This window comes from Passer domesticus, chromosome 3 (assembly GCF_036417665.1).
Source record: "Passer domesticus isolate bPasDom1 chromosome 3, bPasDom1.hap1, whole genome shotgun sequence".
Lineage (NCBI taxonomy): Eukaryota > Metazoa > Chordata > Aves > Passeriformes > Passeridae > Passer > Passer domesticus.
In genome coordinates, this window is record NC_087476.1 from 111,119,717 (window position 1) to 111,181,232 (window position 61,516).

The window sequence follows — 61,516 nt, forward strand, 5'->3', positions numbered from 1 at the left end:
CGGGGTCTCTGGACACACTCCTGCTGTGAGCAGAGGAGGGTCTGTCACCCGGAGCCGCTGGCAGTGTCGCTGACCCGGGTGACATCCCGCTCCCAGCCCGGGCTGCAGCCCCCGCCCTCCGGCAGCCCGGACGGGCTCTTCTCCTCCCGGAGCGGCTGCCAGGGCACACCGCCTGTCCGGCACTACCTGGGGCATTTGGGGGAGCTCTGCCCGGAGTCACCGTCCCCGGAGGTATTTAAGGGAAGGCTCTCCGAGGTGCCCCGGTCTGCTCCGCACGGCGGTGTCCGCTGGCGGGCTGGGCTCGGTGCTCTCAGCGGTGTTTTCCAGCCCGCGGGATCCCGCATTTCCGAGACGGAGCCAGCACGGAGCCCCGGCCGCGCGCCCCCGGCGTTGCCATGGCAGCGGCGGCGCGCCGGGCCTGCGCGCTCCCGCCACGCGGAGCGGGCCCCGCTGCGATTGGGCGGGGCGGGCCTGACGCCAGGCGCGGACCGCGCGGCGATTGGGCGCCGCCGGCGCGCCGGCGCGCGGGCGCGGCGTGCTTGGCGGGAGGCGGCGGCCGCAGCGGGAGCGCAAGATGGCGGTGGAGCCGCCGCGGGAGGCCGTGTGGCCCGAGGGCGCGGGCGCCGAGGCGGGCTTCGTGCGCGCCGTGCTCTCGCTGCCCGAGAAGCCCGACACCACCGTGCGCTTCTTCGAGCGCGGCGACTACTACACGGCGCACGGCGCGGACGCGCGGCTGGCCGCCCGCGAGCTGTTCCGCACCCGCGCCGTCATCCGCCAGCTGGCCGGGGCGCCGGGTGGGTGGCGGCGGGCGCGGGGAGCGCGGCCCCGGGCGCTGAGGGGCGGAGGGGCCCGGGGGGAGCGGGGCAAGGCGGTGGCGGCCCCTGGGTGCTGGGGCAGGCCCGGGAGGGCCCTGGCAGCCCCGGGAGGGCCCGGCCGCGGTGCCCCGTTGCCGTGCGGGTGTCACCAGGATCGGGCTCGGTGGCGTTTCGTGCGTGGCGGGGGCCGGGCAGGGCGGGCGGTGCTGCCGGTCCCTTCCCGCCCTGCCGGGGCGGATGGATGCGGGAAGGGAGATGCTGGGAGGTGTCCGGGTGTCCGCTCTGGGTGGTTGAGGCCGGGAGTCGCTGAGTGAAGTTCTTCACTTTCCAAGTGTTTCTGTGTGTTTTGTAAGGTTTTCTTTTCCGGCCACCCCGTGCTGGTTGCCGTTCATCACTTGGTGTAAGGCAGTGCAGCTTGCAGATGCAGGTGTAGGAGCATCAAGATAAATTATCTTGTTGGAAAGTATAAACCTTAGTATTGGCCTTAATCTCAAGGAACACAGCGTTGATGAGTTATTGGCTCAGATTCTGTAAAATAAACCTCTTTTAATGAATCAAAAAATTTTTTTGTGTGTATGAGCAACAGCATTAAAAACATGACATTCTCGTATGCTTTTTCCTTTCTATTGTGACTTCTGAGGTCATAAGTAAAAAAACCCCCAATATTTAAATACCTCAGCTCTCCCTAAATGTGTCTTCCAAGACTGGAAGCATGCATCAGTATTATTGTTGTATTCAATTTAGAAGTGATTTTGCAGGTGTAATCACATGACTACCAGCTCAAATTTTAAACCCTGTAAAGCCTTATGTACCATATCCAGCTAAAAGCATAAAACTGCACTGGTTGCTTTCAGGGTGATTTCAAAGTACACATGAAGTTCAGCTGCTCCCCACCCCCTGCTAGTGTATTGTAGTGTTTCAACTGAAAAAAATAAGAAAAATTGTGCTTTTTGGGACAGTTCTACACTGGGAAAGAGAATATATGTAAAATGAGGGGTTTTTTACCTGCTTCAAACAATCTTACTAGATGTTTGAGGAAAGAAAATTAAAAATTCCTGTTCGAAATAAACCCATAAGTTGCTATGGGTGTGCAAGTTTGCTGCTTAACATCTTTGATGGAAAGGGAGGAAGAGCCTCAAATGTGATTGAGGCATGCTGCTGAAAGAGAGATGTGATACTCCCTGTTGCTTGTGCTCACTTGGTGTCTCACCTAACTGCAGTGTGTCTGATGCCAGATCCGAGTTATTTCCACTTCCCAGCCTGGCAGAAAGCTTAGTGTACTCTCCTGAAATGCCAGTTTGCTCAGCAGTGGAATGACCTTGTTCTGTGGGTAGGCTGCTGCTGGAGTTGGGGAGGTGGAAGTGGTGTTGCTCCTCTGGGCAGCTGCATGGAATTAAATTTGTTCAGCTGCATCATCTGCTTGCACATACAGGAGCACAAGCAAGAAATTTGTCAATTAGGCACTTTCTAAGTTGGGTTTTAATGTAAACTGTTATTTTTTTTTTATGATATGTTGTTTTTACAGGGTAAATCAAGATAAAAAGGGGAGTGTCTTGGCACACGTGTGAGTGTGAATAGGGTGGCAGTCTTTTCTGTCAACAGAAGCTCCTTATCCAGAAAAGAAAAGATGTACAGCAGGAGAATCTGTAGCAGACTTCTAATCCTCATTAAATCAGAATGTGTGAAATATTAATTAGTAAAGCAAGTCGAGAATATTGTGAGAGGGGAAGAGTGACAAGAACATACCCCTTTGTATATATTAACGTACTTATAAAGTGAAATTAGGAATTGAACGTTGTTTTTATTTGGAGAGAGATTGTGCTTTCTTCATTAGTATTGACCAGTTGAATGTTGTGGATCTGTGTTGTTTCATGGATTCTACATGTTTGTTTCTTTGATGCTAAGACAGTGTCTTCTGAAGGCTGTTCTTGGGGATTTTGATTACAGAAAATAAGAAAATAAACGTTATGAACAAATTCAGGTAACTCATAAATTTCTTTTTTTTTTTTTTGTAGGAACTGAGAAGCTTGAGAGTGTTGTGCTTAGTAAAATGAACTTTGAATCTTTTGTGAGGGACCTGCTTCTGGTTCGTCATTACAGAGTTGAAGTTTACAAGAACAAAGCAGGGAGCAAATCTGTCAAAGAAAATGACTGGTATTTGGCTTACAAGGTACAACTTTCAACCTTTCTTTATAGTTGTGAGATGAAAGAAAAAATGCCCCATAGCTTTTTCCTGCTTGGAGTTTTGGGATTTTAAGGGACTGATGATGAAAAATCACACCTGATTGTTATGTATTGGTTATATGGCTGTTAAACATATCACTGTCTTTTCTACTGCTCTAAGGCTGAAAGAGCTTGCTCCGTGTCATTACCATAGGTTGGGAAATAAAGGAAACCTGAAGTGCTTTCCTCTGTGTAGGTGATATGTAAAATTCAAATGGTTAAAAAAACCAGAATAGCATTGTATTTTATATGAATGGACTGCAGTACTTAGTTTGATCAGTTCTTATTTTGAAAGAAAATAAGTGTGCGTGTACAATTCTTTTAATAAGTACTTCCTTTTTCTAAACAGGGTTCTCCAGGAAATCTCGCCCAGTTTGAGGAAGTTCTCTTTGCCAACAATGACATGTCCACAGCCATCGGGGTTGTGGGGGTGAAGCTGTCTGCTGCTGATGGACAGAGAGTAGTAGGAGTGGGCTATGTTGACACTACGCTGAGAAAATTGAGTGTTTGTGAGTTCCCAGATAATGACCAGTTCTCCAACCTTGAAGCTCTGCTGGTTCAGCTGGGCCCGAAGGAGTGTGTGCTGCCAGGAGGAGAGACTGCAGGAGAGATGGGGAAACTGAGACAAGTAAGGGAACCACTGTGGCTGACAGACAAAACCTCTAAAAACTCATTTCTGTTTTTTTAGCTAGGCTCTGATTTGTGGAAAAACCAAGAATCAATATCTTAATTGGAGGAAGTTTTGATTTATGTATACGAAATGTATTATTTGTTGTTTTATTTGCCCTTTAATCAACAAAAGTTCTAAAATCTTGTCTGTCATTCCTCTCCCTGCAGCCTAGCAGTAAATAAATATCACCTCAGGGTTTGCTTCTATGGGGTCAACATCTGTCCCTTAAATATTGAAATGAAGTGATAACTGTGTGTGTTTGTGAACAACAGGTCGTTCAGAGGGGAGGAATCCTGGTTACAGACAGGAAGAAGGCAGATTTCACAACTAAAGATATTGTTCAGGATCTCAATCGCTTGTTGAAATCAAAAAAGGAAGAGCAGCTGAACAGTGCAGCACTGCCAGAGATGGAAAAGCAGGTGAGCAGTGTTCAATGTGCCTCTCTTTTTAAAAAGTGCAGTGGTGTGTGCACCTGATGTGAGCTGATCTCCTCTACATTCTTGCTGAAGTGTTCAGCAGTTCTGCTCAGCTTGGGTCTGTGTCAGAGCTGGATACCAGGGGTCCTGGAAGAAAGGGAAAAAACCATTCACTTAAGGCTTTAAAGGAGAAACTCTGATAGGTAAGCAAATAGGCTGCAGAAGAGGTGCCTCCTGTTCATAATGTATCTAGCCTAAGGACTGAAATACAATACTCTGGTTATTTTGCATGACAGGAAAATTGGTATTTGAAAACAGAGTAATGTTTATGATAATATTTTTGTTTTGTCTTAGGGCTTAAGTATATGATTTAGTGCCTGCATGTTTGTTCTTAGCTGCAAACAAGAGGCAATTTGTTGAGATAAACAAGTTTTAAAATGCCCCTCACTGCTGATGCTCACTGCAGGTGTAAGGTTCACAATTATCCTCCCTTAATGTGTCATTTCATAACAGATTAGTGTTGTTTGAAGTGTGTTGCAGCTGAACAAGTCAGTCATGCTGCTGCCTCTCTTTTGTGCTGGCACTCAGCAGTGCTGTGCAGTGAGTCAGAGCAGATGCTTGTTCTGGCTGAAAACTAACCCTGAAACCATGTCCTGAGATGATCCAGCCTATCTCATTTATCTGTGCAGTATAACTTGTTTGTGTTCCTGAGCTGGAAACATTCTGATAGCAGCTTTGGAAAGCTGGCAAGGTGTGCAACTTCACATTTTGTTGATCAGATTATGCAGATGGCTCGTGTGTTGTTCTTGCACCTGCCTAGAAAGACGCTGCAGTGCCGTAGAAGGTCCCAATGGAAATGAAGTCTTGTCAAACAGGATGAGTCTCTCACAGCCCTGCCAGAGTTGGCCTGCCTCAAAGTCTTCCTCAGCTGTCATTTTCTAGGAGCATTTATCAAATCCTCTTGGATTCTTTTATCTAACTAGAATGTGGTGTGTTTTTTTTTAAAACAACTTCAGGTTGCTGTTTCGTCTTTGTCAGCTGTTATCAAGTTTTTGGAGCTGCTGTCAGACGAGTCAAATTTTGGACAGTTTGAGCTGACTACTTTTGATCTTAGTCAATATATGGTTCTAGACAATGCAGCTGTTCAAGCCCTCAACCTTTTTCAGGTAAGAAATACATACTTGAGTTAGTAACTGGTTTACAAAATACTTCATTACTTAGCTCTTGCTAATGAGCCTGCCTGCCCAATTGCAATTCCCCAGATCCTGATTAATGGCAACTTCCACATTTTAGCTTTGTTCTTAGTTACTCTCCTGCAATGTGTGTTTTAAACATTTAGATACTCTTATCACTTTTTAAATTTTTGTTTCTTGTTCGTTTGTTTTAAATGTAAAAGTGGAGAGAGGATCATCAAAGAGGTAGGAAGTGGTCACAGTAGTGCTGATCTTGGGAAAAGAATGCCATCCTCAGTTAGATGGTGTTACTGGAATGTGTAGCACATGACAGGAGCAATGCCAGTGGTGTCAGGAAGGGAGGGCTGGCAGTGAACAGGACAGTACTTGAGAACATTGTGAAAGCACCATGTCATGTTAGCTGTCATGTTTTGATGTCAGTTTTACCTTTTTTACACACATTTTCTACAAATCCAGACAGGCTGACAGACTCCTTCATACCTCCTGCCAAGTCTGTTTTTCTGCTTTGCCCATTTCTACAGTTAGAGGAAAGCAGGGACTCAAAGTGGTGTGTTGTATCAGCTTTTGTCCTGTTTCCACATTAGTAAGCCCTGTTTAATGATCTTTTCTTGGACCTAATCTGCTTTCATATCAGATTTATAGGAAGATATCACAGATTAAGGCCCTGTTTACTTTGGTGGGATTTCTGCAGGAAAACAGAGCATATATTCAGCACCTGAGCTGGTTAGCCCCTGAAGAGAGATGTTCTGAATTTTTTAATTTTTTTTTAAAATTTCCTGCTGCTGAGTGCCTCTCTAGGGAATGAAGCAAAAATTACATTTCTTCTCAAGCTTTATGGAGGGTGTTCTAGGAATTTCTGTTTTAGCTACATTCCTTTACAAGTCCTTGCAGGTGTTACATGTTTTGTGATAGGAGATAGACTGCTGTGTCTTCAGGGGTTGTTGTGAGCCTTGGAACAAAGGTTTTTCCATGGAGCAGGAAGCTGCCTGCACGGTAGGATGTGTGTGTGGAGATTTTTGGACAGCAGTAAAACAAAGACAAGTAATTTTGTAATTTGAGTTGTTCTGTGAGGTGTGTAGATAAAGTTTTTATAGTGCTGCAGATGCAGTTGGTGGTATGGAATGTAACCCTAGACACTGGGTGTGCTGAAGTAGGTAGTTTCTGTATAATACATGTATGTATTCTGTGACACTTTCTTGCATTCAGAAGTTTTTAGTATATCATACTGCCCAGAACACTGAGAATAGGCAATACACTTTAGATATTAGATATTCCAGGGGCTGAATGTGTCAGTATTGCTTCTCATTCATTTCCTGTTGTTGTGACTCTAGTTCTACATACAGGAGCATCCAGACCCACTCCTGGCTGAAGGCTTGCCTGCTGTTCTAATTGCAGCTTTTCTTGTGTAGAGGGAGTTGAGATTTTAATTTCAAAGTCAAGAGTTGAAACAAGCTTGTTTGTTCAGTATTAACCAAAATTTTTGCTTCGTAGCTGTTTGTGCGAAAACCAAATCAAACCACAACAAAAATGCCCAAAACCTGTCTGGAGTCCAGCTAATATTAAACCTGAATTATGGGTAATGAACTGTAATTTGAACAGAGCTAAGTTTAGAGGTGTTTATAGCACTGCAGAGATGATCTGGGGAAGCTTGAGAGCTTGTTCTTCCCCATTGCCTGATTCTGTTGTGTTGTTTCCTCCCCAGCAACCCCCATTATTCTCAAACTAAACCCCTTGAACTTGAGTCCTGTTTCTTGCTGCTTTTTTGTGATGGACAGGACCTCTAATTTTTGACCTTAAGAAGAGCAAACTAGCAAATATGTAGATGTATTTCCACTTTTGCTACTCAAAGTGCAAACTGCCCCATGAGTAGGTACACTTTTAACTTTGCTGTTCAGTCAGGATTGGTTCCAAAACAGACAAACCTACTCCTTCCTTCCCATGTTCCAGGGACCAGAGTGTAAGTATTTAATGCTGCACTGTTTCATTTACCATTTTTGGTGGGTGCCAAGTTTAATGGAAAAAAACTCATGTTCTGTTCCTAAATAGCTGTGTGTCATTCAGTGGGTGTCAGTAAACTTCAGTAACTAATTTTTTTTCCTTTTGTTCATTTTTCTTTTTTTTTCCCTCATTCCTTCCAGAGTTCTGTGGAAAATGCAAATACTGCACAGTCTCTAGCTGGTTTACTGAATAAATGCAGAACCCCTCAAGGACAAAGGCTAGTTAATCAGTGGATCAAACAACCACTTATGGACAAGACCAGAATTGAAGAAAGGTAACAACATTATGTGTTTAACAGACTTAAGCAAGTTAGTAACTATTTTATATAAGGCCCTTTCTTTTAAGCACAGAATGCTACAACCAAGAAACAGTAGTGGTTGGAGTCTTTGTGTGCTACCCTGTAATGCATTGCAGTTAGAGCAGAATATATTTTTCCTTGAGATGCAAATTGACAGGTTGCTGTTAAATTAAAAGCTTTTTGCAATTATGTATTTTAAAGAGGAGATACAGTATGTTTAGATGATCTGAATGATGCTGTGCTACAGGCTAAGGCAGTTCAGCAGTCACTTACTGACTTTGTTCATATGCAAATGCTCAGCCTGTATAATAATATTTTGATGTCGCTTCAAGTTTACCAGTTAAAAAAAAATAACAAAACACCTAAACAATTAAGCAGTTGTGACATCTTCCTGTTCCCAGAAGAAAGCTCCTTCTGATTACAGTAGGTCACTCTAATCATGCCTAGATACTGTGGGGGCTTTTTCTTTCTTGCCCTTTGATCCTGCCCTCTGTCACAGTGTGGCTGCCCTGCTAGTAGATAACAGTATCAGCTGATAAGAAGCCTTAGAGAATCTGGTAAATCCCTGCTGAGAATGCGCAGATTATTCTCAATCCTTCAGAGAGGAAAACTGCTCTGTTCCCACTGTGTGTGTTTGTCTTGAGTATGTTCACCACGCAAATACAAGTTACACATTTTTTAAACTACTCCTATATATACTGTATTTTAATGATCTAAACCCAAATTTCATGTACCTCGAAAAACCAGTACTACAAAATGTGTATTAAGGTGTATCTTGACAAAGCAGAAGAGGCTGGAAAATTGAGTTTAACTTTGATAGATTCTCTAAGGCTCATATTTCAGATCAGGCATTGCAGATATGTCTGTATATGCTGTTGGGCACAGATCCCTACTACCAAAAAAAGAAATCTTGGCTTGGGTGTGCTGATATTTAAATAAGTTATGCAAAGAGTAGTTGTTTAAGTCCAGCTGGCAGCTAAGCACAGAGCTGCCTGCTCACCTCCCTGGTGGAATGGGGAGGAGAGGCAAAACCCAAAACACAGCACTGTACTGGCTACTGAGAAAAAATAAACTCTGTGCCAGCCAAAATCAGCATGATAGTTTTCTCTCTAGGTTTCTGGAGACTGAATTATTCTGCTTCTTTTCAGCAAATTTTTCTACTTTTCCTCATCAGTTGCAGAATGGTGTGTAGTAACTTGATCAGAGCCCACTTAGAAATATTGTTAATGTGGTGCTGAAATATTTGTTCCCAGGTTTGTTGAATGCTGTATCTTACTTCTGCATGTGTTACAAAAGCTTTCATTGTTGGTTCTTGACTAAGTACCCAAGATCATCTGTCAGTTTTGGATCCTAATATCTGAACCAAATTTAATTTATGATTGTGTTGTTTTTAAAATTTTTTAAGTTAGAACTCCCATCTTGTAATTTTCTTTGTGACACATTTGCTTATTACTGTACATCAGAAATCTTCCAAGTTAGGAAGAGACAGTGTTTTCTTTATAAAACTGGGGTTGAGTTGTAGGCAGGAAATGTAACTTGACCTGTTTTGTAGAGTTACTGTCACTTCTGTGTTTCGTGTTGCGATTCTCTGGCTGATGTTGGCTGCATGTAGGAAGAGGTGTATTTAAAGGAGGAGGGGAGTAATTAAATGAAGTTAAGCTCTTAGTGAAGCTTGTAAAGGTCAGTATATTCAAGTGTTATGAATTTGAAAGAAGTCCACTGATTACCTCCTGTATCTTGCCCAGCTGCAGAAGCCTTGGAGCTGCAATTTGTTAGAAGTACTTTCCTTTAACCTCTACTAATGGGCACTAAAATGCCATAGAGACACCTTTTCACTTTATTCTGCTGCATTCTGTCTGAATGCATCTTGCTTTCAAGTACTACTTGGATGAGCTCAATGCTCTGAGATAAAAGCAATGTAATTTACTTGTAAGCTTCATCCTCCCAAACTTTACGCTTTTCAGAGGGTGTAGGACTGTTCTTTTTTTAATCCCAAGGAACAAGTATGATAAGAGAAGCTGTTAGTGAGATGTACTGACAGATTTAAATATCTTTTGAAAGATATGCAATTGCCAAGTTGTTTTCTGAATACTTTGCAGTATATTGTGGTTGTTTTAAGGATTGCAAACCACAGTTTAGAGCATAAGGTGGCTTGGGAAGGAAATACCTGGACAGTTGTCCCTTTATGTGTCTCCTTTGTTGTCAAGGGGAAGTACAGATTATTTCTCAGCTTGAAGTGTGCCATGTTGAAGGACCCCATTTAACACTAACCAGAGCAAAACTCCTCAAACCAAGCAGAACTGTCCAAGCTGCACTGATGTTCAGTGGCTGTTTTGAAGGAAGCCTCCTGTTTTGCTTATATGGGAGGTATTTGACTTAACTGTTGTCCCAGTAGTGTAAAATTGGTGTCTGAAAGTTTTCCTTTTTTTTTTTCCCCCCAAAAAAGTTAGACTGTTGTAACCCTCCGCTAAGACCTGCAGGTGGTGCAAGTCATCTTTTGGAGATAAAGAAATCCACTTCTTTCAGTAGTTTTTAATCTGCAGTGTGTTGTTAAGCTGTATGGAAAAATGGAACACAGAGTTGAATCAGCAGTCCTTATTAACTATTGATACAGTAACAGCACAAATTAAAGGACATGGTGCCCATGCTTCAGATAAAATGATGTTTACTGACAGGAGCAGCTCCTGATGAGAACTGAGAAAACAGAGCTCCTGATAGCTGCCTGTCTTGTAAGACTTGGGGTTCTGCCAGTATCCAGCTGGTTTTCCTTGATTAAAAATATAATTATCAGTCATAAGTATAAACAATACAGCCTTACCTCTCCTGTGTGGTGTGTTCAGAAGGCAAGTACATGAGGTTCTTGCTCCTTGTCTCATAGTCAGCATATTTGAAATTAAAATGTAGTCGCAGAGCCAGCATGTGCAAATACAAGTATTAATTGCATAACCAAATTGACTGCAATACAGCAGGCAGCTCTTCAGTATGTCATGTTTATTCTCCAGGTACTGGAAAGTCTGAGGAATGTGGCACAGTGTAAAATAGTGCTTGTTCTGTTATGTCCTGAGAAGAGAGTTCATGCTGAATATATTTTTTTTTCCCCCCTGCATTTGGGATAAACTCTATCTGACATTTATACACACCATAAATAAAAGATTCCAGCTCACCTTTTTAATGCTTTATGTATACTGTGGTTGAACCTCTTATGTGCCTGTGTCCCATGGAAAAGGTGCAGGGGTCTCAGAGGAGTTAAAGGCTGTACTCAAACATCACTTGCTCTGATCCAAGCCTATTTTGAGCTTTCCTCCTGTGTTTCTAAATATCATGCTGCATGGAGACCACATTGTAGAAACAAATCCTGTCTCTGGCAGAGTCAGGAAGTAATACATTTGGGAAGCTCGAGATGAATAAATGGCTAGAAGGGTAAAAATTCCAAGTTTGTAGAACATTTTCATGCATCATAATTATTTAGGTAGCAGTTTAAAAAATAAAGAAAACCCAATCCTAGCTTGTTGCCTTGAGACAAGAAGAAGCATAGTCAAAGGCCCTGGATCTCTTGGAGCACCTTGGGTGAGGCATGAGGATGGTCAGACTCTGGAATGTGAGCTCAGAGAAGTGGAGGGATCTCTGTTCTTGCTCCGTGTTTGGCTGAAGTTAGCCTTGTTTTGAGCAAGGGCTGTAACCAGAGGCCAGCAGTTCCAATGGGAATTGTTCTGCTGTTAAGGTTTCACTGCTTTTGTGTTCTTTTGTGTTCTTTTCTAACCTGCAGCTGTCCCTGCAAAGCGTTGCAGATAGGCTTTGTTGCTTTTGTTGTTCTGGGTAGCAGCTGTGCAGAGACCTTCAGTGCTTTTCTGAGTACAGGTCAGGCCCTCTGCAGAGGCACAGACTGAGCCCAGGCAGCTGCATTAGCAGTGTGTGCTGGCCCGTGTCCTCATGGAGGGAGGGGAAGGTGTGACCAGCTTGGAGGTTTGTCCAAATGACCTCTTTAAAATGCATTTTAGGCACTGGGACTGCTCCTAATGCCTCTAGGGAAGCTTCTGAAATACAGATTGAATCTGAACGATTTGGAGACAGAAATGTGATTTCTTATTGTCATGGAGATCATGGTGCAATAAATATTTCCCATGAAAAAGGTTCTCATTCCAGTGACATGAAAATGCTGTTGGCTTCCAGTAAGACTCTAGAAATGTTAGAAAAACGTCACCTTTGTCATTCTAAAAGTTACCATCATTAAGTTCCTTAGAGAAATGTTTGGAGCTTGAAGGTCTCAATGCTGCTTCTTTAACCCTCTTCACCTATGTTTACTGTTTTCAAAACTACTAATTTACCTCTTGGGTTTGCTTGTAAAACTGTTTGCCATTGAGGGCTGTCTAGAGACATTAAACTGGAGCTCTGCTGGTCAAGCACACATCACACAGGCCATGTTTCTAGGAAGGATTTGCCATCAAATGGCAAATTTGCTCTCAAAACCTATCCGAGGGCTTAGATTGTTGTGTTGTAAAAATACTTATATTAGTTTTCTTGTCTGAGGAGCTGAAAAAAAAGACTCCTTTTATGACACCTTCAGGTGTGAGAAAGACAATGTTGGTGTTTGTATTCTGCTTGTTTGTATTCTGTTATCCAGATCATTTATCTTCTGGGTCAGGGATCACTATCAGTGTTGCAAATCTGTAAATTACAGGTGGCATTGAGTGGTGCAGCTCTGGAGCAGGTAGTCATAGTATCTCCTCGTTGATACTTCCAGCTCATCCTCTTCTTTCTGACAAGTCCTCACTTGGTGCAAAATAAATAGAAGGATTAAGCTTTTAGTAATTTCTTTTGTGTCTGAGTTTTGAGGCTCAACAGAAATGAAAGTTAAACTAAAATTTGATTGAAATGTCACATTGGTTTTCAGATTTGTAAGACATGATGAAACTGCTATTTATTTAGGGAAATGTGAATCTGTAGCTGCCATGCTGTTCTTTGGCTCTCATCCTGCCAAAATGAGGTGGATGGCACTTACTGCCATAGTTAAATTTTGCTTAAAATCTGTGTTTGAGTATTCATTCCATTAAGTTTCCATTATGTATGGAAACTTAATATGCACAGGTGCAAAGCTCTCAGGTTTGTAACAGTGTCCTTGGTAGTCACTGTTTTGAACATTGGATACAGAAATATGGTTTGTTCTCTGTGAAAGAGCAGTGACCACATTATTGTTTCTGCTTTGTTTAATTTATGTCCAAGAACATTAGAAAGGTGGCATGTTAGGACACTGCAATGGAAGCTCTTGGCAAGAAAATTTTGTCTTGGCTTGTAATTTAATTTCATTTATCATGTGTGAGGATTAAAGAGTCTTTAATGTTTTGTTGACATACAGTTTTGAGTTTCTTCTGCACAGAATGAATGCAAATGAAGAAATATTTGTTTTTCGACAGCTAAGAAATAGAACTTGTTCAGTATGCTCTTAGTTTGCACAACCTTAAAGAAATGCACAGGTTAGCGATTTAAAAGGGTATTAATGTTGATGGAGTAGTGTAATAAATGTAACCTCTTAATTTTAATAATGTATGGAAACTTGTAAGGAATAAAGCACAAAATAATAATGAAAATACATTTTCCTCAGCTGACTGTAGTCTTTGAAGACCATGCAGTAATACACTTTTATCACTGGGTCCCAAAATGCCATCTTTAATTAAAAAGCAAGACTGGCAGAAAACCTCCATGGTTTAAGGCATTAAGCTGGGAAGCAGCCTCTGCTGCTTTCCATCTTGGGTTGCTCTGGCAGGTTTTGGGTGGAGCAGTTTCACTCTGTGGGGTTAATGAAGGTGCCCATGACTGGGTGGTATTTGGTGAGTCCTTGCTCCATCCTCTTCATTGTTCTTTGTGACCATGTAAGAAATGGAGATTTATTAGGAATTCTTAAAAGATGGGCAGTTGTTGTTTTGTCTGGAAGCCTTAATATTACTGTGTTGTTCTTGTCTTTATTCAAATTAAGATCTTTTTGCCTTCATGTCCTTGACACTTGCTCACACTCTGTTCTGTATGTAGGGTTTCTTGGGTCTTCAGGATTTAGTGTGAAAATTTTTCCTTTGTTTTTGACTCTTGTGAACCGTGCAGCAGCCTGTGGCCCTGACTTGTTTCATGGATGGCTCGTGTTTAAAATCACTTTAGATCAAAAGGTTCAGTCATGCTTCCCTAGTCCCTTGTGGACTGCCACCTGTTCCCTTGTAATTGACACTGGTGTTCCTGTAGCTGACTCCTTCAGCTTTTGATGGGGAGTTTATCATGCTTAAACAATCAAGGGTGTCATGTTGGATAGCAGATAATCCAGAAAAACTCAGCAGTTGCCAAAAGGGCCACTCCATACCTCCTACTTCCTTTTTTTTTTTTTTTTTGTCTCACAGCTAAAGATTAGTTTGATTTGGCTTGTTCACGTGATGAAAACTAGTCCATGAAAAAGTGGGGAAAGTTTCATCCAGAATTCATCCTTTTTCTCCTCTGCAGCTGGTCCATGAGCTGCTATTCTCATGAACATCCTAAGTGCAGGTCAACAAGTACCAGAAGCCAAGATTTGTTCAGATTTAATTATCTGACTTGAGTTTGCTTTCTGCTGGTACTTTGACTGTTTTAGAGATTTTGCCAGTTGATTTATGTTGCGAATCAGATTGCCAAACTTGCTACAGGAGGGTAGAATGGATATCTCTCTATCCTTGGATTGGAATAGTCAATCTGTGAAATGGAGTGTGCACTACCATTGCTCAATAAACCTGCTGCTTTCCTGACAAATTAGCTGTGAAGATGCTGTTAGAATATTTTTAGCTCCTACAGAAAACAGTGAAAATTTCATGAAAAAGACTATATGCATGGAAATAAGCATTGGGAAGACAAAAAATACATCTCTGACAAAGATTTTGGGAGATACTTCTTGTTCTATGAGCTATTCTCATATCAGTTTTTTTTTGTCTGTACAGTTCCTTGAGGGTAAGAGACTTCTTAGTCCAGCAAGATTGCAATGGGGTTTGAGGTGGGAAAGGATTTGCTGTGTTGAATATTCAAAATTCAACTTTGGTGATAGATACTATTTTTTTTTCTTCTATAAACATGCATGTCTAAAATTTGGGAGCACTTGTTTATCATTCTGTGAAGTAGTATGTTACTACAAGGTGAGAATTTCCCCTTTTTATGCCAGTTCCTCTTCTGGTGAGCTGTTTAATTCATTTAGGAGTAATAATTTTGTTATTCCTTAGCTGTGAAAGAGGAGGGGAGGGGAATCAAATCTAAATAGTGCTATTACATAAAACTAGTTTGAGTGGCAGTTCTTGGTAATAATTAAAAAGTACTTTGTTCTTATTTGGCAAATACAGCTTTTGGGAAAAGAAAGTAATGCTTTGTGTTCCTTGTCTATCAGTTAGATAGTGACTGGTACTGTATGTAAGGCACCCAGGCTGAGGAATGGGAAATAAAAGACACCCAGCTCTGGTGTGAAGTGTGGCTGGGGTGACTGTGTAGGTGAAATTTGGATGAACAGGTGTGTGAAAATTTCTTCCAAATCTGGACAGGAGCAATACTTCTTGTTTTAAATGTGCTGATATTTTCAGGACCTGAGTTTTGTAGGGCCAGGCCATAGGAATGTAGAGTAGTCCTCTCGGGTTTTCTGCTTTCGGGATGACCACAGAGTCCCTTTTTCCCAGCCTGGTGGTTGAAGAAAGAGCTGGGATTCTTCAGCCCATGTTCACAAGGTTGTTTATTATCTATTATCCAAAATGTCTTCTCTCAGACCTGCAGAGGTCTGCTCTACAGGTCTGTCAAGGGCACACTGCCCGCCCCTGAGCTGGTGTTGTCTTTTTATACTAAAAACTACATGTACTTTATTTACAATTATTTTCCAGTACCTATCGCCTATGTTAGACTGTCTACTTCTACTCTAAACCAATCCAAAAATGCTAACATCACCCAGAGGGTGGAGGCTAGGAAGAAGAACAGGACAACGCCCATGTCCCTCCATCTTGCCTCCTAGACCCCTTATAATAAAATCTTCAAAATGCCACCTTTCACCCTGTGATTACTCCTAATATGCTACTTAAACTTTTGTGACTTGTAATTCTTCATACAAAGTTGGTAATTTGCTGCATGGGTTAAGATTGAAATCCCAGGTGTCTTTGGCTTCCTGCAGGGTCTCTGAGCCCCTGCCAGGATTTTGAGCCATCCAGGGCACGGAGAGACATGTCCTGGGTTCTGACATAGTCCCAGCTGTGAGGTGGTGACAGGGAGATGTCCCTGCTGCAGGGCACAGGTGGCCTTCAGTCTCACCTGGAGAGAAGCAGTGGGAGCCCTGGCAAGCTGTGGTCACCTCCTGCCTGCAGAATAGCTCCTGCAGATCCCTCTGCACTCCTGTGGCACACAGCTCACCGCTGCCTGCCGCTCTTGGCCGCGGGCAGGGTGCTGGTTAGTGGGGAGTGCTGCCTTGTGCATCAAGGAAAGATGGTTCCTTCTCTTCTCTTTTCATAGGGGAATTTCTGTGCCTGCACTTGCTCCATAGTTCTGGCTGGAGGAGGTCAAGCAGAGCTCTGCTGCTGTGCTGCTGCTTTATTTCATGTTCTTCAGCATGATGCCAGGCACTCACTTCTCTCAGGGTCTAAAAATATTGCTGTTGCAGCAGTCTGCTTCAGGAGCAAAGTCTTAATTGCATCAAGTGGTACTTTGCTGACAAGAATTAAGACCAAATATTTTATTTTTCTGCTGAAGAATTGATTTCTTCTTTACTTTGCTTGACCTGCTGAGGCTGGAAAGTTCATAAGCACTTGTGCAAAAATAATGAATTATTGGTAACATCACACTTGGATAAATATCTTGTAGGGAAAAAAACCCAATGTTATTTTGACTGCTTTTCCTGAAAATCCTGTTTTATTTTTTATTCTGATTTTATAATCTTGCTTCATAGTCAATAAATGCAGTTTTCAATGCTTTATAAAAAATAGTTACTTTGTGCCTGGTACCCCCGATAGAATCCCGGGGATTTAATCTGCTCTTCTAGCCTTTGACATAATACTCAAATAGTGTATTCAGAAATTCATGTAGGGTGGTAAAGAGTCAGTTGCTTCCCTGATCCATATTAATTTTATGTTATATAAATAAAACTGATATAGAGGAGTGTGAACTCTGTTTCTTTGGAAGACTGCATTTATTTGAATTATAAAACTTCTCTGTAAATGGAGTGTCCTGAAGTTATCCATTATTGTTATCATGGTAGGATAGTTTAGGGACTAATTAGGGAAACTAGAAAAGGCATGAAGCTGATATTTGACTGTGGCTTTCTCTTATAATGTTTAATATTACAGGTTTAACAGCAAAGAGCCTGATCTGTGCAGCTGCTTAGAATCACACTGCCTACCCAGAGCTCTGGAAAGTGTGTGCAGTTTGATTTCTCTTGCTCTCCTAGGGTCTAAAGCTGTTCTTCAAACCTTGCACTCCATATTACAGGGGATTATACTTCAGCAGGGCTGTGAAAAACAGGATGTTCATGGTCTCTTCAAGTTACATTTAAGATTAAAGGACAGTAGGAGTGGGCTCTGAAGAGCTGCACTGTTAGAATGGAGTGAAAGGCAGTTCTTAGTGCTAAATGCATTCTGAGGGCTTCAGATCCGTGCCTGCAGATAGATCCCTTGGCTTAGTTCATTTAAAACTTGATGGGGAGAGCGTGGCAGGTGGAAGAGCAGTGGGTAGCAGCCCCACCTCACACTTCTCCTGGTGGCAGTGCTGCTTTCTGCCAGCTTGGACATGCTGCTGGGACTGGGGCTTGAGGGCATAATTTCTGAGCCACTTCAGGCCAGCATCAGGACACAGCTGGCCTTGTCCACAGCTGGCAGGGCCACCCCAGGGTGAGGTGGTTCAGGGGAGCCAGAGGTGAAAAGCAAACCCAGCCACAGCAAATGAAGGTGTGTTTTTGAGGAGAGGGCTGCAGTTTGAAGCATCCCACTGGTGCCTCTCCCAGGTTTTGTTCCTCCACGCTTGGTAGCTGGACTCTGGACAGAGCAGGACAGCTCTCCTGCTGTACCCCTGAGCCTGCTCCTCTTTGGTCTCTCTGACTTCTTTGTTTAGGCAGAGGGGAAGTTTTGATACTCTGTTTGGGTCTAGAACTGTGAATGATTGCAAAAGCTTTTAAGAAGCTAGAGAGGTGATCAGAGTCCAAGGAATGCTGTCTTCTTACTGGGGTGACAGCATTCTCTCCAAGAACACAGGCATTACAGGTGAATTGAGAAATGCATCCCCCTGGGGCTCTTTGTTCCTGGTTTTCTGTTTCTCTTCATCTGCTGTAAGATACAATATCTTCTCATTTGTTAAAAGCCTGCAATTTCACATCCCTCAAAACTGTAATGCACTTCAAATTCTGAATTGAGGAAGAATATACACTGTTCTATGTTTTCACTGTCATCTTCTTTTCTTTTGTAAGCAACTACCTTTTAGTTTAGCTTTTTGGGGGTGTTTAGGTCGTGACAATGGTTTCAGGGAGGGAAGCTGTGAAGTAATTTGATAATATTGAAACATTCAGAAACCGAGGAAACAAAACCAGCTTTGTCCTCATGTGGCAGGAGGAAACAATGACAAGGTTGCACAGTTTGGGCAAGGGCAGGAGGGAAAGGTTTTGAGCCATTTAGCATGGAGGGGAGTCCCATGCTGAAGGTGCAGGCTGCTCTTTTTTTGGCAGACAGTAGGGAGAAGTCTTGACTGCCTCACATAAACCTCCCCCCCTGTCTTGGAGTTGCCTGCTTCTGAATTAGAGGCTCTTGTGTGTGCATGCCAGTTGGGGAGAGCTGGAGGAGAGCTTGCTCAGGTGAACAGCTTGTGATACTCAGCCCCAAGATTTTGGACCCTGAATGATACTGTATGGGCAGATTGGTACAATTTCATTAGACCAGCAGTAAGATTCTGACCCCTTGCTTGGGATATTCTGTATCATGTGTAAGAAGTGCTGGAGAGGTGTGTGCACCCCTCATCCAGAAAGCAACATTCTGAGTTCTTGATGAATCAACAACCTGGATTCAGATCTAGTGTCTTCAAAGTACTGGAAGAACTGGTGCCTGTTGTGAGCCCCTTCCAAGGCTGTTCCTGTGGCTTGGGTAGATGTTGCCATCAGCTGGAGCTGCCAGAAACCAGAGCCACTTCTGGCTGTGCAAAGGCTCCAGTATGAGCTGAGTGGGAATTGAAATCAGTGATCCTAAGCCTATGATGTATGACTAAAATAAAATGGCTTTTGATGGTATTAATCTCTCTAAAGTTGCTGGCTCTTTATTCCTCTGGGTTTGTTACATTTATTTCTAATTGTTTGCAAAGACTGCTCTAGTTTCATAAAAAATGTCTTTTGTGCATAACTAAGCACTTCCAAAAGCATGCGTGGGTTGCCTAGCTATTTTGCATTGTTATTTCTTTGTGCTTGTCTGAAAAATTTTGGATGTTATTTTTATAAATGCATGCAACAGCTCTGATTGTCTGAGGCAAAATGGCCTGGGATGGTCATTATGATTTTTATGCTGCTGTGTGCTGAATTACTAAAGTAATTTTTAGTTATCAGGGTTCAGATTTCTGATTTAGTTTCCCATGTGCCCATCTTAGGTGTCTGCCTTAATACTTCAAAGGCTGTAAAGCGTACTGAAGTTCTTTGGCATGAAAAGAGCTTTGTATAGTTAAGGTCTCTACTGAGGCAGCAAACTGGATTATGGCTGATTTTTGGGAGAGAGATGATTGTTTAGGAATGACTTGGTCACCAGGAGAAGTTATAAAGGGAACTTAGGGGACAGTGTCTTGCTTATTTCTGTTTGGAAAAAAAAAAATTGGTTGGGAAAAAAGAATTTGAAGTATTTCTCCACGACAGCATCTTGCTGTAGGCTGGGCTTCCTCCAGGGTGTTAAAATACTGTGTGTCTTGTGTGAAAAAGAAAATCCAATTAGAACAGGTAAGGTGGTGGGTATCATTTTACATGTCTAGGTTAAGCATGTCCAGGGAGGATTTGCTTTGGATACACTGGATTAAGAAAAGATCTGAGTTTTAAAGAAACCTGAAGGAAACAAAATAATGGTATGTTAGGTGTTTTTCCGCTTTCCTTATATAAGGAAAACATGAAATTAAATGGATACAGCTGTCCATATTCTGAAACTTGTGGAGAGATGAAAGTCTCAGTATATTTTAAAGCAGTGCTTAATATGCTGCTTTTGGAAGTGGTATTTTCTGATTAAAATTCTGCATAATCAAGTAGAACAGTTGGACAGGAGAGTTGGTCTTAATCTGCAGAGACATCCTTTAGCAGGCAGAGAATACAATGTGTGCTCTTCAGAAGACTCAGCTGTTAGATAGTCAGGGAGTTACAACCTTTAAAGTCTTCTTAAAAGTAAGTCAGCTTCTCCAGTAAGAGATGGCATTCTTAGTTTATTTCAGTATTTTCCCTTGTGTTACGTGGAATTCTTAGTACAGTTTTTTCTGAAAACATCTATGAGTAATTGGGATTTAAAGTCACTACCCTGAAGTAATAACTAAATATTTATTACTCATTATTAAATATGTATTAGTGATTACATATGAATCCCAGTTTCATGAAATGATTAAAAAAAACCCCTCCGAATCCTTTTTTTGAGCCGAGGTGCTTAAAGGAAGCGTTTTCTTTCCAGAAAGAAGGTGCAAAGCTGTCCAGGGTTTTGTAAGATGTTGGTGGAGGAGAGATTAAAATTCTAGGTGCTTTATAACTAATCTTATTGCACACTGGTTTGTTGGGTTTTTGGTTTTTTGTTTGTTTGGAGTGGTTTTTTTTGTTTTTATTTTTTTGTTGTGGTTTTTTTGGGTTTTTTTTTTTGGTGTTGACCAATCTTGCTCAGGCATTATAAATTCTCTATTCCTTCTAACTGTGGTCTTTTATTTTAGTCTGTTAGTTTAGTTATTATTTCTACACACAGAATTCTTTTCTTTCTTCATAAAAATCTATATACAAATCTGGCATGTTTAATGTTTTCCTGCTAACTTAAACTTTGGTATTCAGCTGTGTAAAAATCTAGAAATAAAATTAAACCCTCCTGACAACGTCTGTGTTGAGGCACCTTAAAATGGTGATGAAAAATGCTGCACAGGTGTAGCAAGAGAAGAAGCAATCTCTTCTGATGTCAGCTGTGATGCAGACATCAGTGGAATGGAACCAGTGTGTCGAGGCTCAGGAAAGTGTGCCACATATATTAGATTGAAAAAACCAGATTTTTGTTGTCTTTTTCTCTGTGTATGTGGTACATTAGCCTTCTGTCAGAAGCTGGTTCAAGAGATGCTTCTTATTAAGAGTAAAACTGGGGAAAAGATGGAATGTTTTGAGTTGGATTCTGAAATATCCAGCAGAAACGTAGAGATGAGTGGGTTTTTTCCTCTCTCTGTCTCCCAGAGCACACTGAACCTAATGATACTTGTTAGAGCACAGAATTCAAAGCTGATAAACAGCCATGGTTGTGCTTAGCAGGAATGAAAGGTGGTTACTGTTTCCAAATTAAAGAAAAGCACTCGTGCTGAGTTTCAGTTACATTTGCTGCAGTCTTGTTTGCTGGTTTTGCAAATTTAAATAACTGTCTTGAAACAGAGATTTCCTTTATGTTCTAGTGTGGTTTCACTACTTATAATTGTTTCTGTTATCTTGGCTGTGCTGCTTTAGATCTGTGGTGGAAAGTTTTGCCCTATTTTCCTTTCCTTTTGGCTGTGTGGCAGAAGTGAGTTATCTGGTGTTGTCAGCTGTTGTTTGGTTACACTTTCTTGCGTTTTTAAAATTTGTTTCTTTTTGTATTTCCTTTGTATTTCCTTCCCCCCCCACCCCCAGTTGAACTTTATATTAAAAACAACCTGTCATTTGATTTCATTATTACTTGTGAGTGTTATTCATGGCTTATGGTTGCATTACCTTTCTATTCAGCAACCTTGTATGTATTCTTACCAAGAGGAAATTGTTATGCAAAATGTGGCATGAACACAAACCTGTCAGATGTATCTTTGTGGCTGGCAAATGTAGGGGGGAAGATAGAACAGTACCAGGAAGGTCATGAAATGTTAGTCTAATTATCATGGTTTTGGCAGAGGAAAATTGTTCATGCTGATCTGAGAACTCTTTGAACTTGTCATTGTGGACAAAAGAGGAGGGGGAAAAAATAAATTAGAGCTTTCAAAATGCCTTTGACAGGTCTTATCCAAGAGGCTGTTGAACAAGCTGAGGGAGTCGTGGGATGAAAGTGAAGGGTTTGTTTGTGCAAAAGGCACACATGGGGGGAAAAAAAACCCCTAGATCCTGGTAAAGATAAGCTCAGGACTACAGAAGCTGTGCTTGAGATGTTCTTGAATGACTTACAGCAGCTGTGCAGAATTTAGTAAATTTTCAGGAGTGATTCTGTGCATATGTCTGTATGCTAGCATTACTGATTTTCTAAGGACCTCCTGGAAGAGAATCTGAGTTCTCTGACTTTAAACATAAGCCATGAGAGGACAAGATAGCAGCTGATGTTGATGGTGAACTTGAATTTTGCACATTCTTGCATGTGTGAAATTGGTCATCAAAATAAGAAAAAAAAGTAATTTTTATACATGAAATTTCAAAGTTGAAGTCATGGAGGAGTCAGTAGTTTAAGCAGATTGGATAAACCCAAAAACCTCTTGTTTCCTTCTGCAGGCAGGAGTAGTATTTCTCTGGAATAAAATTCACGTTAATAATGGATAAACACAAGACACATTTGAAATGTGTCTTGCTTCTTGGTGCTTTTTTAAAGTGAAGAAATATTGCGATTTTTTAAAGTGAAGTAAGGTGGTTTTAAACCAGAAACTCATGCTATTTTCCTCATAATAAAACTTGAAGGTATTTGCAACTAGTTCCTCTTTATGGGTTGATGGTGTGTTGGTATTTTGATAATGGAGACATAATAAATTAAGTTTACAAATATTGCATTATACCTGGGAAGTGAGAGGACATAACATCAGGATAATAAAACCTCTTGTGTGTTTGCCATGACTATAACTGCTGAAGACCAGGGAAGGTAACAGCAGGAATACATAGGTATGCTAAATGGAGAAGTTTCTCATAAATCCTGCTTTGTTTCTGCCAAAGGAATTGTTTCCACTTTATAGGACTAAAAATGACTGAGCTGCTGTGGGGAGGTTCATGTTGGCAAATTTGGTTCCTTCTCTAATCCCTTAGTGGGAAGGAGCACATCTCCTTCCCAGCTCCTAGTGGGCTTGTATTTAGGATGTTAAGCAGCTGTATCAAGTGTTTTTAGTTTGATTTAGTTGTTATTCCTTTTTTTCCTCAATATTTAAACAACATTTGGTCTTTAAAAGCTGTGTTTGGTCACTGGTGGCTGCTGGTGCTTCTGAGAGAAGAGTTTGTGATGTGAGCCCTGAGTGAGTCTGCTGGGTGAATGGATTTGTGGTAAACATGGCAGTGTATCTGCTGTGATGAGATCCTGTACTTCTTGTTATTCCTCCAAACCATTTGACAGAAGTCTGAAAGCTAGAAATTGTGCTCAGAAACACCAACAGGGATCAGAATAGAAAATTGCTTGGCTTTTATGATATTTCTCATCAAAGTCTTGTTCTGTGTTCCTGCAGTAAGTATCTTCAGTGCTTTCCTGTCTATTTCTGACAAGCTCTGTGTACATGCTGAAACTTTAATGTTTCTTTTGGAAGTAAAGCACCCTTGTGTCTCACTAATGTCAATCTCTCAATTTATGTATTCAGGCTGTAGTTGAATAGGTAAACGTAGAGGTAGGATCCTTCTCTCATCTTTTTCATTGTTTTTTTTTTTGGTTATAATACAGAAGATTCACTGGAGTGTGGGGGTTTTTGAAACATAAGGAATTTTTTGTGTACAGAAATGTACCACTACCTGTCCAGGGCTCTCTACCTCTTGTGTTGCTTTAGCCAAAGCCTTTGTTTCCTGTCTTTGCTAATTACCCGAGGCAGTGGACTGTGTTAACCCCTGTGTAGTGCTGCCAGTGTCTGGCACTCTGCACAGCACTGCAGTGTGTAATGTAGAGATTACTGCTGTCAGAATGACAAAAAAATTGTAATTTCCAATGCAGTTTGCAAGTGCAGATGTTACTGTAATTGAAACAAATGCATTTTTCTGCCAGTAAGCAAATGGGCAGGAATAATGTGGTGGAAGCTGTCCTTTCCTTGCTTGCATGTCTCTAGATAAAATTAACTTCTCTGCTGAAGCAAAGATATTGATAGATATTATTAACCAGAAATCAGCACAGTATGTAATATGGGGAGGTCTCTGAAGGAGGCAGAGCTCTTCCTTGGTGTTCTGGAAGTGTGATCAAAGAACACTGACCTCCCCAGCGTTCCAAAATTAACAACATCCGACTTCTTTTTTTAACAGCAAATGCAAGATATGTAGAGATGGCAATATTAACTGATGTAAAAACCCCAAAAAATGTATGAAAATGTGCTTGCATTCTAGTGGAGAAATTCAATTTAATGCTCTGTCACTTCTTGTTGAGATTTATGCTTGCTTTGAGCATTTGAAGAATATTTATTTCACTATTTTAAAGCCCCCATACATAAAATTAAAAAAAAAAAAACAGAAAAAAACCCCAACAAAATACCAAACCAAAATATCAGGGAGCAGCAGCAAGGGAAGGCAATCTGGGAGTCAGTGGTGACAAGGCTGGCAGACAGTACCCTCGGTGATAAGAGTGCAGTCCCCAATGCCTGCCATGAGGCAAACAGTAGTTTGGAAGTAGTTGGCATGGATTTACAGAGGGAAAATTGTGGCTGGCTATCCCTTCTACAATAGATAAACTAGGTAATTGGATAAGGGAAGAGCAGGAAATGTTGCTTCTTGTGGCTTGAGCCGTCGCTGTCTCCTGTTACATCTCACAGAGCAGGGACTAGGTCAGTAGTAGGTCATGGATCAGGACAGTGTGGTGCGCTGAAAACTCACCCAGCTGCCAGGCTCAGGGGCATGATGTCCCTTTGGAGGTCAGTCACAAGGGCTGTCTTCCAGGGGTTGACACTGGGACCATCCTTGAGGAACCCAGGATGTGCAGCTGGCTTTAGCTGTGACCCTGCTTTGAGCAGGGGTGGAATAGTCAGTACCCAGGGGTGCCTTCCCACTGTGAGGATTCCCATCCTGTGGTCCAGGCTTGCACAGCTGCACAGTGCCCATGTTGGCCTTGACCACAGAGAGCTAAACTCTGCCAGCAGTGGGGTTTTTTTTCCTGCTTAATACCTCTTCTTCCATAGACTACTGGAAGACTTTTTTGCTAGTGAAGGAAAAGGATTAATCTCAAAGTCAATTCTGAGTCAGCTTTACCTGCAGGATAGATGTTGGCATTTGTGACAATGCTGTTCATTAGAAACCCTGACTGTTCAAAACTACAGAAGCTTGACACGAGTTAAATCTTCTTGCTTTCTCAGCTCATGTGTTGTCCTGTTTTTTGTTGTTGGTTTGTTTTTTTTTTTTTTTTACCAGGGAAGCTGGCCAATGGATACAGCCATAGAGAAAACACAGATATAAACTATCAGATAACTGGTGACATAAAAGAATTACAGATCACACCATGCTAATCATGGTTATGAATTTCTCACGTAGGTTGAATTTGGTGGAAGCTTTTGTGATGGATCCAGAACTACGTCAGTGCCTTCAGGAAGATCTGTTACGTCGCTTTCCAGACCTCAACCGGCTGGCAAAGAAATTTCAGAGACAAGCAGCAAACTTACAAGACTGTTACCGAATGTTCCAGGCTATCAATCAACTGCCTAATGTTGTACAAGCACTAGAAAAACATGAAGGTATTGCTACCCCCATCTATCCCCAATGTTTTGTGGTATGCTGATGATGCAAAGAAATAGAGCGTAGATTTCCAAAGATGACTTTTTTTCCCTGTGTGCTTTTGTGGCAGGAATAAAGCTTAAACACATTTTAATTTTAAATGAACTGAAATTCCGAAATGCCAATCAGATACTTAAGAATATTCATAGCCAAATCTTTGCAGGAAAATGTGTTCCAGTTAGTGTGTAGCTGGATGCTTGTACTGTTGGGTGGTGGTGTGGGAATCTTTGATAGGGACTTGTCTCTAGGAATTCCTGACCAGCTGTTGAGCAGATGTATCAGGTGTCTTTAGTTTGGTTTAGTTCTTATGGCCTTTTTTCCTCAATATTTAAATAATATCTGGTCTTTAAAAGCTGTGTTCTTACTGTGATCTTACAAACAAGACACCATTCATACAATAGTGTTGTCATCCACTTCGGGTTGTAATTACACACAAAATCCCCCCAGTTTTAAGTATTAGTGGTATAACTCAAATGGCTTTTTAAAAATCATAATGCTCCTGTATTTGATACAAGTTACATGACAGGATTTCTTCCAGTCCTTATTAGTTGGAAGCACAATGCTGTGACAAGCAAGTCTAGAAAGTACAAAAGCTGCTATTTTTTTTCTCTTTTCTGTGCATTACCAAGAAAATGCAGAATGAGATCAGCATTCAATTTAGCAATAGCAGTTCTAAACTACCAGAAAGATTATTTCTGTTGAAGCCCATTAATTTGTTAGAAATTCCCTTTGTGTAAAGCAAGCACCAAAGCCTGAAAAACAAATGTTGTTTGAAATGGCATGGTTACAAAAATTTCTTTCCTCTATTTGATTAGAAAATAATGCTAATCAGTGTCTTGTGCTCAAGTAATGAAACTTCTACAAGATTAATCTTAAAATAGATCAATTTTTGGTTATTGTCTGTGTTATTTCCATGAGCAGTTAAGATCTGAAACTCTGAAGGAACTGACAGATGTAACTGTTTTGCTTGTTTTTATTTTTAAAGAGCTGTGTCACTCTTCAGCTACCTCAGTTGTGTCCATTTGGCTTTTCCAAACAGACTCTGCTTGTTTTAGCCTTGACATGGAGCTCTTGGATTCCTATCCTATACTGAGGTGTTAGTTCAGAATGCTGGCTTCCTGTGTTTACTTCTTTTTATATTAGTTGCCATTTGGATCAACAGAGTTCCTCTGTCATAACACTGGGGTAGGAAAACAATTCCATTTTTAGAGTTTTGGGGAGCAAGCTGTGTAAGGCAAACTGCTAAGTTCACCATATGGAAAAGTTAATAGACTGCAAAAGGTTCTTCCTGTTCTACACATGAATCAGTTGGACTAGTAGGGCAATCACCAGCAGTATATTAAAGATAGTTTAAAATAGGTGGTGTGTTATTTTTATTTTTCTTTGTACTTGTACCACCTGTTCAAAGTACATGAATGGTCTGGTAATTTTCAATGTACATGAGTGATTCAGACTGGATCTGGTAATTTCTCTGTTTCTGGCTGTACAGAATGTTGTAACTCATCAAGGGATGGAAAGTCAGAAAGATTTTTGACAATTCTGAATATGTGCGAGTTTCAGAGCTCCCTTGCCTATGAATGGCTGTGGGGATATAGGGCAGCTCTGGGGATATAGAACAACCACAAAGCCATCAGCTGTGAGTGCCTTTCCCTCAAAATGAAGCATTGTTTTGTTAAAATCCTTGTTTTTATGGATGGTGAAAGCTGAGGAGGGGAGTGATGAGTGAAGATGGCTTTTTTCTGGTTTGGCCATAAGAAGTCTGCATAAAGATGGGAAAGAACTCTGAGTCATCAACTCATTTTGTTCTAGCTGGCAAAAGGGAGCAGTTGTTCATTACTCAGATTCCTGGGGCATGAAATTTGGATCCTTACTTTTGTCTTCAAGAAGCTGCTGAAGCATCTTCCTTCCCATCTCAAACACTCTTTTAAGTCTGTAAATATGCAGGATACAGGAGTTGTGTGCTGGGTGTCAGGTGTGCTTTTACCATACTGTACAGAGTGACTGAATACTCCTTACTGCTTGTTTCAGTCCTGTTCTTTCCCAGACTGTTGCAGTGGTGTCTTACAGCCTGTTGTGATCAAACTTGGCTGTTTCCCATCCTTTGTCATATCCAACTGATTATTCCCTCACTCACAGTGGAAACACATTTATCAATGTGTCATCTTACTCAGTGCTACATTTTACTTCATTTCTATTAGCCCAGTTTTCAAGGTGTTGATCTATTTCTGATTTATCTTATTCCAATATAAGCTACTGATAGCTTCCATATTGTATATTTTAGTGACATTTATAAGCAGCCTTCTTTTCTGCATTAATATGAATTCACACATCTTAAAGAGATAAATGCTTCTGTGAGCCCTGGAGGAACTGATGTCCTTTCAGCTTGTTCATCTTTTGCAAATGGGTGATGTCCTCTTTATCGGCACTCTGGTCGTGGCATAAGTCATAGATCTTGCACCTTGGCACCTCCTGTGGCACCATGCTGAATGCTTTAGAAGAGCCCAAATTAGGTCTGCAGAGTCCCCTTTGTCTCAGACATTCAGTATTTCAGACAGATGCTGCACCATATGAATATTATCTACCTATAGAAAGCCTATACTGTTTTTTATCCCAATTTCCATTGTTCTTTTCCTTTTATCCCACTTTCTACTGCACTATCAAAATGACTGGTGCACTTAATCATTGGGATTTGTCTGTTTTGCCTGGATAGAGCAGTGTCATTTTGCTGCCAAACTGTGTGCTTCAAGTCTGAAGATTAGTGTTTTATTTTAATTGCCAGACAACATTTTTAAACCATATTAATAGTCAAGTCTTTAACATGTGTAATAAACACTTGTCTGTGCTTCAGTAAGTAAATTATGGTTTAAATTAAAAACTGCACCTGGGCACAGAGAGGCTTTGTGATCAATATGCATCTCTGCTTTTGATGGTACATAGCTCTATTAGTCTTTCTCTCAGTGGTTACTTTCCATCCTAATAATGTTGAGTAGGTGCAAAAGAGCATTTTTTTTTCACTATGCATCTTTTCTATGAGTTAATGAATACAGGTGCAAGACATGTTGGAGTTTAATTTAGAATTTTTCAGTGGTGTTTCTTGCTCATATTCTTGTAATGCCAGGTGTTTTAAGAAAAGCATGTGCAAATACCTTTTGTAAACCCTGACTCCACTGTTTTACTTCCTTCGAGTGCTGCATACCAAGTTTGAAGTTAGATTAAAAGAGAAAATAAATTTTGCAGTGTATCAGTTGGACCCATATAAATGAATGTATGTAAATACATCAGTATTTTATTTACTTACATATATTCTAATATATTCTAACTTTTGAATGTGACATTTCCTGTGGTGTCCAAGATGTACCCTTCAAGCTTAAATAATGAAATGACATCATGAAACTTTCCTACTGAAGAAAACAAATTATAATAGCTATTTTAAGTTCAAGCACAATTGTTTTTCACTGATTCAAGAATATTGAAGCTCATTTCATTGTGTGTGTCATGTATTCTGTCAGCTGGAGCACTGGGAAGTGCTAAGCCCACTCTGAAGAATGGACATGAAACTTTTTCTGCTCTTCAGTCTCTTTCTTCTTTGTTGACTGCTTTTATTTTATTGGTTGGTTTAGATATGTCTTTTTACAGGAGGGAAAAACCAAGATACTAAGAGATCAAGCAAGAAATTTGGAATTGAAAACAATCTTTATTTCATATCTCTTGGTTTTGAAGATTTTTTTAGTCAGCAGAAAACTCCATTTTTGCAAGTTCAGTAATCTCTCAACAATATGTAATTTTTTTTCTCTATTAATAGATATTAGTCAGTTTAGAGCTTCCACTTTAAAAGTTTGAGGGACTGGGGAAGCAAAAAGGCATGGTAGAAAAAGAAATCAAACCAAACTTCTTTCTACTTCAACTGAGAGAGGAGAGATTCACTTGGGTAATTGTGTCCTCACTGTGTGACTTCTTTAAATTTCTATGGCAGTTTTTCTACAAATTTGTGTGGCACTTTTTCTTAGCAAAGGCTAGGGCTTTTTTCTTACTCTGGTAAGAAATTGAGAGGCTGTGGAATATCCAGAGCTTAATTCTGTATTTCTCTGTTAATGTGCAAAGCCTTGCCTGTAAGCATTAGAGGCAGCAACATGATTCTGTATGTAATTCAGTGAGTCTAAGCTCATAGCACTGGATTCATTTTGAGGCATTTTTTGTAAATCATCTAGTCAATAATGCTAATTTTTCTGTGATTAAATCATAACTTGAAGTGGCTGCAAAGATGTAAACATGCATTTACTGACAGAGGGTTCCCACAGCTGGCTGCTGGATATAGGTGCTTATTTGTAGCTTATGTGTACCTGAAGAAAATACTTCCTTCACAAATGTGGCAATATCTGTGCATGTTAATTTAACTGTGAGCTGCTCTTGGTGTTCAATGCTTTTGGTGTTCCATGGACTTCCAGCCAATATGTGTTCTATGCAGTTTGACTTGGTGCTGCAGAGTATCTCTGTTAATTTTGATGCCTTCCTGTCTAGTGGAAGGAAGTTACTTAAACCTGGTTATAATATGTAGTCTTTTTTGTGTAAAACAAAAGCTGATAACATACACTTCAATTGCTATGTCCATGTTGTAATTACCAAATATTCCCAGTATTATGTAATATTTTATTAAGAAGAATTAAAAGCTGTGAGTGTGGAAGATAAGACCTACATTTTTTGCAGAAGCCATGTCAACTTTTTATGTGCAAGAGTTGGTAATATTCAGACAATGGGTTTGCTTTTATACTGTTGTTTTACTCACAGTAGAAGGGAATTAATATCCCCAGTTATGAACAAAGGTGACAAGAATAGGTACAAGCTTAATCAGAATGTAGATGGGATAATGCCAGTTTTAGAAAAAGGTACATGTGTTTCAGTGAAATAGTCATAGCCCATCTTTGTAAAACTAACCAGCTAAGCAGTTGTGTTGTTTGTCTTGGGTAAGTGAATTCTGGTAAATCTGTGGGGTTTGTGAATGATAATTTTTCCTGTTTGTTTGTAACAGGAGCTCACCAGATGTTGTTGTTGGCTGTATTTATAACACCTCTTAATGATATCTGCTCTGACTTCTCAAAGTTTCTGGAGATGATAGAAACAACATTGGACATGGAAAAGGTATGAAATGTTGTGTGGGTGGAATTTACTCAGCAATTAAAGTTTCTTATTGAACTTTGCAATCTGCTCTATATGAACTAAATTTAATTTATCATCTCTGTTAAGTAGCTAGTGGTAATTTAGCTGCATATAGAATATATGCTGCATTTAGAAATATATGGAGGCAGTTATTAGTATATCAGGGTACTCAACAGGATATTCACCCACTATCTGAAATTATCTAGCTAGTGAACAAATGCTTTGGGTGCATTGATGCTGTGGACCTGAAACTATTTTTTAAAGATCGCATCAGTATTAAAAGTGGAGAAGTAATTTTGTCATTTCTCTACTTTGTGTTTTTAAAGTTACAGTAATATGTCTCAAATCCAGAATGTAGCCCAGGGTATGTTTATTACCTGGGGAGTGTTTTAGGATTTTAAGTTTTTTTTGATTAACCAGGGGTTAGGATTATCCTAAGTGAAGATCTCAGCTGACTGTAGAAACAAGAGAACTACCTAAACACGTGCCAGACATGGTAGTAAGGGCCATTTGTTGAACTTGTGAGAACTGCAGGGGATTAAAACTTTTGAACATGCATACTTTTATCCAAAGGCAGGAGCCCTGCCTTTTCTTTCTTTGTATTGTGTTGTGCATCCATCAACTGCATTTTGCTGTTTATGGAAGGACTTGTTTGATTGACATGTTGCTGTAATTTGTGATGTATGATAATGAAGAAATTTATAGCTTTATACCAGTTACAGACCATCTGTTGATGCAGTTTGTGTGCCCTGGGACTCTGTTTTCTTTAAAGGTAACAGCTGTTTAAGCCTTCACCCTTCATAGTCCAGCTCTTCAAATTTCTTTTCAGGTTCTACTTTAAAAATGTTTTGTTGTCCTTCTAAACAGAATAACAAGTCAGTTATTTTTAGTCAAATCCCATAGAATCTGGCATATTAAGTTTGATTTTTTTCCCCCCCTTCAAGGTACTGGAAAATGTCTATAGATAAACCAACACTGGTTTTACCAGAAGAATAAACCTTGTCCCTGTGAACATTACAATTTGAACTTTGACTTGAAATTCCTCTTGGATTTTGAGGGAGTTCAAATAAAATACGTAGTTCTATTCTGAGTGCAATTGAAGGATAGGTTGTCATAGCAACTAAATTATGTCAATAATCCATTCTAATATAAAAAGAAACATCTAAGTTCAAAAAGCGTGGGATATGGTTATTCATTTACCTAGCTGTAATAAAAGTTGAGAAACTGTCACTTCCATTCCTGTTTATCACAGAATCATAAGGGGACTTTGAAAAACCATCTACTCCAACCTCCTCCTCAAGTCAGGGCAACTTCAAAGTTTGGTGGTGCTTTTGGTACATAGCCACCTGGCAGTGGAAGCACAGGGAAGGGAGAGAAAAAAGATGAAATACAACAAAAAGATGAAATGCTTCATCCTTGCCTCTGAAAATGTTAAGCTTTGAAGGAACCATATATCTGCTTTTCAACTCAAGAGCTGGGTTGAAATTGGTAGGATTTTTGTGACACTATGCAGGTTCCTTCCTAAACCTCTAGAGTCTCTTTTGGGGCAGAAATTACTGATTCAGAAGCTTCAGTTTCCAAAAGCTTCTTGTTTTGAAGCACCCCATGCTCTGTCTTGGTTAGCTGCCTAAGTCCAGGGTAGCAGACAGATGATGTGCATGACAATTTCATTCCCTCTGACTTCCCTTTTTGCCCTGCCTGCTGCTCAGTCATTTGTTTGCAAGTAAATGTGCAGACAACTCCATTTCAGCAGAATGGAGTCTGTTAAATTGGTATATTTTGTGTGTATGAAGTACATTATGTGAGAAAACAAGCATTTGAGATGTGTTTGTTTTGCAGTTGAACCAGACACCAACTATCACAAACAACATTGCGTGACATTATATATGTGTAAAAAATTGAGTGTGAATTATTAAGTAAATTCACTTAACTGTGTATGATCAGGAAGATTTTTTTTCTTATTGCTTATGTTCATATATATTTTTCCTTGTTATTTTTCCTCTAGGTGGAGAATCATGAATTTCTTGTCAAGGCTTCTTTTGATCCGAATTTAACAGAATTAAGAGAGAAGATGAATGAACTGGAAGAAAAAATGCAGTCCCTACTAAAGACTGCAGCCAAAGAACTAGGTAGGGTTTGGAACTGCCTTTGATTTGTGTCTCCTTTGTGAAATGTTTTGCAATCAGGTGATGAAAACTGGTATAAAGAAGTTAAAGAGTTTGGGGTGACTTTGGTTGTTGCAGTACAAGCTCTTGAAAACAAGGATTTTTGGCTTATAACTTTGCCTTATTTTTTTTTAACATTCTAAACTATTTCAGAAATGATCATATATGTTGCAGCATCCATGTTGTAGAACTGTAACTCATCAAACTCTTGGCTAAGTCTAGTTTTGTTTTACATTCTTTGAGGACCTGCAAAGAGACTTTTTCCCCCTCTTCTGTGCATTATCCTGAGTGTCCATTCAGCTTTCTTTTATGTTCCTTGCAAAATGTAATTCATAAGCAAATTAGACATTTAAAGTGTTGATTTTCCTATGCAGAAGATTCTATGTGCAGCTGATGAATCGGGCATTGAAAGAGCAAACTTTAAGAAAAAGAAAAAGCCACCAATTTCTAATGTAAATATGGCGAGGAAAATTGGCAACACTGTACTTATTTTGGGTTACACCTTTAAGAGCTTACGTTTTTTTTTAGATTTTTTTAAAGTGTAAAGATAATACTTGGATGAGAAGAAGGAAAGCCAAGATTGTGTAGGGATGGAGTGAGAAATCTTGTAAGAGAACTTTGTGTTAGTAGAGGGATCACAAGAGTGCAGGTGCTGTGCTAACAGCAGCAATGCAGAATGTCCTTGGATTTTTCACCTTCCTGGAGAATTCATAGCAATAATTGTGAGCCTGTTTTGAATATGCAGTTTGAGAGCATCTTGAAGTAAGAGCAGAGAATGAATCCATGTATTTGTGTTTGGTCTGGGTATTTCTCATAGCTGTACAGAACCAAAGCAAGTCTACTCAATTAGGTCATGTAAGAGAGGCTAAATCATGGGAACTGAGTGGGCAGGAATAGCACAGGCTGCAGGATTTGTGATAATACAGCTGGTTTCTCTTTCTTTGTTTTCATCTGAAAGGTCTGGAAGCTGGCAAAAGTATCAAACTGGAGACAAACTCACAGTTTGGGCATCACTTTAGGGTAACTTGTAAGGAGGAAAAAGCTCTCCGTAACAATTCAAAATATGGAATCATTGATACACAGAAGAATGGTGTGAAATTTACTAACAGGTATGAGATTATATTGGTAGTTTTTTTAAGTCTGTTCTGAAAGTAATAGACTTGTTCCTTTATAATTTTGCTGATGAACTGGATTCCGTACAAACTGTCACCTTTTTAATTGTCTCACAGATTGAAATATTGAGCAGGACTGGCACAGAGTTTATGTTAAAACCTGTATTCCTCATTTATGTTGCCAACTGTTATCTATTTTTGGTCCTTTGACTTGGGCTAATTTCTCTGTTTTAGCTGCAGCAAGTATCATAATTGCTTTTACTGTGAGTGTTTATACAGACACAAGCTGCAGTAGGGAAGGAGCTATTTATGTTTATCACCAAATGTGACATGCAGAATTCTGTTGCTGATTACCCTTTTTTTCCCTTTGTTCCAAATCCTCTCTAATTTTTGTTAGTCCTGTGTATTGAACTTCAATTCTATGGCACTTTAGATTGAGCTGTTAAAAAAAATTTAAGTCTTCAGGCTAATTGCATTGAGGCTGTTTCAGTGTGTCCTTGTCTGGACAGCAGTTCTGATACAGATCAGCTAAAAAGTCTTATTTTTTGTTGAATTTTAGCTCTTTTAGAGTGTTTTAGCAGGAGCAGGGGCTGCATCAGTCATCAGATGTTTCTCTGTTCTTCAGTGTTTTTACACAGAGGAAACAAAGCAGAAAGTTGAATGTGCAGAATTGGGTAATAACTTAGGTTGAAGGCTGCTTCTTATCCCTCACTCAAAGCTGATGCACCTTGGAAATCAGATCTATCTCAAGCTTAGATGGGGTAGCCCAAGGCTTTGCCCAAGTGCCCATCCTCTCAGTGTCCTTCACAGCCTTGTGGGCACAAGTTCCAGTGCTGAATTACTATTTGTGAAAACTTTCCTAATCAGATCTAATGAGAATTTTCCCCGCAGAAACTTGGGATCTGAGGATCTCGTTATTTTGCTCTGCACCTCCAAGGAGAGTCTGCTCCTTCTTCCCTCCAGGCTGACCTCAGATTCTCTCAGCCTGGGCAGGCATCTCTCTCAGCCTTGTTCTTGTGTGCCGTGTGCTCCAGCTCTGCACCTTTGTGGTGACCATCTGCTCCAGGTTCAGTGTTGGGAAGATAAACCCAGAACCAGAGATGTCATCTCAGGAGTGCTGAATAGAGGGGAAGAATGGGGAAGAATTATTTCCTTCAATATGCTGGGTCCACTCTAGCTAGTGCAGCCAGCATGGGCTTGGTCTTCTCTGCCTCAGGGGCACACTGCTGGCTTGTGTTCAGCTTCTTGGTGGTGTAGAGGCTGGTTTTTGTTTATCACTCACTTCCATAGTTATAAATCCTTATCTTTGAAAAGGAGGGCATATTGGTTCATACCAGCCAACATGTTGGTGTATTTCACACCAATTTACTTAAATGAACAAAGTGTAAATCTTAATTGCATTTTGTTTTAACATTTATTCGGAGGATATTTTTTAAAAACATCCATGAAATGTAAACCAGCTTTTTCTTGTTCTAAATATGTTGTGAATCTAAATGTATGATGAAGTTAGGCTTTTCTGTAACTGAGAAGATGTACTTAGAACCTGTACTTTGTCATCTGTTACTTCTCCTTAGTGAGGCAGCCCATGCATCACTAATAAAAAAGACTTCTCTGTGCTTAGTTAAGTTATAGTTGCTTCTGTAGGTGGTACTGGAAGCACAAGACTGACTTCTGCCTGTAGTGTGGGCACACTACTTGGGTGTGTTTCTTATTCAATCTTGCAGACTCTTGTTCTTTGTTTAGGAGACAAGCTTGAGAAGAATAAAAACTTGTTTAAACTCTTGTCTTTATTTCAGCTTGCCTTAGTTTGAAGACCAGAACCTGTTCATAGTGACATAACTTAGGTTTTTACTAAGTGAAGGAAGTCAATGCCTTCAGATCTGATAAGCCTGTTGTAGGACTCTGGGCTAATTACACAGTTGCTTAGCAGCAAAATGTAGCAAAATAGCCAGAAATTCAGTTTTAAGAGCTAGTCCTTATCACATAGCAGCTCTATAACAAACTTAGATGATGATGTCATGTGTTGATGCTAGAATTTCTGGTTTGGCCCTTATTGGTGATCTTAAACTTGGAATTAATCTTGAGACTGCCTTGGTGTGGATGAACTGTAGCTCAGTTGCTTTGTGGTCTTTGTGCTGAGCCTTGCTGTTAAAACAGCTGGGGACACTTGGTGTAGAGTCAGATGAGGAGGCCAAAAGTTTGGCACTGTAGGTGAAGGCAGAACATCCCAGCTTCTAAATACTCTTGTTTTGTTCACAGCAAACTGAGCGCCATCAATGATGAATATATAAAGAACAGGGAGGAGTATGAAGAGGCTCAGGATGCAATTGTTAAGGAAATCATCAACATTGCTTCAGGTGAATATGCCACTGTTGATGTGTGTCACCGTCTGGAGTGCTGGGAGGGAGGACTTGCTGTTTCTTTGAGGGTCTTTTACAGAGACAAACTGTAGTATTGCCCAAAGAATTGGTGTGAAAAGTGAGGTGTGGCTTTCACATAGCTGTTGAAAGTTTGAAATATTAATTGTCTTCTGTTGCCAGACCCTTTCCTGGCATTGCTGCAGATGTGCACTGATGAGGTGTGTGCAAATGCTAATCCCATAACAGGAGCAAAATTAAGGCCATAAGGGTCACATCTATCCTCCACCTACCTCCCTGACTCTGGGCATCTTCACCCAGACAGCAGAAGAGGTGAAGGACAGCAGAGAACTGAAAGAGTGGGACCTGAGGTCTAAGAACATTGATATGCAATATAAGATGAAATTAGTCACTGCTTATATGGCAATAAAAAATACTGGTTTCCTAAGTTATTTCCATAAATTTTGCTCCAAGATTGCCTGCTTATACAGGGCATTCTTTACTATCCTTCACCAAAATTAGAAGAAACACTGGGGAATTTGGGCTGTAGACTCCAGTCACTCATCCCTTTCACAGAAGAAAACCAAACACCAAAACTTCAAAAGCTGGTACTGGGGATGCTGGGCCATCTCGCCTGGTATCACAGGCTCTGTATCTGACAGACCTCTCCCCCATCATTCACACAAACACAGATGGCTGCTGTGTCTGAACTGTCTGTGCTGTGTCTCTCGTGTCTTTGCTTGCGTGAGCATCAGCATGCCGTGTATTATTCATGAAAGAAACTTTCTGGATTTCCAGATGAGGGAAATTAAGCAACATGGCCTCACTTCCTCCTTTTCTTAGTCTGAAGAAGTCTCCTTGGTATTCAAGGCATGGGAACTTCATGATTGCATCCTAGGCTCTCCTGGGAGGTGACTTTCATCTTGAAATTGTTACTGCAGATGAATTAACTTGGTGGACTCCGTGTAGACTTCAAGCTACCTTCTCAGCAGGAGCAAAAGCATAGCTAATGGCATTGAATTTCCATCTCCTCTGTGCAAACCAGGTTATGCAGAGCCCATCCAGAGCATGAATGATGTGATAGCTCAGCTGGATGCCATTGTCAGCTTTGCCCACGTGTCCAACGGAGCCCCCGTGCCCTACGTCCGGCCCGTCATCCTGGAGAAGGGGCAGGGCAGGATTGTGCTGAAAGGTGCCAGGCACCCCTGCATCGAGGTGCAGGACGAGGTGGCCTTCATCCCCAACGACATCACCTTTGAGAAGGGCAAGCAGATGTTCCACATTATTACTGGTAAATATCGCTGTTCTCTTCTTTGTTTGTTATTTACTTTATAAATGTCTCGAGTATTTCCAATAAGGATGTCTTTTTAAAAAGAAAAAATAGGCCAACAGCAAGCAAAACAAATCAGCAACCTAATAAAATTCTGTCGAAACAATTTCTCTCATCAAGGGTGAGCAGCTACTGACTTACTCATCTTTCTGTATGGGGAATAAGATTTAGCTGTGGAAAAGAAGGAAGGGTATTTGTAAGCTATTATTTATTGCTATTTTTGATTATATATTTTTAAAAAAAATGTCCACAGTGCTCATGTGAAATGTTACCTTTGACTATGAGTATTCTATATGTTTCTGTACATACAGGCATATTTCTCATCATCCAAACTAATAGTAATGGAATTGGTTATTGTCATTTTAGTTGTAGTGCACTGTTTGGAGAAGGTGATCACTAATTTACAAAGAGTCATTTGTGAAGAAAAGAGAGGCTGCTGGACAGTAGAAAATAAGAAATTAGTCCTTCCTTAAACACCTTGGTGAATGTAACTCCACAAGCCAGGCAACCTCAGGAGCTGGAAAGCCTGACCCTGCTAAAGTGATTTGGAAAATTCCACTAGGCATCAATTGTACTTTGTTAGTCTTTTCTTTGTGAAGTACTAAGGTTGATTTTAAATGCAAAACATGTTTCAATGACTGTACCATTTTTTACCCTTTTCTCTGGTGTAATTAAGATAATTTTACTACACACTAAAACATTTTTAGTGTTTATAAATTTAATTGAATCTTAATTTCCATCCAGATGTCCTTAACATACGTTCTGAGTAGCAAAGATCTGAAATAAGAGAATGATTAATGAGCACTTATAACATAATCAAAAAGAAAAATCAAAAATCTGAATTAATGCATAGTAACACGCTTCTTTTTCTGGTAAGCAAAAGTGTAAAATTGGTTTTAATTATCAGTTTTCTGCATAATACTTTTTATTTCATTTGTATTTCAGTTACAATTAACTGCTTAATATCTGGGTTTGGTGATTCTGGATGACCCATTAGCTTGTACCCAGTCTGTAACTAAGCCGTTTCATTTTTACAGAGAGATTTTAATAGTTCTTTGAGGTGAAAACAAATTATTGCCATTCTTAAGCAGAAATAAATACTGATAATTTTTTTAATTTAAAGCTTATTAGTTTCAGGTATAAAAACCTTAGATGACTGCTTATACTTTTGAAAAGTCCAAAAACTTATGAAGGCCCCTGATTTTCTGTGATCACCTTTCTTTTGAAAAAGGAGCATTCAGTAAGACAAACAAGCAAGCCTTGTTAGCCCTGGAGCCACTTGTTGCACCTGTTAGACAAGTTTGCTGCTCTTCTCTGGCAAGAGAGTAATAAATTTAAACACTCTTTGTTCTAATTTAGAGCGTGTTCTCCTTTTAAAAAAACTGTTGAAATGTAAAAAGATGATGTTTTTTCAATTAATTTTTGGAAAATTTCTTCTTTAGGCCCTAACATGGGGGGAAAATCAACGTACATCCGACAGACAGGGGTGATTGTTCTCATGGCCCAAATTGGGTGTTTTGTGCCCTGTGAGTCTGCAGAAATAACCATTGTGGATTGTATCCTGGCTCGGGTGGGAGCAGGAGACAGCCAGCTGAAAGGAGTGTCCACTTTCATGGCTGAAATGCTGGAAACTGCCTCAATCCTTAGGCAAGTCCTGTGCTTTTGTTTGATTGTCTCGGCTGGGGGTGATGGGAAAGGAGGCGCTCTAAGAGAGGTGCATTGGAGATTTTTGTTTTGGGGGGAATCTTAGTGGAGAATCTCAAGTTCTTTTTAGCTGGGTCTTCTTCCTCTTCCATGCTCTGCATCCACAGCATAACTTGTGATACTCCAATATCCAGAGTTCCTGCTGCTCTCAAACTTTACAAATGCTCTTGTGTTCTTAGGACAGCAACTGAGAACTCTCTGATAATCATTGATGAGCTGGGAAGAGGAACTTCTACCTACGATGGCTTTGGCTTGGCCTGGGCTATCTCAGAATACATTGCCAGCAAAATCTGTGGGTTTGCCATGTTTGCTACACACTTCCATGAGCTCACAGCTCTTGCTGACCAAGTGCCAACAGTAAATAACCTCCATGTCACTGCTCTGACCAGCGATGACACGCTGACGATGCTGTATCGTGTCAAGGAAGGTGAGGCTGTGTCTCAACTTTGTGTTCCCCTGAGAGAGAAAAATCTTCATGTGTGGATTTTTGTTTTGGTCATTTTTTGGTGGTGTTGTTGTTTTTTTTTTGTTTTTGTTCAAGTTGGGATTAAATATGTGATAAGAGTATTTTTTGTTCGGATTTAGGTGTTTATTAGTTTTTATTTGTATTACAGTCTTGTAAGTTGTGAGTTCTGCAGTGCTTTACTAATAAATTAAAAAATGGAGCCATATTTCTCTTTCTAGAAGGTCTTTTAAGGATAAACTGTTTAATTAAGAAATGACAGTTAAATTATTTTTATTTTTAACTTAATAACTACTTGTGACCCTCAATGTGGACTTAAACTCATGAAGAAGAAGGTGAAGAAAAACTAGGACTAGCTTCTGCTCTAAAACTTCTATTTTGTTTTATATATATATTACTGTATTCGAAAACTTTAAGTTTTTTACTATGTGATATTCCACATTTCTATTCAAACTACACACTTACAATCCTAGCTCTATTATTCAATTTTGGAAGCTTTCTCTACGGCTTCAGGTTAATTGCAGTGTTCTCTTGGGGGTCAATGCTTGTCAGCACAGGAAGTCTAAAATTCTCAGTAACCAGGGTTCCAACAGTAATGGACAAAAAATCCCCCCACAATTCGTGTCATACTCCAGGCTTGGGGTTTATTTATGTATATATATATATATCTATATATATCTATATGTATACATATATATATATATATATATTCTCTGTCCATGTGTGAACACAGTAGGTGGTGATGTTAATGATTATTTCTTGAGCTGTCCAGGCTATTTCTGCCACTCAGGTTGATGCTTTTGTATTGCTCCCTTTTTCTTTTTTAAAGACAGACAGAAGGGTTCCAGAAGGTTATTTTCTGTTTTCCTAAAACAGCTATTTTAACCTGCTGATGGAAGAGACTTACGTTTCTCAAACTGTTCTTTTAAAAGGAATGAATGCACCTTTTGTGTGCTGACAATTTTTAATAATGTCTATTCCATTGTAATAAGACTTAGTCTGATGTTGCCCAATTTATACAGCAGTTTGATGTAGGAAAAATCATATGGGCAATTTTTAGTAAATGGCATCACAATGAAACAAGAATTAGCCTGTTTTGTTAGTATAACTTCAGTTAGATATATTTAATTAAAGTCTTTTAGTGGATCCAGTTATTCCTTTCAGTATTAAATTAAACAATTTTTAATTAGGCATAAATTCCATCTATTCCTCCTGCTTCCTTATATCCCCATCATTTGTTTTTGTTCCCTTCAGCAGGAGCCTGTATTTATTGCTAAATTAAGCAGAGCTGTAACTGTGGCTTGCAAGGTGTGCCCATTTATGGCATTCTAATTTAGTTGTGAACTCTACAGTGATTTTGGATTGTTCTCACTAGAGTATTTCAGTCCGGTTGGCAACCTCTGGGCTGAGGTTTTGATTTAAAATGTGGCCGGAGTACTCCTTCCTACTCTGTGTACCTCTTAATTTTCCTCTCCTGAGTTCCAGAGTGGAGGAATGAGCAATTAGGTAACACTTGAATGGGTAGAACAGGGTTACTGCAGGACACTCTGGCTATCCTGGATCTGATGCCTTGCTGGTTTTACTCCTGTGTCATTGCTGACTGCCTATTTCTTACTCATTTCTTCTGGTTTTAAATCCATGGAATTACTTCATTTCTTGCCCCTAGATTACACGTATGACCACTTCTGATTTTGTGTTGCCCTCTGGGTATAATCTTGCAGTTAGGTTTTGGGTACTCTTCTGTAAAGCTGTGGGAGACTGCTCTGAGCAAGGGGAATCACAGCAGGAGCAGAAGTGCTGCTCCTAGGGAATGCTCAGTTTTTGCTTTAATATTACTCCAAATTGCTGTGGCCCTGATTCCCAGCCAGGCCCACTGCAGAGGAGATGTCTGTGGTTCTTTCCTAGTTTGCTGTTCCCCATCTTCTTCAGCACATGTTGAGCTCCTCCCACAAAGTGAAGGTTTATGCTCAAATTGGTGCTTAAAAGTTGGCTTAGTGCGGCATTGGAACCGCATAAAAATAGTCATAAACTGCTGCAAGTGTACATGGATACCAGGTGGTTTTTGTGCAGCAAGAGATGGTGATGTACAGGCTCTGCAAACAAGCCTTAGTTAGGGCATGTTGGTTGAGGAGGAGGTCAATATACACTATATCAAAACCTTCTACATCCTTTGGAGCAGCAGCAGCTCGTACAGTGAAGCCTCCTAATATTCCCCAGACAGTTGGGTGGCTTCTCTTTCTTCAACCCACTCCTTTTGTTTTTAAAACCTGTATTAATTCAGCCATTCTGGTCATGATAAGAACTGTAGAAGCCCAGTTTCCTATTTTTCTTCAATCAATTTTGCCATTTTTAGTCATGCACATCTTTTCTTTGTACATGCAGTATCTTTTCGTTCCATCCATTTTCTTGGAAGTGCTGTTGAGCATGGAGTCACAACATTTTTATCTATCTAAACCTCTGTCAGAGGAGATGCAACACTGTGAAATCTTCATCTTTAAATACCTGGTCTCCACTCAGATATCCATCTCTCACCTAAGTTTTTGCAGTTAGTGTTATCCTCCTTCCCTTTTGGAATTGATATAGTGCTCCATCAGGGATGTGCATCTAGGCAGCTGGGATACAGCTGTGTTTTGAAACAAGTAGCAGGTTTGATGTAGTTTGAAAAGCATAACCAGACCTGAAAAGCGTGACAAAGAACTTTTATACAGTGTTTTCAACCATGTCTTTGTGCTTCAAGAGTGACAGAATCACTGGAAGAGGAGGCACATGAAGTACTGTTCTCCAGGCCTCTGCTCAGGATTCTCTGAGCTGAGAGCTGAGTTAGCTCTGGGTCTGGGGAAGTGTGTCTTTTCAAAACAAAATCAGGAAGACTAATGCCTGCTTAAATGGGTTCATTTCCTTTAAGAAACCTGGGAGATTACAGGGTTAATAAAACAGAAAAAGTCTGAATACTAAGATTTTCCTTCATCTCTTCTTTGGTTACCTGCTATTTAATAGATGATTAGTTAACAAAAAAACCCTGTCATTTTGCAAGTGTAATTAATTTATTCTTAACTCCTTGCTGGAGACCAGAATTAAAAGGATGTAGTAATATCTGTGGGAGGACAAATGGAATTATGATAATGTAAACAAATAAGAGTTGATAGATTTTATCAGAGGGTTTTTGATACTGAAGTGAAAATTGTTTTATGTAACTATGTATAATTTACATATTCTGAGCAATTATGAGGACTTTTCTTGAACACTTTATAAAGAGTGTATTAATTGAAGTAAGTGTGAAGTTACAGTTGAGGGATTTTGATATAATTAACGGTGACTCTTGGAGACTGAGGAATTATGTGGTACAGATGCAAAGGAGGAGAGAGATGACAGAATACAACATTTTTAATATTTATCTATACACACACAGATATATATTTATATAGGTATAGAGTAAATGTCAGAGATACCTATTAAAAACATGCAAATTATTATATTCTACACACTGTGCCAAAATGCTTTAATACAAATCATTGTTTGATTTGATTCATATACTAGAGGGAAATTCTCTCTGCCTGAAGAGTTTTCCATTTCTTGAAGCACTTTGGAGCTGTGCAATTACTGCTCTAATAGAGCTTAATTAAATAAGAGCATATTTTTTGTGTTATCATTTTTAGTAGAAAAGGTAAATCAGAAAGTGTTGAGGAGATCCAAACAATGTAATTCACTTAATTTTTGATAACAGAGAACTATTACAAGCATGTCCATGTAATCTCTGTGTAGCCATATTGTCTTCTGAGAATTCTTAACTGGATTTTTTTCTCTGCATCCAGGTGTTTGTGACCAGAGTTTTGGAATACATGTAGCAGAGTTGGCGGCCTTCCCAAAACATGTGATAGAAAGTGCAAGAGAGAAAGCATTGGAGCTGGAGGAGTTTCAAAACATTGGCAAGTCCAAGGAATCTGAAGGAGAACCACCAGCCAAGAAATTATACAGAGAAAGAGAGGTTTGCTGTCAGAAATATTTTTTTAAAATTTGAGTTGCTGAAGCAAAATCATTTAAGGATTCAGATTCCCCCAAAGCCTGAGGATAATTACCCTGTAATGTATTTTTCCATTACAAAATGGCTTAGCTATGATGTTCATTAGGACTTGAAGAGATGTTCAGGGGTAGTGAGTTTGATTTAGATTAATTTCAAGTTAATGTAGGCAACAATTTTATCTAAAAACACAGATTTTAAGATACAGCTTTTGTTACCATTGTGTAGAATATTCTTGGCTCTGCAGTTGGGTCACACCTGGTTTTGCTCCCCCTTATTTGAGTGTTCATTGGTGCCATGGTGTTCTTAGAGCCCAGTGATCAGATCTGCTCACACCAGAGAAAAGCTGAATACCCAGCCTTCTCCTTCGTGCCCTTCCATGTCCCATGAGAACTGTCACATCTCAGAAGCTGATCACATCAAAGAACGCAGCAATCAGTACCTGGAATGGCTGATTTACACCTGATCTATGGTGTCACAAAGAGAAGTTTCTTTAGAGAAGCTTCCTTAGCAGGTAGTGTAGAGGAAAACAAAGGCTGCAGGAAGCTTCTATGGACTATCCTGTGTTGTCTTGTTGCTGGATTAAGTCCTGACAGTGGCATCTGTGGCAGCCTCCTGGGAAATCCAGTGCAGCTGCTTTGTGGCTTGCACTGGTTTTTGTCCATTGTAGCTGGGTCCTTCTTGCTGTGTGTGCAAACCTGCTTCAGAGCTTCGTTCTGTGTCCCAGCAGTCAGCCTGGAGCTCCACAGCCTTGTACCACCTTGGTCTCCTTCTGGCAGCCTTGGGACTACTCCAGTGTGTGGAAGCCTTGAAGTGTTTGTTAGTCCACATCCAAAATACTTCCTACATTTAAAAAAGCCTTTGCTCTAGACAGAGGCTGTTACCTGTTACTTTATTTTCAGTTTCAGAGGTCAACTGCATTTGTTGTTCTGGCTCAGTAAGTGGATCTGATGCTTTAGATGAGCAGTCTCTGGTTTGTTCTGCTTTTTACTGCCAGAACGCTTTCCCTCCAGCTGCCTCAGTTGCTCCACTATTACCTTTCCTGTGTCAGGCATCGTGGTGAAGGAATTTTTCGATTAGTTGGACCTGGCTGTGTGGTCCTAAGTTGGTGTAAATTAAATTGACATAGCAAACACTTGTGACAAATACAGCGTCATGTTTTATTCCTGGGTGTTTCAGTAATACAAAATATACCATAAACCCTCTAGGCAATAGAATGGCAGAGCTTTAGATGTCTCACCCAGAGAATTTGTCTGCCTTGGTTAACATGGTGTGTAGAGGGAAAAGGGTGCTATTACTTTTTGGAAACTTCTGCACTGAAAACTACTGCATCAGTCTTAAATGTTAAGAGGAAAACTAAGTGAACTTTTCAGTAGACTTCTACAATGCAGAGGACTGGACAAACTTCTGCATTCTGGACCAGTTGTTTCCAATACAGGGATTCTAAATATTGTTCATTGCAATGTTTGTTCTTGCTATTCAAGTCAGATTGTTTTAGAAGTTCCACTTTGCCTGTTGGTGTAAAAGCATATGCATAAAGCTTAATTATCATCTGTTCTCCTTGGTGACGGCCACTCTGCAGTTGCTTGGTTACAATTTGTCCTTTCCTTTTGCATATTGAAGCATTGCTTTTGATTGACAGTCCCTTCTAAAAGTAACTAGTTTGGGTAATATGACCATTCTGGTGCTGTTCCTGCTGGCAGTCCTCACCTCGTGTTGCTGCACACTGGAATTAAATGTGGAACACTTACAGGAGATTACCATGTTAAATACTGTATTTATGCTGATCAACTGGTGCTTTTTGCTCATGCATTGAAAAATAACTTCTGGTACCAGTGTAAGTGGTTTGTTCTGGTGTTCAGAACTTGATAGCAAGGACAAAAATAAGCATGATTTTTGCCTGCACTGAGTTTCTGCTGATGTACAATACTTTGTAGAGAATTTGGAAAATTCCTGCTTGCAGTCTAAACACCTTTTCTGCTTTCTTTTCCTTCTCTTCTCTCCATTTCAGGAAGGTGAAAAGATAATTCAGGATTTTCTTTGTCAAGTGAAAGCATTGCCCCTGACAGATATGTCAGAAGAAGACATTAAAGTCAAGTTGAAACAGCTGAGAAATGATGTATTGGCAAAGAACAACAGTTTTGTGAATGAAATAATTTCTCGAACGAAAGTTACATCATGAAATGTGCAAGAACAGGATACAGCTCCTGAAACATACTTTGTATTGAAAGAACTATAATTTTCTTGTCTTGTAGCTTTTATACTTTATGATACTTGTGCTCATTTATGTAGGCATTTTTTCTTGGATTGTAATTATTTTGTAAAAAAATCTGAGCACATTACGTGCCAGATTCCTGCTTTAGTTGGGATCATTTTGTCCTTTTAGAAGTTTGCAATAAAATGTTTTTTTCATATTGAGTGTTGTTGACTGCACAAACAGAATGTGTAATGCTTTACCACAAGTCTGCTAGAAAGTCTAACAGTTGAGGTGTCAAGCAGTTGCCAGAGCCTTGGAAAGCAGCAGTACGTACACAAAATCTTTGTCCTAGGCCATGGTTCTTTTTTGTGTAATGCAATTATATTAATTGATTCTCTGAAGATTTACTAATGCTATGCTAGTGCTCCATTAGAAAAAAACATCTAAGTGTGCCCAGGTGGCCAAGAAGGCCAGTGGCATCCTGGCCTGTGTCAGCAAGAGTGTGGCCAGCAGGACCAGGGCAGTGATTGTGCCCCTGTACTGGGCACTGGTGAGGCCACAGCTCCAGTGCTGTGTCCAGTTCTGGGCCCCTCACTATGGGAAACACACTGAGGTGCTGGAGAGACTCCAGAGAAGGACAGCAGAGCTGGAGAAGGGTCTGGAGCACAAGTCTGGTGAGGAGCAGCTGGGAGGGCTCAGCCTGGACCAAAGGAGGCTCAAGGGAGACCTTATCCCTCTCTACAAGTCCCTGGAAGGAGGGTGTAGCCAGGTGGGGATTGGTCTCTTCTCCCAAATAACAAATGACAGGACAAGAAGAAACAGCCTCAAATTGCACCAGAGGAGTTTTACTTTGGGTGCTAGGAAAAACTTCTTCCCCAAAAGGGTTGTCAAACCATGGACAGGCCACCTGGAGAAGTGTTGGAATCACCACCCTGGAGGTACTGACAATACAGGTGGATGTGGCACTTGGGGACATGGCTCAGTGCTGGCCCTGGCAGTGCTGGGTTAATGGTTGGATTCCATAATCTTTGGTCTTTTCCAACCAGATGCTTCTGTGGTTTGTCAGAATTTTTTTGCATGTGTACCTGTACAGGTCTTGGGAGGGATGAGGTGGGTGGGTGGGAGGGATTTTTTTTGTTTGCTTTGTGAATGGTAATGCTTGGGTCAAGTGCACTACAGGCCTGCCCTTCCTGCCTGAGTTGTGGTTTTGTAATGGAAGCAGAGGCTGGGGTGAAGTTACATTTTAACTGGAATGTCTGAGCTGATCATGATTAGTGAGGGCTGTCTACAAAGTAAGAATACATTGCTTTTTATCTGATGTGCTTCTCTCATTGAGGCAGTTTGAAAGCGTGCTGGTACAAGTTTATTTTCTCCTTGAAATTTAGCACTTTAAATTGTAACTGAAGAATACTACCTATATTTAAAGCTGTCAGCATTGAAAGACTAATGGGAAAAGTTGTTTGTCGCAGGAGATGATAGAAATAAAATCATGCTGAAGATGTTAGGCAAACTTGCTGTGTTCAGAGATTGCATCAGTGGGTGTGTGCTGGGGACAGCAGTGCTGCTGTTAAAGCTGTGCCATAGTGCTGTGTCAGGAATTAACGTGTTGCAGTGGTGTCCATTTAAACATTTAGATAGTCATAAAAGAGGTGTGATGTTCAGTTTGCTGTTGGATAATGCTTGTACTTAGACCAGGACTGGGACATATTAGATCTGCTTTACAGGAGCACTAAAGGCTTGTTTGAGAGGTTGGTGTGCTGCATAACACCTTTCTGGCCATTAAACTAAAATGCATTTTGCTTACAAAGAAAATAACAGATTTGCATTTACAAACAGCACAGTTAATGCATGGTCTGGAAAAGCACAAAGTACCAATGTATGTTTTTGCAATTTGGGTTGTTTCGACTACCAAAGTATCCAAAAATGTTGGCTCAAACTGCTTTGGGTATTGCTAGAAAGGGGCAGTTCCTGTGAGACTGGAATGGCTGGTGCTGACAGCCTCTCCCTGTGCATGGTAAGGTCCCTGTGCTCTGAGCAAAAATGCCCCTCTCTCAATGTCTTGTCCATGTAACCAAGAGAACCAAGGCATAAAACCACCAGAGGTCATCTCTTCCAAGAATTTCTGTGTTGTCCCTTTGACCCTGTGTGCACTTTAAGTGTCTGCTTAGCCAAGGAGTTCCTCATTGAGCTGCCACCAACCAGCAAGAGGGGCCACTTCTGTGCTTCCCGCAGTCCCCTTTCTGTTCTTTGTGTCCACTCTTTCCTTTCTGGGTGCAGTGCCTCAGTTCCGTGTGTCTGCACTGTGCTGAGGACAGGCTGCTCTTATTTTTGCATTGCAGTTGGAGGCTGACTGAGGTGTTCCTGTGTGGCCAGATTTGCCAGTCTGAGGGTGAAAGGTGCTCGTGTGTGACTCAGGAGTGATGGGGCAGCACCTCCTGTGTGCTTCAGGAAGGGTCTCTGCATCTGCAGCAAAGAAGATTCAGTTTTTTTCATGCCCTTCAACACTCACAAGGAAGAAAGGTGCAAGTTAACAAGATTTTAAAGCTAATCTTTTGAACTGTTTTTTTTTTCTCTTCTACACTACACTTCCCCCTCCTTCTGCTGCTGGATATAGGCAGGAGGAGATCAGGCAGGGTTAAGTCTCCATATGTCAGTGCTGCTGGCAAACTGGGTTACAGGTACTGTGATTTCATGTGAGCAGGCGGCGTGGCTATTTTTGCTGCTTCCAATTTAGCTTTTTGTTCAGAAATGTACCTATGGGGCAGGAGCAATTCCACAACTTGGCTGCTTATTACAGAGCTGTGCCAGGGATGCAAAGATTATAGAAGTTCCAAAAGAAACTAATGAGGCTGTTGAGGAGCACTGAGGCCATGCAGTGTTAGCCCTCAATAAAGATGCAAGGACCTCTTTGCTCATTCACCTGAGAAAGCTTGGCACTGAATGCTGCAGGCGAGTGGTCTTTTTGGTCTCTGCTCTTACTGTTCACCTAGAAGGCTCTTCATGAAGAAAACTGCATTAGATGGGGTAAAACAAAAGAGGGGACATGAGCAAACCCTGAAGGAATTAATTTTCCTTGGATGATTTCAGTGCCCTTTTAGGGATCAGGAGCATCTGGTAGCCAGCTTGATGAGAAAGTGTTGGGTTTTGGTCAAAGGCTCCAGTTAGGGTTAGATGACTCCAGGGAAAGCTGCCTGACAGATCTGGACTTGTCTTTGCATATTCCAGCTTGGAGCCGTGCCTGTTCATCTCACATAATAATGCAGTCACCAAGTGGCTCTGTGTCTCTCTCCTCTCCTGGAGCTGGGGTGGTTCTGGAATCAGAAATGGCAGAACAGGACTGAGGTGAGTCCTTGCCCACTGGCACTGACACTGCCCTGAGGAGACTTCCAGTGCTTGGAGAGCTTTGGGTCCCTGCTGGTGACACCGGCCCCGCTGGTGGCCTGGCTTTGCAGAGCATTATAAATAACTTTGCATCAGCTCTTAGGGCATGTAGCTGTTCTGGGCTGACAGCCGCCCTGTAAGTGACTGGGAGTGCTCCTGGTCTGACTTTCCCAGGTCCAGGGAAGCCTGAGGGAGAGCTCATTGCTGAGGTCTGGGATTGTGTGAGCAGTTTCATCTGGTTTGGTGTGAGATGACAATGGTGGTTTAACTGGTTTTCATGGCATTAATTTAATGAGGTTTGGAACACCCTGCCACTACACAGGCTGAGCAATTTCTCTGGATAAGAAGAAGTGAGACAATTGGTCTTGCTATTCTGCACTGGGGCAGATTTATTTGAAAAATCAAGGGAGAGCAGTTGCTGCTCTGCATCTGAAGAAGTGTGAGGTCATGCATTGAATTCTTTGCCTCTTGCTGACCTGGGAAGAAGAAAAAGAAGTGGCCTCAGGAGCCTGAAGCCTTAAAGACAAGGGGAGAGGTGCTGTCATCTTCTTGAAACGGTTGCAACCCTTGCAGGTATAACTTGGCTCTTGATGCTGTTTTCTGAAAAAGCCTTGTTAGCAGTTGTCGCAGATATTCCTGTTCCACTCCCAGCCTTGCAGCTGCCTTTCCCAGCCTGTTGCCTTTCCTCTCTCTGTTCCTGCCAAGCTCCTGCACTGTTCCTGTGCACAGGGGAGCACCATCCAGTGCTTTTTTTATGTGTGTGTGTCTCTCTCAGCTGCCAGCAGAGATTTTTATTTGCATGGGGTGGGACAGGGGTAGATGCATCCCTGCACCTGCTGCTTTGCCAGTCAAATTGAGAGGGACCAACCTCTGCTGTCAAAGAGGGAAGTGACAATTTCTGATCCCTTTAAGTGGCAGCTGGGACTTGCCCTCCTGACTCGGTGTCCCCTTCACCTGACCCAGCAGCAGTGCCTGGAGCTGAGGGAAACAATCGAGTAAAGCAGATGACAGGTTGTGTCTGCTCCTCCAGCTGCAGTGAGTAGTGCTTTCCTGGAGGTGAGAAAATGTCTTTGCTCTTTTGCCTTTGTGGGAAAAAGGTGCCTTGGCACCTGCTTTGAGCTGCTTGAATTCTGTGGCAGTTTCCTGAAGGATGTAATGGTTCTGCCTTTGTGGGGATGGTTGGAAAACTGAAAACAGCTGTGCTGAACAAGAGAACTGAGGGAAAATCTGTGAATAAATAAATAGCCTGTGCTAATGAGAATATTTCCCCTGCTAATCCACCCCATCCTGCTGCACACTGCAAAGGCATGGCTTGTCAGGGCAAGGCACAGGGGGGGCTTCAATATGCTCACTCTTTCTCCAAAAATTAGGCAGCCGTTCCCCTGTGAGTTGCTGTGGACTCTGGCCATGGGCCCAGCTGCCATGGCAAAGAGCAGACCTGCACAGGGAGGCTGCTGCACATCCCTCTGGCAGGCTGATCCCATCTCCAACCCGCTGCTGGACTGGGCTGTGGGGGAGGCAGGAAGCTGGGAAGCACTCCTAAGGTATGTCTGTGCCTGCCTGAAGATGCTGCATTATATCCTGAGGAACACTAATTTTTTCCATACTGAGCTTTTGGAATATCTTCTGTCCTGCCCTTTTCTTTTTGTGCACAAAACTTCAGGAAAGCATCCACCGCTGTGGTCTTCAGACCAGAGATTGTCAGTCTCTTCAGCATGCTGGCTTCCCTTGTGTGGCTGTTCCCAGATGCCTCTGACAGACAGTCCAAGCTTTAAAACCGCTCTGCACCCACCTGACCCCATCCAGAGCTGCCTGGGGAGCTGCTCTCCCTGTGCAGGTGCAGCCATAGGGAGACACAGAGAGCCAGTAAACAGTGCCACGTTTGCTGCACGTGCTGCACCTCCTCCCCAGGGCCTGTGGTTCAACAAAAAACACTCTACAAAGGATCAGAAATGTAGCTGTCAAAGTGTAGTCCCAAGCCCTGCAAAGAATGACAGCGTGTGTTACCATGGTGCAAGCCTTGTGGGTTTAGGGAATTGGGGAAACGCCGTTCAGAAGCAGTTCCCTTCTGCCTGGATATTTGCAGTAATTCTTCCTTGTGCCTTTCTGCTGGAGGTTGTTGCTGACCTGAGTGTCCCTCTCTTGGTTTTCAGGGTCTCAACATAATGGCAGCTAGTTTTCTTATGCTTTCATGGGCTAATGAAGAAAGTAAAAATTAAAAACCAAGCTTCATATCAATGTTCAATGTCCAAATTACCAGCAAGATTATTGTGATGCTCATTTTAGTGCAGATGCTCTGGCTGCAGTCTTTTTTTGCCATGACCTGGGAGGGCAGTGTGGGAGTTTTGGTTTCTGTACCTACTGACTCTTTTCACCTTGGGCAGTAATAGATGTTTGAAGCTCACGCTCCCTTTCTGCTTGCAGGAAGTCATCTGTCATATCTTCATTCTGCTGTGGCATTTATCATTCCACTCAGGGACACTGGGATGCACTACAGCAATTCACTCCCACCTTGGTGGCAGTCAATGACATTAAAAGGTTAAAAAAAAAAAAAAAAAGAAGTCTGCTTACTTTGTGCCTGCTGTCTAAAAGGATGTGTATGATAATGCCCAAGGCTGGTGATGCAGGGACAGGAAATCAGGGGGTGCAGAGAGCTCTGTGAGATGTTCCTTCTCTCTGTAGGAACATCCTCAGAGAAACTAAAGTCTTAAAAATCTGCACTTCTCCATGCTGGCACAGGAGCCTGAGATGAGAAGAGTGCCTGCACCAGCTGGGAGCAGCTCGGATGGTGCAGAGTCCATGGTGTGGTCTCCTCTGGTCCAGTTTGGGGGCACCCTGGCTGCTGTAGGAGCCCTGGCCCCCAGCACAGGCTGGCCTTTCTCCAGAGGTGTTCTGGAAAGGGCCATTTCAGCACTCGTTTGGCCTCTGCTGTTCTGCTCTAGTTATTGCCTTTAACTTAAAGAAAGTCATCTGAGAGCAAAACCACTTGTTTGAGGTTGCCCCAGAGGATGAGCAGCACTTGCTAAGCAGGCTGTGGACCACCAGCACTGTGAAACACTTGCATGGCTGGGTGGCTTGTTAAAAATGTCTGATGTTCTGTGAGACTCCAGCTTGGACCTGCCCTTGCAGTGCAGTGACACAGTCCTGGAGCAGAGCTAACCTGGCTCTAGCAGACCTGATTCATATTCCAATTTCCTCTATAGTAGCATTTTAACAGCTCCTTCTCTATTTAATTTTTTCTTTGTTTTGCGCTCTGGGAAGGAAATCAATTTCTGAGAGGGAAACCTTGCAGAAGCCCCTCTCTCTGTGCTGCTGTGGCTGGATCAAGCATCATGTGGCATGCTACAGCACTGGTTATGAGAAAGCTGCAGTGCTGTTTATCTTTCTGCTGTAGAGAGACACGGGATTAGCTCTGTAATCTCTCTTGTAAGAGATGTGCTCATTCAGTGTGAATCAGAGGAGCTGCATGAAGTAAATGCTTTTCTTACCCTGAGATTAGACTGGCTGTTGATTTGGCCCATGAATTCACACTAATGTTGTTGTGCTCTCAGTAGTTCTCAATGGTTTAATTTCTCTCTGGAGTGTAGTTTGTAGATAAAAGTGTAATTTTCTTACTGAAAAACTTAGAAAGCTGATGAGTATCTTACCCATTAGTATTACAAAGTTTAGTTTTACTGTGGTTTTTTTTAAGAATGAAAACTGATCTCCATCAGTGACTAGATGCTTATTTATCCTGTGCACACGAGAGGAAATCAATCCAAGGCTTTGCTGCACCTCCCACGCATCCTGAGGCATGCACTTAGGATTTTTTTTCCCTATTACCCTTACCAAAAGATATCATGCAAGGCATCAGGCTGCTTGAAGGTGTTTAATATGAACAAGGAGTTTTTTGGGGGAGTATGGTAACCAGTGCAGTAATCTGACATTTGCAGATAATGCCTGAAAATTTGCTCTTAGGCCCTTCCAGGAGGACACAGGAGCATGGGAGGGATGCCTGGTGTGAAATCCTGAGCTGCCGTGCCTGCTTTGGGCCAGTCCCTTTATGAGGGCTGCCCAGGTAGGATCTTGATCCAAATGGGAAAACTGAGTCTAGAAAATGGATTGCAATGCATCTGGTCTATAGAGAGCAGGCAGCCAATAATGCATTTCACAGGGAGCTCAGAGAAACCTTCATAACCATCAGTCAGGAGGGTTTTGGAAAACTCTCTCGTGGTTGTAGTGGCCAAGTGCCTTGTACACCTTTAGGATGGTGTTGGGCATCTTTGGAAGGAGGAATGCTCTTCTCTGCCTCTCCTGAAGTTTAGTCTGTCCCCAAACACAGTCCTGCTTTGCACCGCAGCCAGCACAGTGCAAATGCTCACCGTAAATTCCTCTGCTTTTAGTGCTGTGCAATTGGACAGGCAAACAGGGAGGAGAGGAGCAGCACAGCCATGAGGCGCATGTGCTTAAACTGAAGTGGTACAAAGGGAGAACCACAGGGTGTTCACTTCACTAACACAGGCTGCTTGATTTTGCTGTTATGTGAGTTAGTGACAAAACTTGCACCAATTTGAACAGAGCAGGATGAGGTCACCATGAGTCTGTGTGTGATGTTTCACTTCCCACTTCCTTGGGTAGTGAAACCAAGCCCTGAGCCCTTTGAAACTCAGTGGGTGCTGAACCTGAAGGCTGAAGTGTGGGGCAGGTGGGAGAGGCTGTAATTTTTGGGGGCCCTTCACATGCTGCTCTAAAAAAGCCACAAAAACAAACAAACCAACAAAAGCTGTTTGCACACAGAAAGTAGTCCTATTTCTTCTTAAAAAAAAAAAATATATATATATATATATATATACACTAGCAAAGTCTTGCAATTGCAGCTGAGGAGGAAAGTGGCTGCTGAGATGTACGCTCCTGAATGTGTGCAGGCAGAACAGCTCCAGGAATTGCATGGCAGAAAGCTTGATGCCATCAGGTTTTCTTGTGCCTGCTGAAAATTCACCTTTCTAGAAATGCTTTTTTTCCCACTGACCTGCACCCTCTGCCAGGCCATGTAAAAAACATCCATGGGAGCAGACAAGCTGTGGTGAGTAGGATGTGACTCTCTGTGTCAGAGTGTGAGCTGTGGAAAAACCCTGGCTGGGCTCTGCTTGTAGCAGTTTCAGAGAGACCAGCTAGAAACCAGCCTGACAGAAATAAGTTCTCAGCTTCAATGTACCCTGACAGTCAGCAGTTTCTGTCTTAAAATGGACTGGGTGGCCAAAAATGGTTGCTGGAAAAACTGTATAGAAAGATGTTGGTCTTTATCCAGCTCAGAGTGGAAAAGCACATGGACAGACATCCTCATGGATGTCCTGAAAGGAGACAAGCTCTTTGCTTCCCTCCTGAAGCTGGACCCTAGATAAAACACCACTTTTGTGTCACCCTCACCTCCCCACTCAGTCCCTCTCTGGGGAGAGCAGCTTTTATTCTAACCCATATTTTTAGTGGCTTGCAGCTCTGTAGCCTGTCCAGATGGAAATGTCCACTGATAATATATTGGGGTTTGAATGACTAAATTTGTCCAGCAGCAGGGGAAGAAAATCCATGTGGGGACCTGTCACTTCTCTCTCCCTGGGGTGCCCCCTCATTTAATCAGAGCAGAGAAACCTTTGCAGTTTGAACTGAACACCACACCACTCCCAAATATTGCCTACTCAGAGCTCTCCTCATGGGCTCAACATCTGCCTTGCAGGTGCTTTAATACTGCCCACAACAGATTTCCTGCCTGCACAAGAAAGCACTGAGCCAAGCAGGAGCAAGCTCTCTGAAGGGTGATGCTCCCGGGGCTGCCAGCATGGCATATTAAACCCTTATGGGGTACTAGAAAAGTACTGGAGGGTATAGGAGTGATGCTATTAACACCCAGCTGCAGTTTCTGGAGTTTTAAAAGATTTTAGAGCAAAGATGCCTGACAGTGCTGAATGATGCAGTGAATGCATCCTCTCCTGACTATATGGGGTGCTGCTGGTGCTGACTTGAGCATATCAAAATCATCTCTTGCCCTGAGAAACCCCCTCAGCCCCGGGCATCTGTGGGTACCGGCAGTGTCTTGGAATGATTTTCTTTAAGGGGTTGTTTCTCTTCTGGCAGGTTGTGCAGAGTCTCCGTGTCAGCACCACATTTTCATCAGAAGTGGGGGATGTGGGAATGCTGCCACTGCTGAGCCAAAGGGCTGATGGGCAGGGAGGAAATGTGCCAGATAAACAGGATGAGAGGAAATGGTTAGATTGGGTATTAGGAAAAGATTGTTCATGGAAAATGTTGTCAACTATTGGAACAGGCTGCCCAGGGAAGTGGTGGAGTCCCCATCCCTGGAAGTATTTAAAAGTGATGTAGATGAGGCATGGTTTAATGGTGGGCCTGGTAGTGCTGGGTTAATGATTTGACTCAGTGGTCCCACAGGTCTTTCCCAACCTTAATGATTCTGGAATTCTGTGATTCTCTGAAAGCCCCCTGTGAGCAGCAGTGTCACCCTGAGCATCAGGCTCCTGCCAACCCACCAGCCCTCCTCTCCTTCTGTTGGGCAAAGACAATGTCTTTAAAACCCTTTATTAAAATGATATTCTTCATTTAAAAATGGGCTTTTGAATCTCCTCTGCTGGAGTTATATATTTATTTGCTTGAAGGGCATCCAGCAGCATTTCTTTGGGCAGCAGTGCCAAACCATCTGCTTGCAAGTGGGATGGATGCTGGCTGTGCTCTGGATGCTGCCCCAGGCTGACCAGGGAGCTGAGTGTCACAGTGAATGCACGGCTGCCATGCCTGGGGCCCTGTGGCACTGCAGCTGATGCAGGTGCCCAGGAGCCACCGTGCCAGGGAGACCTGGGCACTGTGGTGGCACCCATTTTCCTGCTCAGAGTTTGGATCCTGAGGTGTCCTGCAGGCCTGACCAAAGTGAGAAATGGCTAAAACACCCCAGCTGAGGTGCTGAGACCCCCATGGCATCCCCATCGCTCCCAGTTGTGCAGGAATAGCCCTGGGAGAAGGGTCTGCTGAGATGGATGCTGGACAGCCCCCAAATGCAGCCCAAATTCCCCCAGAGCCACCCAGATCTCCCCTCATTTGGCTTCAGGGCTTTGGGCACCTGCCCAAAGTTATCCCCACATGCACTGGCTGCTGCCTCTGCCTGGGTTAAGTTGTGTTTCCTGCTGTGGAGATGCTCAGAGGGTGTCTGAGCCCTCTCTGAAGGTATCTGCTGGCTGTGCCCATCTTCACCTCCTCAGTGGGAAAGCAAGCAAGAGCACCTGTGGCATGAGGCAGGATTTTGTACTGGTTATGTTTCCATTTGCTTTGGAAAATGAAGTGATGTGCTCTAGCAAGAAAGGGCTGTGGTATTTCTGGGGACTTTGCAGCAGAGCCTGTCTGTGGCTCCAGGTTTCTCTGTAGTCTCTGCTCTTTGTAGGTGAAACCAGTCAAAAAGAGTGAGCAATCCCTGACGATTGTTCTCACGTGCACTTTTGATGTGATTTTTTTTACAGCATTGCAGTGTAGATCAAAATGCATTTAGCTTGGGACGTGATATCATAAAAAACTCGTTGACTTTTCAGTGCCTAGGTACAAAGCAAAAATGAAGTAATTTTTAGGATAGCTTTAAAAATTGCTGAGAGATGCAACTCTCTTTTCACTGGCAGTTTCAAAACCTAGAGCTATGCTTTTTTTAGACTACTTTGATAAATGGGTGTTTTGTTACAATCCCACTGAGCTGAGCTGCTTTCCAATTCCTGCTTCCTAATTCTGATACCTGCATGATGGGAGGAATTGTTCCCACCAGCTTTTTATGCGGCAACCTCTGCTTCCAGCTCTTTCAATTTCCTATACTAATAATGATAATAATACTCTCAGTGGCCTGGTGTCCACTTTCACCAACTTGGTGTGCACAAGGGATTTGGTCTGGTGAAAAATTCAGAAACTGTTGAGTACTCTGTGTTTCTGTTGGAGCCAAGGTGCTCAAGATTTGTAGGGCCAGGATTCTGATCATCTTCAGGAGAAAAATGTGCTGCCTACAACGCTGGTCTGGGGCTCAAGGATTTGCTGTTAATTCCTGCACAGGTCTCCCATGTTGGTGGTGGACAAGCCCTTGACTCTCTGGTATTTTTCTATGTATAGACTCACAGAATCATTCAGGTTGGAAAAGACTCACGAGACCATCAAATAATGTATATGAAATGAGGATGCCAAGAATGTCTCATTCAGAGGCTTGTGGAGAAGCCTACAGCTGGTCATGAGATGCTTGGAAATCACCAGCAACAGAAGGGAGCCAAGATGGAGTATCTGATTCATCCACAGGCTTCTCATTATTGAAAATGCTCTGAGGGGCTAGAAAAAAGGTAATTGCACTTCAGATAGAAACAACGACTAAAAAATTATCCTTGATGGTTCATTTTTTTTTCTCTGAAGGGCTGTGGATACAGCCTGTAACTGCCTATAACCATTTTTAATATGAGGTAATTTCTGCTTTAATGATCTCGCAGATCTCAAGGATATGCTAACATTTACCATCAGCTATTAGATCTACATAGGAATGTTTCACTTCTTCAGTACTAGCACAGATGATGCTCATGAGAGGTTGCTTAATTATACCTACATTTTCAAAGATGAGTGTTAAAAATAAATATCGGTACAAGTCAACATGATTATATGGGTGTGAATAATCTTGTCCATACTGGCTTTTTCCTTTGCCCTTGCTGATGGATTTTACCTGATTTGCAGAGATTTCAGGGATGAGTGTTTTTCTCCCTGCACAATTCAGATGAATTGGTTTGATTTTGCATTGCAAATGCAGTTGATGTAGTGAGACATGGGCTGTGGCAGCTCCTGGCATGCACGCAACTCTGGCCAGGAGTGCAGGAGAATTCTGACCCTGTCTGACCAGGAGTCAGCTGGGGAAGCACATGGATAAAGCAGAGGTACCCCTTCATCTTACCCCAGAGGAGTCCTTCTGGTTTGGTCCCTCCATTGGTTTCATCACTTACCTTTCCAGGTCATTAAGATGCAATAGTGTCAGGCTGAATAGTTTTTCTTCCCTGGACATCACAGGTTAGCAGATATCCTTTATTTGAAAGACACTCTCAAATTCCCACGTTTCCTGCTAAAAGAGCAGAGACTTGGAGTCACCTGTCCCATATAATTTCCCCAGGAAGGGGTAGGGATGGCCGCTGGTGCACAGCTCAGCGAGGATGGAGGATTTATCTCTTTTGGGAGACAGAGGAGCAGCACAGAACTGATCTGTCAGTACCACGTGCCTCTAGTGCTCAGGCCTGCCTTGGTGTAGTGTGTGGCAGGACACCAAACTGTTCTGAAAGCAGAGAGGTGCCATGAGATGGCCACTCTTAGCACAGCAAACCCAGGCACGTCAGTTACGGCTGCACTGGGTCCTCCCCACCAAGTATTTTGTTATTCCTTCCTCTGGTTCACCAGGAGCATGAGAAGGTCAGAATAGTTTCCTTGGCCAAGGAGCCATACATGGAGGATTTTGCCAACTGATTGACATTTAGGTGGTGATGGACATACGGACATAAAACTTTGCCCAACAAGCATCCCCCTGCCACTGTTGGGGTGAGGGAAGGGGGCTCCTTCTTCTCATTCTGCCAAAGGGAAAGTGTCCCAGTTGTTTGGCACTGCTCCAGGGCTGGGTCACTCAGGACCATCTCTCCTGGTGTCAACATGATGTGTGTGTTAAAGGCAATCAGAAGTTTTCATGCAGAAGACCCGAGACACTCAAACATCAATAAATTCCAAAATGAAGGGTTTGATCATAGCATTATAAACTTCCCACATGAACCATTTTGAATGACTGGAGGGTGACAATCTAAATATAAATGTAATTTCTTTTTTAAAACTGACTTCAGGCACATATATACAGCTTTGGTTGACTTTCTAGAGGAGTCTGTGGGAACATCTGACAGCAAAATTAAGTTATATGTTTCTTGTGGGAGTTCGTTTCCTCCAAAAACAGCAAACGCCTTGATTCCCTGGCACTCAGATTTTTAAACCTGCAATCCTAGCAGGATATGAACTGTTTTTAATTACCCTCAGTGGCAGAATTTTGTCCTTTGCAGGAATCGCTCGGGGCGTGAAGGGGAGCAAGGACATTTAGTGCAGACACGAGGGTGTGATTCATTTTTAGGGCTGCTGTGGTGATCAGCTCAGCCATGCAGGTTTTGGCACCGATTTCGGCAGGTCACAGGGTCACACACAGCTCTTGGATTAGTTTGGGAGAATAAAGCAGTGGGAAGGAAACAGAGGGCTTGGAAGCAGGCAGAGGAATAAATGGGGTAAGATTCCAATTAAAGTGGATAAAAGCAAAGAGAAAAAAGGTGGGCATGGTGAGGGCTTTAACGACTTGTACAGCACATTTCAAGGGTATTTCAGGTGAAATCTTTTTTGGAACACTCATTCAAATAGCGTCATTTCCACCAAAATAACTGGTTACATGACTAGGGTGAGGTGGATTTTAACCTTTATATAATCTTCCTGTATAAATGCAACAGTTGCACAAAATGGACTTTTTGGATATGGTGTAGGGTGAACTGCAGAATCAGTTAGGTTGGTAAAGACCCCTGAGATCATCCAGCCCAGCTTTTGAGTGAACACCACCACGTCAACTTGTCCATGGCACTGACTGCCATGTCCAGTTGTTTCTTGAACACCTCCAGGGATGGTGACTCCACCACCTCCCTGGACAGCCCATTCCAATGCCTGACAACCCCTTCCATGAAGAAATTCTTCCCAATGTCCAGCATGAACCTCCCCTGGTACAACTTGAGGCTGTGTCCTCTGCTCCTGTTACTGGTTGCCTGGGAGAGGAGCCCAATCCACACCTGGCCACAGCTTCCTTTCAGGGAGTTCTAGAGAGTGATAAGGTCACCCCTGAGCTTCCTCTTTCTCCAGGCCAAACACCCCCAGCTCCCTCAGTCACTCCTCATGGGATTTATCCTCTAGATCCTTCACCAGCTTCATCCTTTGCATTCACTCCAGCATTTTGAAGGTGTCAGTGTCTTTCTGGGTGTGTGTGATCAGGTTCCCAGTGGAGATGGAAGGACAATGAAACCCAGTCTCAGGGAAAACCAGCCACAGTCATTTCATCCCGATGAAGTTTCCAGCTTGGTGTCTGGAACCAGTGAAAACCCCAATACATGATAAACCCCCAAATCTCAGTGCACAAGGTCTAATGAATCACCTGTAATTGCCTCATCCCTTAAACACCAGCCCCATGCAGGCACAGCAGTGACATGCCAGCAGGCAGCTTGGACACCCAGCTGGTAACTGGTATGAGCATGGGATAAAATCCCAGCGACATCTTTGGGAGCCCCATCACCCTGGTGGGGTGATTGATGCAAATATCAATGTAGCCCTTACATGAGGGCTGGGTCCTGCTGTAATAAATTGGATTAAGGGCTATTTTTACATTCCTGCCTCTGGAGAGGGTTTTGGAGGCCTGGAGACACATGCATGTCATGGCTGGGTACTGGCAGCCCTGTGTCCACTCCAAGAGGGGTCACCAAGTGTGTGAGCACTCCAGCCCAGGCTTACCTAGGGGCAGGATGAGCTTCCCACCAGCAGCAGAAACGAGGGCAATCATCTCCCCCGAAATCACCTCCATTGAACTTGCTGCCTTCTGCCACCTCCTGATATGCACCAAGGCTGGATGCTTTCACAGAGGCCTTCTGCCTACAGCAGGACAAGCCGCTCGAGAGACCTCAGGAGCAGCTCTGGGAGCTGCTGGTGCTGCTCATCCCGGTGAGTTTTCCACTCATTTGCTTTGTTGCCTTCTTGGAGAGTAGAGCTCAGCAAATTGGTTTTTTTTTCCCATTAGGAAATGAGCTGAAGTAGCTGGTGACTCCTCAGGGATATATTTGCGAATCAGGAAGGCACTCGAAGAGTAACATCAAAATATAGTGATGTAAAAATGGTAATTATTAAAAACAAAAGATTTTTGATTTTTTGTAATGATGAATTAATCCTACCAGATTAGTAGGATTTCCCCACACACTATGATAGGGAACTTTATGGCTGGAACTGTGAAACAGTCTGAAAATCTTAACTTCTTTGAAGCATGGGAGACCCTGAATAAATCCCAGGGGAATTAGACTTCCAGCATAGCAATTCTGGGGACGCCCAGTATCAGTGAAATGAGTGCCAAAAATTTCCCTCTCCCCTTCACTGCTGGGCCCAGCATAACTTTTGGTG

At 41.8% G+C, this 61,516-nt stretch overlaps 1 protein-coding gene across 1 annotated transcript; it reads left to right on the forward strand.

Annotated features, from left to right (window-relative positions):
• Nucleotides 1–533: 533 nt before the first annotated feature.
• Nucleotides 534–46,145, forward strand: MSH2 (mutS homolog 2). Its single transcript, XM_064415135.1, has 16 exons — nt 534–794; nt 2,831–2,985; nt 3,388–3,666; nt 3,981–4,127; nt 5,141–5,290; nt 7,456–7,589; nt 25,189–25,388; nt 30,455–30,564; nt 32,588–32,711; nt 33,706–33,856; nt 36,119–36,216; nt 37,262–37,507; nt 38,989–39,193; nt 39,430–39,677; nt 43,526–43,698; nt 45,743–46,145. The coding sequence occupies exons 1-16, from the start codon at nt 575–577 to the stop codon at nt 45,911–45,913; spliced, it is 2,811 nt and encodes a 936-aa protein (XP_064271205.1). The 5' UTR covers nt 534–574; the 3' UTR covers nt 45,914–46,145.
• The last annotated feature ends 15,371 nt before the right edge of the window (nt 46,146–61,516 follow it).

Coding starts and splice junctions, on each gene's coding strand:
- MSH2 (XM_064415135.1), top strand. CDS start 575: ATGGCGGTGGAGCCGCCGCGGGAGGCCGTGTGGCCCGAGGGCGCGGGC. Junction 30,565..32,587: donor CAACATTGGACATGGAAAAG/GTATGAAATGTT, acceptor TTTTTCCTCTAG/GTGGAGAATCATGAATTTCT. Junction 36,217..37,261: donor AATCATCAACATTGCTTCAG/GTGAATATGCCA, acceptor TGTGCAAACCAG/GTTATGCAGAGCCCATCCAG.